The 72,089-nt window shown below is 38.9% G+C and overlaps 1 protein-coding gene and 1 non-coding gene across 2 annotated transcripts; one reads left to right on the forward strand and one right to left on the reverse strand.

Moving 5' to 3' along the window:
* Positions 1 to 35,989: 35,989 nt before the first annotated feature.
* Positions 35,990 to 36,096, reverse strand: LOC131654299 (small nucleolar RNA R71). Its single transcript, XR_009299340.1, has one exon. It is a non-coding gene; the product is annotated as a small nucleolar RNA R71 (small nucleolar RNA).
* Positions 36,097 to 36,335: 239 nt separating this feature from the next.
* LOC131649088 (uncharacterized) lies at positions 36,336 to 37,283 on the forward strand. The gene has a single exon (XM_058918833.1). The coding sequence runs from the start codon at positions 36,336 to 36,338 to the stop codon at positions 37,281 to 37,283; it is 948 nt and encodes a 315-aa protein (XP_058774816.1).
* The last annotated feature ends 34,806 nt before the right edge of the window (positions 37,284 to 72,089 follow it).

Genomic DNA, 72,089 nt, shown 5'->3' on the forward strand with positions numbered 1-72,089 from the left:
ATAAGACTTGTGAATTTTCTCGTATTTCCACTATATGAACCACATTTCACACCATATCTTCTTAAAGCCATGAAAACTCTTTATTATTTTTCTTCCTTTTCGAACGACGAAATAAACGTCTTGGATAACTTATAGCTCAAATAAAGAGGGCAAATTTTGGGGTGCAACAACTGCCCCTATTCAAACTTCTTGAACCTGACGAGCGAGAAACGAAAGTTTCGAACCGTTAAGGTGGAAGGAGATTGAATACTAGAATGAACTCGAAAATTTGCACTCTTGATCATCAGAAGACCCCATCTTGTAAAAAGAAGGAATTTACCACCCCGCCAGCAGGGATAAAAAAACTTCAGTTGATCTGGGCATCGAGAGTAAGTAAGCCTTCATCTGATCTGACAATTTCAGGGAGAGGTAGACAAACTTCTTCTGATTTAAACATCAGGATAAGCGCCTGTAATGACTAGGCGAGCCGCTCTCTGGGAGGCATTTGAATATCTTGATGACTTTCCTGTAGAAAGAAACAGATATGATATGATTTCTACATGATGCATGTATGAATGTTGTTTTATGGAGTAGTATTCTGAGAATGGAATCACTACGCCCTTAGAAAATGCAATGCGAATGATGAATGATTCAGACGCTGCTTAGGGAGACAGCGGAGGAGCACTGAATTGCTGAAGAAGTCCTGGAGAGAGCATGGAACTCTGCCGGGAGGATAAGATGAGTGACCAGAAGTCACAACAATGAGCTGGCAAAAATGGATCAGAAGTCTGCTGGAGATAATCAAATCTAGATGCGAGCTCTGGTTGGGGAATAAATCCTGCTTGGGGAATACTCTGGCAACTTCACTCGAGAAGCAAATACTCGACTCTCCGGGGAGGTGGAGATAAGGGCAAGTCGTGGAAACAACTCTGATAAGGAGTGACCAATTTGCTTGTGTTTCCGCCGGGGAAGTCTTTGATGAGAATAGATCCTGTGGAGGATGCATGTGAATCTCCGCTGAGGAAAGACTCAGTGGGGATGATGAATACTTCTGCATAATGGTCCACTGAGAAGATAAGAAATCCGCTGGGGATAAGGAACTTAGCATAAGAACCTTTTGTTAAGATAACTCCACTAGGGAACAAGATGACTCTCCTGGGGAAACAGGTCAATCTGTTGGGGAGAGAAACACTCTACTGGGGAGATGAGGAACTCGAGCAAGGAACCTCATCAAGAGCTCGCTGGGGAATCAGATACCATTCCTTCATGACTCAACTGGGAAGAAGGCATTCCACCGGGGAATAAGACTTCTGAAGCACGGAGATCTAGTTGAAATTTGCTTTGCTAAGGAGATGAGAATCTTTGAACAGAAGAAAAACTCATATGGATGCACTCAGCTGGGGAATGAGGATTCGTCCCTTGGCTAGCTCCACCGATGCATCGACATGATGCACTCAAAAGGATGTACTAGCGAGATAAACAGCTGATAATGTCCAGGATATAGCATGACATCCTCAAGGGATTTCTTCACATGACATAGGATAGTGATGCTCACCCATAATAGGCAAATGCAAGAGCAAATAGATTGTCACATATCTGGGCTTTGAAACTCTCCAAACAAGCAATGGATTCAATGAGTTGTCAGGCAAGCAATGATTAGAACACCAAACAAGCATCGGCCGGAGCATCAAGCAGGCATTGGTTCTCCAAGAGAATATCATCAGGAAGTGGGCTTATGGGGTCAAGCAAGTGTTGACTTCAAAGGGACCAAACATGTGTTGGCTTCCATAGTGTTCTGCCTATTCGTATGGATTGTAAGGATGCCAACAAGTAACGGGCTCACAGACACATTGGGGTGTATATGACAACCATCCGCAATTGTTGGATATTCATGACACGAGGGTCGGAAAGGAGATAAACTCACGACACGAGGGTCGGAAAGGATTCAAATTCACGACACGAGGGTCGGAAAGGAGGTAAACTCATGACACGAGGGTCGGAAAGGAGATAAACTCATGACTCGAGGGTCGGAAAGGAGATAGACTCACGACTCGAGGGTCGGAAAGGAATCAAACTTACGACTCGAGGGTCGGAAGGGAGATAAACTCACGACTCGAGGGTCGGAAAGGAGGTAAACTCACGACACGAGGGTCGGAAAGGATGTAAACTCACGACTCGAGGGTCGGAAAGGATGTAAACTCACGACTCGAGGGTCGGAAAGGATGTAAACTCACGACTCGAGGGTCGGAAAGGAATCAAACTCACGACTCGAGGGTCAGAAGGGAGATAAACTCACGACTCGAGGGTCGGAAAAGAGGTAAACTCACGACACGAGGGTCAGAAAGGAGGTAAACTCACGACTCGAGGGTCGGAAAGGATGTAAACTCACGACTCGAGGGTCGGAAAGGATGTAAACTCACGACTCGAGGGTCGAAAAGGATGTAAACTCACGACTCGAGGGTCGGAAAGGAATCAAACTCACGACTCGAGGGTCGGAAATAAATCAAACTCACGACTCGAGGGTCGGAAAGGAATCAAACTCACGACTCGAGGGTCGGAAGGGAGATAAACTCACGACTCGAGGGTCGGAAAGGAGGTAAACTCACGACACGAGGGTCGGAAAGGAGGTAAACTCACGACTCGAGGGTCGGAAATGAGACAAACTCACGACTCGTGGGTCAGAAAGGAGATAAACTCACGACACGAGGGTCGGAAAGGAGATAAACTTACGACTCGAGGGTCGGAAAGGAGATAAGCTCACGACTCGAGGGTCGGAAAGGAGATAAACTCACGACACGAGGGTCGGAAAGGAGATAAACTCGCGACTCGAGGGTCGGAAAGGAGATAAACTCACGACGCGAGGGTCGGAAACTTACGACTCGAGGGTCGGAAAGCAAATAACTCACAACACGAGGGTTGGAAACTCACGACTCAAAGGTCGGAAAACAAAGGAACTCGATGTCCACATGACATGAAGGGATTTGAAAATCACACTGAAATGCAAAGAGATGCCACCAAAGATCGGACTTTCAGCTTCAGACTGCTGAGGATGACGACCCTGACGGTTCTCAAGTTCATAAGTTGTTTAGCTCGCACTTGAAATTAACCTGATCACCTCCTGATGAGGGAAAAATACTGATGCATAGTGTCTTGCCCCAACCTGTAGGGACTTTGAGGATATTAGTCTCGTAAGGACCTTCTGATATTTGTGCTATCATAGCCAACCTGCCCCCGGTATCATGAACTTTGAAACCGTGCCCCTGCATGGCCTGTGTTGGAGGTAGCTTCAGCTACGCTTGGGTGAATGCCCCTGATTGCTTAGCACTTTGAGAGATTATTCGAATCTTGATCTGATTACCCCAGATTGAGTGAAAACTTACTCGATAGAGTATTCAAATGCTTTTGTACCCCTGAGGGTGATCGGACTTTGAAATATTGCTGCCTTTGCCCAACGGAGTTCTAAAGACAACCTGTCCTTCGGGAGGATAGAACATTTCATCTGAAGTTCATTGTGGAAACTTTCTTGATGTCAAACACATGTTCATATGCAAAGAATGTTTATTATGAGAAATATAATTCTAATGCAAAGTTCATGTTTGTCTTGAAGTTTAAAGAAACTTTTTATGAAAGGATGTCATAACATCGATTTTTTTGAAAGAAAGATGGTGCGATACCAACTCAAGCGCTTAGCGGATCTCCTAGGAGTCAGCTTACCGTATTCTCATGTATAGTCTGCTTTCGAATTAACCCTGCTTCGGTTAGGACTTTTCAGGGTTGTAATGTGGCCAGGTTCACGATTTTTTAGAAAAAAAGGATTTTTAGGCTCAAATTATTTGGTGCCCACCCCCTTCATGATGTTCTCCAATCCTAAGTTCAGTTAACTCGATGCGAGCATTCATCCTTCACAAGGAGTTTGGAAATGATTGAGGATTCAATGATGTCTTCTGGACACGACAATCACTTTACCTTTCGATTTTGGTGTCTGATCACAAGACTTTGTTCTTAGATGAGGATCCTTATTTTGTAATCCTTGTTTTTCGCTTTGCTTTTCTTTTTTTCGTTTCCCTAACTTTTGCCTGGACAAATTCTTTTGAATTTTGATTTGGATGTCCAGAGGGATGCTCTAACTTTTGCCTAAGTCACATGTTTTCAAGTTGTTGACTTAGCGGGCTTTCTTTCTTTGTTTCTTTTCTTTTTGGTTCATTCTTTTCTTTTGAACAAGTCGTGTGATCTGAATCTCAGATTTGTTGGAAGTGATTGTGGCTGCCTGAGTCTTTGATTGATGAAGAATTATCATTGTGGTATCGTCATATTTTGACCTTCTAATGTGAGGGATAAACCACAGCGGCTTCGATGTTGGTCTCGACCTCCTGATGTGAGGTATAAATTTGATGTCTCGACCTCCTGAGGTGAGGGATAACCGTTGTGGTTTTGACGTTTCGTCCTCCTGATGCGAGGGATAACCATTGTTGTATCCTTAGGTGCACACTCCTGATGGATTTTGAATGCTTGATCAGGTTAACTGAATACTACCCGCCCCTGGGTTAAAATAAGGGTTTTTTCGTATAGAAAAGAAACTCCTACTTCGAAGGCTCTGAGGGGTTAGCGAGGGTCTATCTCCCTTATATCTCCGGTGTTTGGGAATTTGAAACAATGCATGTACATCATCAACAGGGTTCTACTCAAAAGCATACCATTTGAGGCTCTTGGTATTATGTTCATCATTCTCCCTACGGAGTTATCATGCTTTGTTAACAAGAGTTGAGTACCACAAAAAGCGTAGAAAAAACATATAAGAGCAAAAGCGAATGGATTTTTTCAAGACAAACATATCCAATGCATTATGATTATAGTTCAAAAACAAACAAGTTTTACATGCAAATAGTATTGAACAAATCAAGAAAGCTTAAACATGAACATGCATAATAATTCAGCAGTTGCCAATGTTGAGGAGATCCTCTCTGTATGGACTTATTGCTTTAGAAGATCCAGTGAGTCAGAGGAGAACTTCAATTCTGGCCTTCAGGAGCAAATGTAATAGCCTTTGAGTCAATCAGGTCTTGAATGTTGTTTCTGAATGACTGTCGGCCTTCAATCAGATAACCAAGTGCCCCTAGAGTGGAAAGCACACCAAGCAACAACACATGTTCCTGCAGAACACTTTAGATTACTTCTAGGAAGAAGATTTCGGCAAGATCATACAAAAGTTGTAAGTGCTCAGCTTTAGGGACTTGAGCTGTGCCAGTGGTGCACAAACTCAAGATACAAGGTGTCTTGCTTATCCCTCGGTCGGGAGCCCCAAATATAGCGACTGGAGTTTGTGAATGCTTTAGGGATTTGAGCCGCCAGCGATGCGAACTCAAGAACACGGAGTCTTGCTTATCCCTCGGTCGGGAGCCCTAAATATAGTTGCTGAAACCGAAATCACTATCATGAGTGGAGAAACCTTGTATTACTATCGGCGAACAACAATAACCTCTAACGCTTGGCCATCAAAGTCATTACTTGGAACACACAATAGTTGTTGGGAAGGAAGCCTCTGGCAGTACAAGTTGCAAGGGATTCTTATGAGTCACTTCCTCGAGGAAGAACAAAAATTCTACTTGCAGCTGATTAAATGGGATTGACCGGTAGGAACCATTACGAATAAACTCAACCATTTATGCATCGAGCGAGTCCTGGACTCTGTGTACCTCAACACCTTGTAAGGCATGACCTCATGATCAGGTGCCCCGAGAATGAAACACACCGAGTATTGTCATCAAAATCAGGAGAGCAGTCTGTGGTGAGGAAGAACCAAAGCATGAATCTTAACCAACTGAAATTCCAACTAGCATGGAAACAACTGAACATAATGCATTAGGATTCTCATCAGCTTGTTTCTCTTACTCTTTCCGTCTCGGTTGACAAGCGAAGGCTACAGACAAGGAAACTCCAGGAAGAGGAGGTGACTCAGGATGTGGAGCAGAACCTAGAGAATGAGAGGTGTGCCCCTATAAATCACCCTTGATTACTGTCTGGAAGAAGATTCTGGCAAAGTCACACGGAAATTGTAAGTGCTTTAGGGATTCGAGCAATGCAAATGGTGCAATGCTCAAGATAGACAATGTCTTGCTTATCCCTCGTTCGGGAGCCCCAAGCAACTTCAAAGACTTGCAGATCCTAACATCATAACCAGGTGACCCAAGATAGAATTCACACCTAGTGTCATCGTCATCAAGCAAAGAATATGTTATGTAGAGATTCCCACAGTATGGAGCTTAACCAGTTGCAAATAAAGCAAGCATCGAAGTCACTGAGCATAAGAGACATCTTCATAAATAACCCCAACTGAGCTTTCTTCTTGGTCACCCCACAAAGCTGTTTCATGACAAATCTTTGAACAAACAATAAGAACAAGTCGAGTCTGTGAGTCTGGAGAGAAGACCAAGTCTGAATAAGAATTCCTCAACCCTGAATACGTGTTATGCATGAAATGTATGAGATGCATGATATGCGTGCAATGCCATGTTCAATCAATTTCCAAGGAATCCTCGTGTTTTGATTTTTTAGAAAGCGAGAGATGGAAAAGCTCGACATGAGGCTTAAAGATATGATTCCTTGGAAATGGAAGGAACATGTGTGCTAGTTATTTTTTGTACATCATTTTTTCGAAAGTAAATATGCAATGATGCAACATGCTGGGAACCACAATACTAGATATATCTGAGATGCCGAGAAATCCCACGGCATAAGTTCAAAGGTTCGGCATAGTTTCGGACCACCACACCAATCACAAGTCACCAACGAAACAAGTTACCATCGGAACCAGAACATATAGTCACCAACACACTGGAATAGAACATAGATTACCACTCGAACTAGACCCATAATACCCCATGAACAGGAACCAATAATACACTCGAACAAGATCAACAGTAACCCACGAACGAGAACAGCGGTAACCCACGAACGAGAACCAAAGTCACCATCAATGTACCTGTTAAGCAATGATTGATTACCGCGAAAATTAACAGAGTCGCCACTAACATATTTATCCTGAAAAGGAAGGGAATGCCAACAAACCAAAAAACAAAACAACGGTCTCACGACCAGAGAAAAAGGGTAAGGGAGTCGGTTACGCGAGGGGAAGGTGTTAGCACCCCTCGCGCCCATCGTACTCGATGGTATCCACGCATGTGTCTAAATCTATGGGTGTGTAACAAATCTATGCTAATCTGGACAAAAATGAATGCAGAATGTAGGGAAAAGAAAGGATTGTGCTCGCACAGGCCCTACCCCGCTGCCTACGTATCTGTTTTGCAGAATCAGAGCTACCGTAGCTCGGCTAACTATTTTCTATTTGTTTTGTGTTTTTTAGGTGAACAAGTTACATTCACACTCCGCTGCTCGACTTTTGGAGACTTAGGCTTGGGAATGGAGTGGAAATAACAAGCTCTTAAGAAAAGAAAATCAAAGAGTGTGGTTTGTGTTTTAAAGAATGCATGAGGAAAACCTAAGCTAAGGGGGAAAGCTTGCTACCTAATGTTATCATACAAAGGGTACAAGTCTAAGCTAAGCTAACAACCTATGGGGGAAAAGGCAAAAGCAAACAATAATATCACACAAACGAGCTCCGCTCGTAAAGCAAACAAAACCAACGGCACTGGCCGAATGGTAGAAAAACGGTCCCGCCATAGCCAAGGGGAGCGAATCACCCGAGTCAACCAAGCATTAGACCTCGTGAAAATGATCGGGCCATAGACAAGAGGAGCGGGTCCCTCTCAGCAACCAAGCCGTCACGGATCAGAAAGGAAAACGGTGCGTGCGTACACCGAGCATCAACGTCGAGCGACGCGAGCTATAGGAAAGGCGGGGGTCCAGCTGCATGAACCCTTTTCCTGACATACTCGATAACAAGATCTTGTGCTGGTTCAGAAGCGAGCAACGCGTAGCGTACGCATACTGAACGGACTCGATGAGACTGGGCGGGGGTTGGTTGCTAACCCTTTGCGCATGCCTTCCATGAGGACTTAACGGAGTGCCATATAGGACTTATTACACCGTGACTTCCTGCCGCAAAGCACAAATGTAAACACACCAACAAAAACAGAGCCTCTTTCGAGGGCTTGGCCAAATGAATTTCTAAGTCCTACTTCTCATGTTAAAGGATGATGCGAGAAAGCGGTAAAGTGCGAGAAAAAATAAAATGAAACGGGATCAATACCAAACGGATGATGATCCGTAAACTGTAGCGAAGAAAAGCAAAGAAACTAAGGATCCCGCGAGCGAGCTAGCAAAGCAACAGCAAACATGTCAGCACTCCGATTAAAATCCGCATAAGCAATCAAGAGTCGGCGCGATGAAAGTAAATCACGCGCCAACGTGTGCATCGGGCACAACGAATACCATACACCTGCAAGGGAAACGGAAATCCGGACAAACAAGCATAATGATAAAGGATGCGTGTAGAAACGCGAATCAGAGAGAGGATAAATGTCGTGTCCCGCAAATAAAGCGGAACACGAGAGCGGGTATCGACCAGAGCCTCCATGTTGCCTTGCATACTAGCACACACGTTAGAGATAACAAGACACCGCAATCGGAATTGCGTTATTGTACTACAAACTAAATCGAAAATGAGCAACTGAGTAAAACATAAGAATGCGATAAGAGGAAAATAACAACTACACGGGGAAGAAACATAACACATGAGAAAGTATGTACAAAACGCATCAAGAAAAAGTAACAATCATCCGTAAGCAGACAAAGTACAAACGAACACAAATTACACACGTTCTCGAACGGGAATATGGCATTTAATACACCTTTTAAGCATAAGCACATGAAGACAAACATAGCAACATGAGATAGCAATCAAAAGTAGATTAAATATATACACTAAAAGTATGAAAACCAAAACAAGCATTTACAAGTCAAAAGGTACACCGAAAGGATAAGATCGGGTAAAAACGATAAAAACTAAACTTGTCGGAATTAAACCAAAATTTTATGGTAAGCTAAAAATATGTCAAGGGACTCAAATATGAAGTCAAAATTTACAAAATCGGCCCGGAAGCGCAACTTTCGGAACAGGGGCAGTAGCGAAAACGGTAAAAAAAAAGTCGTCCGAAACCGAAAATAAACTGTACAAACAGCTTCGAAAACATTATTACGTATGAAAAACATTATTCACATGCTCAAAAACGCTTCCTAAATCAAAAGTTATGACAAATTTGGTAAAGCCGACATACCGCGCGCGTAAGCTCAAAACAAGTATAAATGCACCAAACAAGTGAAACAAAAAAATTTCAGCACCTCTAACACCTCTATTAGCATTTAATAAAGCCATATAATCACTTGAAATCAACCAACAACCAAACATATCCATTTTCATGTCAAAAGTGTAAGAAAATAGCAAATTCCATGAGTTATGAGATAGACAAAATAGTGTAAATGGAACAAGTTAAAATTCTGCATAATATACACTAAAAACCAGTCCCAAACATGCCTCTAGAACATTCATAAACTCAAGAAAATGTCACACATTAATTGGCACACAAAGGCACATATTTGCAAGTGTAATTGGGACACAAAACATGGTTCAAGTAGTCATAACATCTTTAATCTCAACAATGGTTAATCTCAACAATGGTTCCAAGTTTATGAAACAATTAACTATCACACAACCAAACTCACAACTCATGGATTCAAGTACAACAATTATTCTCATTTTTTACACTTTCATGAGTTAGCAAGCAAGAAAAACTTCAACATTAATTCATCAAAATTCTGCACTAAACGTGAAAAAACAAAACAAGTAGCAATAATGTTTTCTTCACGGTTTTGCCAATTTTCATAAGAACAAAAACACAAGTTCATGGCAGCAATGTTTATTTCAAAGATTCAACATCTATACCATTTAAACAATACAACAAACAACACACAATCGCCAAAGACATGCCACATTAAGAAAATTCAGCAATTAGACATACTTGAAATCAAATCATTATCATGTTCAACTATCTTCAAAGAAGTGACAAAAACAACACATTAATAACAACACAATTCCGGAAGCGCACCAGCATGTTAAACTCACACACAAAGCAGCAAGCAAACGAATGTTAAATGGAGCCGACATTTCGCTACCTTGACATAACACAAAATTAGCATATGGATATCAAAGACTCAACTTAAGGATAAACAATTTAGACTCGAATCGGAGTTTTAAAGTCGAAAGCAAATGTTCAAGAATGGATTCGATTCTAATTTATGTCAACTCATGAATCGGTCAACAAATCGCAACAATTTCAACAAATTCAAGAATCAACACAAATTCACATATTCAAGCAAAATCCACTTATAAGTTGATTATTCAAGAACCATTAAGTTGATTATTCAAGAACCATAACAAATAATATCATCAAAGATGCTTTCAAGTATCTCAACTTATGTTCATGAACAATCTACTCCAAGCAACGATGTACATTATCGCATTTTCAATTAACAACAAACAGTAGCTTTCAATTAATCAACAAAAGTGTCTTTCAATTAACAATAACAGTGTCACCGTCATCTATATCATCACTTGTGCATCTCAATTTGTTCCTTAATGACAATTATCACATAATCAAAAGCAAAACTCATCGCTACTTTCAATTCGCAACAGCAACATCATCCATTCAATATCAATATCTAATGTCATCATTAATTGAACTCAAACAATAACAATTAGCATCAAGGCTCGGAGTATTACCGGAAACGTAATCGGAGAGGAGAAGATTGAAGCCTCACGAAGAAGAAGAAGAAGAGGTATCAGCGAAATTCGAGAACTGCGGAAGAAGACAAGGTCGCGTGGCCGAAATGAAGACGAGAGCGGAGTCGTGGTTGTGAATCGGACGGAAGGTGCACACGAGGAAGTGATGGCGTGCGATGGTCAGAGATGATCGGAAGTGAAGAGATTCAAGAATAATTGAACTTTTGCTTCTTTTTATGTTCTTGGACGTGAAGAAATCTTCATCAAGTTCTTGGGCAAAATTGATAAAAGGTTGTATTTGATTTTAGAGATTGGGAGAGAGAATTGAGTTTTTGTTTATGATATTTTTGGTGAAAGTGGAATTTATGAGAGAAAAGAAGGGAAAATTGTTTATATAGTGTAAGTGGTGAAATGTCAAAAATGCCCCCGACGTATCTCTTTTTTTGCTCGTTTTCGGGGAAATGTGACTCGGTGCAAAATCCGGAAATGGTACCAACGCCATCTCGAAGATGACTAAATTTGTGACTCGTAGCCGCGAGAATCGTCTCAATCCGACAAACGGTGAGGAAATTATGCGCGTTTGAATGACGAAAAAAATCAGTTCATCTGGTGCGACTGTGCAGAATTTTGCGAGTACCGTTCAGAAAACGTGATAAAACTCAAACTTCGGCTCGAAATCTGACTTAGCACATGTGACGAAGAATCGAAGATAACAAAATTTCCGAGAAAATGATGCTGGAATGGACTCCATACGATAAAAATGGAAGAAGTTATGAATTTTCAAACTCGGCGCGACACACTCGAAAACACACTTTTTACCGAAAGATTGCGACATTCCTTAAAATGCTGGGCACTTTTGGTGCATAATCGGCCGATGGTCCGAACATATGATATCTTGGTAATGATGGCACGGATCCCCAGTTAAATTTTCAAGCGAATCCGACTGGCGGATTAGGAGATATGAATTTTTTATTGTCCGAAAACCAGCGGTTCAGCACCATTTTTCACTGTGAAACCTCGATTAATTTGCAAATTCGACAACCTTCCTCATGGAATTGGTTTCTGAGTCAAACATGAAAGTTGTAGATAACGTCGAAACAGTCCCGACAACGCGGGAACCAAGCTCATATCATCTTCCAAATAAGACTTGTGAATTTTCTCGTATTTCCACTATATGAACCACATTTCACACCATATCTTCTTAAAGCCATGAAAACTCTTTATTATTTTTCTTCCTTTTCGAACGACGAAATAAACGTCTTGGATAACTTATAGCTCAAATAAAGAGGGCAAATTTTGGGGTGCAACATATCTCACAACTTCAAGACCGGACATTATGTTTAGTGTATGTATGTGCGCGAGATACCAATCATGCCCAAAGAAATCACACCTAAAAGCTGTAAAAATAATTCTACGATATCTCCGTGGAACTACTACATATGGCCTATGGTATCCTAAGAGAAATGAATGCTATTTGGTGGGATTCTCCGACTCCGACTTTGCTGGATGCAAATCTGATAGAAAGAGTACCAGTGGGACATGTCATCTATTCTCGAATTCATTGATAAGTTGGCACAGCAAGAAACAAGTATCAGTTGCATTATCTACAGCTGAGGCAGAATATGTAGCTGCCGGAAGCTGTTGTGCTCAGATATTATGGCTCAAGCAGCAGCTCATTGACTTAGGTATTAATCTTGATCGAATACCTATCATGTGCGACAACACAAGCGCCATAAACTTAAGCAAGAATTCTGTTCTACACTCACGAACCAAGCATATCGAAATAAGGCATAACTTCCTAAGAGATCATGTAGAAAAAGGGGAAGTCATATTTGAACATGTAGAGAGCAAGAAACAATTAGCTGATATCTTTACCAAACCTCTTGCAACCGAGCCGTTCTTCAACATTCGAAGAGAATTAGGGATATTAGATATCTCTAATTTGAGCTAAACATGCTCCTTTTTGTTTATTTAATTATTTTTAACTCTATACTTTGATTATGCTCAAGCTAACACTTCTCTTAGTATGAAGGTAGTACGAAATCAATCAAGGATCGTGCTACATTGACAAGATGACAAGATATCTGCAAGTTGAGAAAATGGTAACATGTTTGTTGTTCACTTCCAAAAATATAATTGATGCTATAATATGCTATCAATTAACATGTTTATAGTGACTTCATATATGCCTCTCCACTTATCTCATTTACATGTATATGTTGCTCATCATTACTCATAATATATCATGTTTAGGGTATGCTAATAGTAGAATAAGCATACATCTAACATTCATAAGTCTCTCCATTACAATGGCTCCAAAGGTCCAGAAAAGGAAAGGAAATTGCTTCCGGCTCTTCATCTCATCCGGTAAGTGCTCTTGCTCTCGTTCATCCCGATTGTAAAGAAAACTTTGAAAAATGGCAGATGAAACGGAAAATTATCAAGTAATATGTCTATAACCCTAAGGTAGCCGACCGTATGAATATACCCGAAGTTACTAATCTGATTAAGCATTAAAATATCCATCCACTGTTGGAATGTGACACTCCATACTGTGAGCATCTTTGGCCTTACACTTGTAGGAGATGAACTTTGTATAGAAGACGGTGACGTTCCGGCTAACTATGATCACTTGGCCTACATGAGATCAATCCTCAAAGACCCTTCCGTTATTGACAAAACAAATGAAACAATTACAGCAGGGCACTTAAAGAGAGATCCTAGGCTCTTAAATTGGATCATCTCCAGAATCATTAGACCACGAGCAGGAGGATACTCTAGAGTTGAACGAAATGAAATTCTGTTAATGTATCTGCTTCAAAACAGAACGCCTGTGAACTGGCCAAATTTTCTCTCCACCAAGTTCTATGAGGTAAAGCAGAAAACTACTGCTCTATGTTATGGATCGATCATTCAGACAATTGTGAACCACTTTGGTATGAAACTTGATGGACTGTCTTACATTAGGATCAAACATCCTCAAGACTTCTCTCAAACAACCTTGACCCTCATGGGCTATCACTGGGATCCAAATAGGCAAGCTTAATATCTCATCCAAAAGGGAACCGGAAAAATTATCTACAATTATGATGATCCTGCAGAATTTGGTCACCTTGGAGGTCATGAAGAGGAAGGACATGATCTTGACATGCCAAATGATGATGATCACACTAGGGAAGATGTTTCTCATGATGGGGATTCAAATTGGCAATATGTTCCTCCTCAAGAGGAGGAAATCCCTTGGGGATACACAGCTCCACCTCAGCCGGATCAATCCAACATCATTTCTATGCTAGAGAACATGCAACTTCTTCAACAACAAAACTTTGAAGCACAACAGCTCCAATTTCAGAATATGCAACAGCTTCAACAAGATCGCTATAATGAACAACAACTTCAGTATGCAAATCTTCATCGTTTGGCTCAAGAGCACAAAAGCGATTTTGAGACCTTTGCCTCAAACATGACTGAACGACAGAACCGTTTTGAAGAAACAACAACTAATCGGCATGCTAGTCTGAGTCAAAGCTTCAACATTCTCAACAGATCCGTCCTTGACCTGCTGGAACAAGTTGAAGAGGATCGACCTCAAGATTTCCAAAGAGGAAGAGGAAGACGGGGCAGACGTTAGCGAGCATTGCATCTCATTAGCTCATCTCATTGCATTGCATTTCATTTCTATTATGTTATTGCTTACTTTTATTACTTGAACTTAAGCTTGGTTTGTACTTTTAAATATGTTTGGATATTATGTTCTACTTCTCTACTATTATGTTATGTAAGATATCATTTTGTTAAGATTATTATGTTATTCTCTTCTACTATTCTCCTGTTGTCTATCTTTTGATGTTGTCAAAGGAGGAGATGAGTTGAGAGTACGGGGGAGCTTAGTACGGGGGAGCTTACGCATACAAGTCCGGGGGAGCTTTCGTCATTTAATCAAATGTTCGCCATCATCAAAAGGGGGAGTATGTAAGTACAAGCCTATACTCACCAAGGAGTTTTCGATTCATGGCAAACATCATAAGTGAACAAATACAAAAGCACAAGTGAATGACTCAAGGAAAAGTAAGTTTTGGCTATCTAGACACTGTAGGTCGACCTACCATGTGCCCAGGTCAACCTGTAAAGCTCCAGTTACTCAGCATATGGTTTCGCATCAGTTAGGTCGACCCAGCTAATCATTAGGTCGACTCAAATTAAAGCAAACAAAGAAGATTCACTCATGTTCCTGTTAGGTCGACTCACCCATGCTCCTAGGTCGACCTAAACTGAAGAAAAATCCCAAGAACGTGTTTCAACTGATCTTAGGTCGACCCAAACCCCCAACAGGTCGACCCAACTAGCAACAATTACAACTTGGCTTAATCTGCTCCATTTAGGTCGACCTAATCAATGAAGTAGGTCAACCTATCTCCTCAAAAATTGCCAAATTGTATGTTTGCTCTGCATCAACATACCAGTTCCTATATATATCTTTTTCTGTTAATTATTCATTTTCAACACCAACAACGGAAAGATACACAAAGGCTTCTCATCTTCGTTCTTCTTCTCAACTCCAACACAATTACCCACAATCATTTTTGCGTTGAGAGTTTGAGATCAAGACCGATAACGTCCATGGAACGGAATTGAAGATTCCTAGTGGGTGAAGATTTGTGGGGTTTTTGGTGAATAAAATCTGCGGATTTTGTCCTCCAAGATTGGTGAATTTTGGGGGTTTTTATCAAGAGACTTCATCAAAGATTCAACTGAGTGTGAAGATTGAAGAACAAGGGTTCAAGCAATTCAAAACACTGCAGAAAGGGAATCAAAGTGAAGCTCTTGGAAGACACTTGATCTGGCTCAAGATTAAGGGGAAGAAGATTCAAAGGATCAACATATTCGGTTTATCGTTATCGCTTTGTTATCTTCTTTGTTATCTTCTTTGTATAAACTGTTTTCAATCATAATGAAAGACATCCCAATTCCCGTTTGGAATTGGGGGCAGATGTAGTCGTAGCGAGGATGATCGACGAACTGCCTGAACAAATATCGTGTTCTTATCGCTTTTATCTTTTCGCTTACGTTTCGCTTATTTCTGGTTATAATTGCAAATTGATCAAAGGTTCAAGTTTTAAACTTGTGTGATAAGATTTTGCACAAACATCACAAATCACCATGGTGCAAGAGGATGAACTTAAAGATCGCATTGTACTCAGGGTATCATTCGTGCTAACGCTTGTTGCTTGATACGCAAGTTGGTTTGAATTGGCAAATTACATTGAGTTAAAGGGTTTATTAAAGATCAAGTTGATTGGAATTATTCATTAAGATTTAAGGTGGATTTGCGTTCAAAAATAAGTGAGGTTCTTAAGTAGTTGCATGGGATTATTGATGAAAGTTACAACACTCAAGTTCATCATAATGTTATTGCAAATATCTACCTTTAATTCAAGTTCTATTCATTTCATGAGTCATTGGTTTGCAAAAAAGGATCAAAGTCCATTATCAAATTATACAAAAGCCCGTGTCTTTATTCAATAAAAAAAAAAGAGTCCATTACAAACATTACAAAAAGTCCAGTCCATTACAAAAAAGCGTACAAAAGGATTCCACCATTCAAAAATCCCAAGCCTTGATTCATCTTCAGGAAGCCACTCCAAACTTGCATATCATGTTCAAAATCCAAAGCAGCATACCCGACACCGACTTGCAGCTCCAATAGAAAACAATTTGCACAGCCTGCACAATTCAAAAATCTCAGTTGAGCCAACAAAAATCTTACACAAATAAACCGGTTCGACAAACCGAATAAAACCGAAGCTGAACCAGTTCTAAATTAGACCAACAAAATTCAACAAAACAGGATAAGAGAATTCGCTAACAGGGAAAGAATCATCTGACAGAAAACCGGGAAGGGAAGGAAAATAGAATAAAGATAAAACTCGAATTCTAGCTCAGCATAACCTCATAATGTCAATTAACAGAATCGGTGACAAAAATGGGACTCACCATAACAGAACTGGGGATTCAATCCAAGGACCTCTCTCTCCGTTTTGCTTCTTCATGTAACTGACCTAACTGAATCGTAACTGAAATCCAACAGAAAAATCAGGAAGATGAGAGGAGTAACTAACATGGAGAAACCTCTATATAACAACACCTGCACCACCTCAATGTTCTTCTTCCACCTTCTCCACCATTTTTCCAGATTCACACTTCACTCATCATCTTCTTCTCCCTCCACCGTTCCCATCAACCTTCACCACTCCGCACCTCTCTTCATCATCTTCAACCTTCTCTCCACACTCTCTTTCATTCATCACCTACAACAAGAAAAGCAACAGAAACTCTCCAATTCAATCTACCAGAGAATCAAAAAAGGAGAAGTGTAACAAAAAGCGTAACAACCTGTAACAGAATCACAAACCTCTCTCTTCATCACCATCATCTTCAGTCTTCATCACCTTCCCTCTTCCTTCATAATCTTCAATCACCACCAAAATTCTCCATACACTCTTCATCACAAAAAACTCACCTTCATCAACCTTCATTCTCTCGATTCAACCTCTTCATTGACCAACCTTCAAACAACATCAACTCTTGATAATCTCCAAACCTGCAAGAAACGAAAATCTCAATCGAATCCTCTCATCCATCCCCATCATCATCTTCATCACTCTCTCACACTCATCCTTCAAACCTTCTTCAATCCACCACCACAACTTCTCAGAACCTACATCTCAAATCGTCATCACTTCACGATTCAACTATGAGCATTACACAATCTTCATCATCAATCATCAAGGATTCTGCAGCATCTCTCGCGGACCTTTGATATTGACTTTAATTCTCCACAACGATTCAACATTATCACGTCCTATAGCCGTAACTCCTCATTGCCTTCCCTGCGAACAACAACGCATTCTCAACGGAAGAACACAACAACGGCCACGCATCTTGAACGGAAAAGATAATAGAGGAAGGTGAAAAGCTGAATACGCGATTACCTGAAGCCGGAGCATCCTTCACTTCTCTTCGCGTTCATTTCGCGTTACAATAGTTCACAAGGATCAAGGATTCTCGTAGTTTCACGAGATGAAGATGGAGAGCTCGAAGGAAGATATATGAAGACGGTAATGGCGCCGTTAGAGTCTTGGCCGGAGTATAGGGGAGAGGACTTCGCCGCCGTCACGCTTCTGAGCAAGGGAGGAGAAGCGTGAAGAACTCCAATGGTCGCAAGGTAATTTAACCCTAAACCCCTCTTTCATATAATTTAATTAGTATATTGTTTGATTAGCATAAAGTTTAGTTAGTAGAATTTAATTGATATTAAATGAGCCATGAATTTGAACATTAATACACTAATTGATAGAATTTGATTAGAATAAAATCTGAAATAAATAAAATCTGAGAATCTGCATCACACTCCATGGGCCTGCGAATCTTTTGCTTTCTGCACACCCCTAGCTTGGGCCCAAACGCCTTTATAACTGGTTTTAGTTTCTCATTGTTTTTACTTCTACACCCCTCCTGTTAGGCAGATTTAGGTTTTGTTCTAATTTTGTTTTTCTTCTACTTTTAGCTCATAATTCAGTTTTCTTTCAAATAAAAAATAAACAAAAATATGTTTTAGATACTTCTATGTGTGTAAATAATTGTGGTATTTTTTATAGATTTTTAGAAACTAGTTTGCTATTTTAAATAAATCATTTACTTTGGTATGTTCATGTTTCTCTTGATTTTGATAGCTTTTGCAAAGTAATTTCGTTTAACACCTTAGGATCAGAATTTAACCACCAATTTTTGTATGGTTACTGTAGACTAATCCATGATATCATGTGTAAAAAATGAATTCCCAATTCTTTGTTTTGATTGGTATTTGGTTAGTGTTGTTCGACTCGATTAACATGCGTTTTTAATAGATGTTTGTGACGTTTGTGCTCTCAAATTAAAATGCATTCATGCAATAATGTTGGATCCTTTTTGTACATATAATAAGGGATGTTTAGAGGTCCTAAAACCTGGAATTGAAAATTTTAGATCACGTTTTCCTATTTTACTTGATTTTCCTTTCTCACATGTAAATAACTTGTTTTTGGTTGACGATCGCACCGTAACTTGTACAAATGACCCGTAATTTTGTGTGGAACTTCTTGGCATGACTTTGTGGTTGTTTATGCATCTAGTATAGGCTATTTGCTACTGACTTGTACCATTTGATTGCATGCTTCTAACTTCATTCGCAATTTGAAACCGTTTAGCTAGTATTAACCTAGTGTTGTCTAGTTTTGGTTAGAGTTTTGTATTGTTTCATGCTAATTGACTAATATAGATTAACATAGGATATTGGAACTAAATGAATGAGTTTGCTACTAACTTCAAGCTTAAACCATGTGTTCACTTGCTTTTGCTTTGATTAATTGATGTTTGTCCGCTAATTGGTAAGTAACGACGCTTGCGATACTTTGGTAACTTCTTGTGGATATTTTTGTATGATACCGTGATGCTTTTGTATTTGATTAGGGACACTCAATCCCTTGTTTTGCTACTGACTTGAGGCTTTCCTCTCTTGTTTCCATGCTTAGCCTCTCATTTCTTGCTTTGATGTTGCTTATTCCTTACTATTGCTTGCCATGTTCCCTTAGACTCTTCCTTCTTTGTTAAGAGGAATTGAGATAGGATAGTTATCCTTGACCTTAGGGCCATGAATAGATTAGAATAACATAGATTAGAATGTTAGATCTAGTTCCCTATTGCATTCTTTTTCTTTTCAACTCTTTAAAACATTAATAAAAGGAAGATGCGAATCACATTAAGCAAGTGATAGAGAAATGAGTGGGATTCATTCCCTAATCTATTTCTCAATCACTTAGTGGCATAGAAACGAGTGGGATTCATTCCCTAATCTGTTTCTCAAACATTAACTAATGGGAGAGAAATGAGTGAGATTCATTCTCTAATCTGTTTCTCAAACATTACATAATGGGATGGAAGCGAGTGGGATTCATTCCCTAATCTGCTTCTCGATCATTATACATTTTATGTGATTCGAATCGTGAAGTAAATTCCCTTAAAAAACACACAAACCAAAAACACTTTAAAACATCTAACAATGGTTCAGACTAAAACAAAGTAGAGAAAGTGGTGAGTGGCCCGGTATTGGGAACTGTTCATCACTCATCCACCCTAAAAGACACAAACCAATCTCTTTTCCTTTTGCCTCTTTGGCACCTAAGGGCACCGTTATCTCCGCTCCATTGCATCCTAGGCGGTCCCTTATGCAAGAGCGCGAGCGTTAACGCCGCCCAATTAAAAAACACAAAAACAAACAGAAAATCTTTAGCCGAGCTACGGTAACTCTGATTCCTGAAAAGGATACGTAGGCAGCGGGGTAGGGCCCGTGCGAGTACAATTCTTTATTTTCCCTACATTTTGCATTCATTTCGCACATAGACATAGTTATACACCCTTTAGATAGAAACAAACATAGGTGGATACCATCGAGTACGATGGGCGTGAAGGGTGCTAGCACCTTCCCCTCGCGTAACCGACTCCCGTACCTAGATTCTCTGGTCGCAAGACCCTGTTCCTTCCTTTGTTAGGTTTTCTGATATTCCTTTCCCTTATGGGATAAATATATTGGTGGCGACTCTGTTCATTTTTCGCGAGCGTGCGACAGCTGGCGACTCTGCTGGGGATGTTGCTAGACCTGTTGCTGGTCCATCCTTAGTGAGTCGATCCTAGCCTATCCGTTTGTTTGTTTATTTACTGGGTGTGCTATGTTTTGTCTATACGTGCCTTTATTTATTTTATGTATTTATTTTATGTTTCGCATGTCCTGTTTACTTTCCTGCTTGCATATCATGTTTATTTTCCGCATGCATCTGGACTGGATTGGGATCCCCTTCGGGACCATATATTTTCACTGTTTGCAGGTTGGGTGGGATGTTCTATGAGGTAAAAGGCCCAATACCCAGGCCAGAGTTGACACATAGGATACCTAGGATAGAGTGGATAGTCATGACGCCAACAGAATGTCAGGTTCTGTTGATTGCGATCATGAGACCCACGACCAGTCGAGGTTCAAATGAGATACCGTTGTTGGCATGTATTTGCGACAATGATGGTGTTTCAGGAGAACTGATAACGCTGGAAGCCATTGACCTACCTTGACCTAGATTCACCTGTGAGTGGGGTGGGATATACATGACAGGTACTGTTGGTGACTATTCTGTTCTGTTGGTGACTATTGGTTTTCCTGGTATTCAAAAAGGTGTCGGACCTTTGATCCTGTGACATTTGACCTGTATCAGTTATTCAGAGGATTGTACAGTGGTTACTAAGATTATATGGACCGAGGATCCCATGCTTTTGCATTGCATAACATCATTGCTTTGTCCACTCCATTTATGAAAGATCCTAAAGTCTATTTCCAAAAAAGAAAAGAAAAGAAAAGATATGTAAAAGAAAAGGAAATAGAAAAGCAAAAAGAAAAGAAAAGATATTCTATACAAAAAAAAAGAAGCTTTAATTCCAAAAAAGAAGAATGAAAGTGTGTGAAAAGACTTTAGGATCTCTCATAAATGAAACATGCATTCATACTATCATGCATTTCATGGTTCTTTCAAAGACTTATGGGACCATTTCTATTCAGATTCCAAGATCAACAACAGATTTGACTTCTCACCGCCACAACTCCAAGATCAACTATGGAACAACTCCGTGAGGAAATGGATGAGATGAAGGAACAAATGGGTCATCTTATGTTGGAGATGCGAGACTTGGTCCGTAATCAGGATGCACTAAAAGAGGAAAACAATCAGTTGAAGACTCAATTAAGCTTGGTCATGGAAGTTCTGAAGACGGTATTAAGGAAGGAAGGTGATGTTGTTCCTGCTGCTGCAACAGAAGTTGTTGATTCCTTCTTCCCAATAGGATTCCTTTCCACTCATGGAATGCCTCAGGGAGCTCTCCCTCAATTTCAAGTGCCATTACCTCCACATCAATCTGTTCATGTCCCTAGAATGAATCAAGGGGGCCAAATGCGTGGGAAAAGCCTAAGATACCTCAGAGAGTTCTCAATCCTATCCCGTTGCCTTATGCTCAGTTACTTCCTCGCTTACTGGAACTTCAGTTGATTGAGCTACGAGATTTGGCTACGCCTGAAAAGCTTCCTCCCAACTTTGATGTCAATGCTCGATGCGAGTTCCATTCTGGGGCACCTGGCCATGACATTGAGAATTGTAAGGCAATGAAACATCAAGTTCAAGATCTCATTGATTCAAAAGTGATTTTGTTCACCCCCGAGGGTATGATTGTTCAAGGAAACAGGGTTCCACATGTGGTGGAAAGAAAGGTTGATTCATGCTTCTATGTCGGATCTACTTCAAATGCACCATCTTGGGTTCCAGGTTTTCCACTTCATCAGTCTCCGATTGTTTCACAACCAAATCAAAGGCAGAAGACACCTGAACAGAATCATCAACAAGGTCATCTGAATGAATACCCACCTAGAAGTAATTTGGGACGAAGAAATGCTCCTCTGGACCGGATTCCTATGACATACACTAAACTTCTGCCATATCTAGTGCAAAGCTCATTGGTGATCCCCAAATCTCTAAAACCTCCACCACGCCCGTTTCCACCTGGGCATGACCCTAATGTGCAATGTGGGTACCACGCTGGATCAGCAGGGCACTCAACCGAGGACTGCAACGCTTTCAAAGCCAAGGTGCAACAGTTGATCGACGAGAGACATATAACCCTTCAAGGAGGAAACATGTGGGTGAACGGAATGCCCGTGCCCAAGTGAATGTCCGTATTCCATGAAGTGTCACAAAAAGAAATAAGCCCAGAAGGAGTCAAGTCTCCTCAACTATGGCAATCATCATTTCCTTTCTGTGTTCTCATTTCAAGTATTTCCTGTTTTGTAGAAAGCTGCTTCCTTGAACTCGTTGGTATAATAATAATAAAAACACCACAAATTCTCGAGCAACTTTGTCAGAATCTCTTTCAAGTAGTAATCAAGATGTTATGTAGAAGCATCTCTCATTCTCAAGGTTCTTGTGCTCAGTTGTATCCGTGGAGATTGGTGTTTCAGTTGATGTTTTGGTCTTTCCTTACAACAGATGGTTTCTCCAAGTTTGATGAACTTGCAAGGTTCTTCCATTTAGGATGGCAATTACTACTCTAATGACTATGCTTGGGGCTCCCGCACGAGGGATAAGCAAGACGTACTCTTATCTTGAGCATTGCGCCATTTGCATTGCTCGAATCCCTAAAGCATTACAAATTCCTATGTGACTTCGTCAGAATCTTCTTCCGTGTGATAATCAAGAGTGTTCTTCACAATGATCCTCATTCTCAAGGTTCTACTTCAGATGTCAGTTGCCTTTTCTCAGGATCTCCTTCTCAGTGGCTTTGCTAGTTAACAGAGACAAGAAGAATATGAGAAACAAATTGATGTGATTGCCTTGTGCTCATTCGTTTCCTTGTTTGTTGGAATCACAATTGGTTAAGATTCTAGTATTGGGTCTTCTTCACCACAAGTGGCTCTCTTGAGTTGATGATCATACAAGATTCTTCCCATTTATGATGGCGATTACTACTCTAACAACTATGCTTGGGGCTCCCGCACGAGGGATAAGCAAGACGTACTCTTATCTTGAGCATTGCACCACCCGCGTTGCTCGAATCCCTAAAGCAAGGCAAAAGTTTACGACTCATGGGTGACTTCGTTGGAGTTCTCTTTTGAAGTAATCTGAAGTGTTTGGAAGGAACTGCAGAAAGTATTCAAGCTCAATAAGTCCAGACGGAGTCAAGTCTCCTCAACAATGGCGGCCATTTAGCTTCTTTATTGCATTCTCATTTGTAACATTTCATTGTTTGTTTAAGCACTGATCGCATGTAAAAACTTGTTAATTTCTGAATGAAAATCATAATACATTGTTTATGTTTGTCTTGAAGAAATCCATTCGTTATCACTCATAAAATGTTTTTGGCATTACGATACCAACTTTACTAATTGCTTGCTTATGCAAAAAGCTGAGGGAGAATGATGAAAGATAAAAATGAAAAATCTCTAATCATGTGTTTTCGAATAAAAACCCTACTGAGGATGTACAGGCATTGTTTCAAATCCCCAAACACTGGAGATATAAGGGAGATAGACCCTCGTTAACCCCTTTGAGCCTTGGAGAGGGAGTTTCTTTTCTAATCATAAAAACCCTTATTTTAACCTTGGGGCAGGGTAGTGTTCATTTAACTTGATCGAGTGTTCAGAACTCACCAAAAAGGTATAAATCTAAGGATACAACAAGGGTTATCCTTCAAAGGGCTGAGGAATGTCAAAACCGCAATGATTATCCTTATTCCATCAAGAGGTCAAAAGATGATAATACCGCAATGGTTATCCCTCATCAATCAAAGAATGAGGCAGTCACAATATTTCAAACAAATCGAGAGCAACGCAAGATCACACGACTTGTTCAAAAAGTGAATAAAAAAAAAAGAGAGCCCGCTAAGTCAAAAACTTGAAATAAGTGACTTAGGCAAAAGTTAGGGCATCCCGCTGGACTCCAAAATAAAATTCAAGAGAATTTGTCCAGGCAAAAGTTAGGGAAAGCAGAAGCGAAAAATAAGGATTACAAAATAAAAATCCTTTTCAAAAGAACAAAGTTGTGTGACCAGACACCAAAGAATAAAAGTGCGTGACTGCCATGTCCAAAAACAACCTCATTGATTCCTCAACCGTTTCAAAATTCCTTATGAGGGATGAACACTCATGTTGAGTTAACTGAACATAGGATTGGAGAACATCACGAAGGGGGTGGGTACAAATAATTTTGAGCCTAAAAATCCTTTGTTTTCTAAAAACCGTGAACCCGGCCAAATTACAACCCTTAAAAGTCCTAATTGAAGTAGGGTTATTTTGAAAGCACACTCCTATGAGATAGCGTTTAACTGACTCCCAATGAAGCGAGACTCATTTCCATGTTGGTATCGTATGCTTGCTTTATCTTCTACATGCAAAAATCGGGGTTGTGTCAACTAGTGATCCATTCACAAGAGGTCGCAACCTCATTTCGATAAAAAAAGTTTCTTTAAACTTCAAGACTAACGTACACTTTGCATTAGAATTATCATTCCTAGAATTAACATTCTTTTGCATACAAACATCTGCTTAAACATCAAAGAAATTTCAGGATGAGAATCAGTGAGCAACTTGATCATGTCAAAGCACAAGAGACTTGAGAACTCCGTGGAGTAAAAAGCTAATCGTTTTAGAGACTGATTATCAAGGGGCAGTTATCCAAAGAACTCCGTTGGGCATGAACAGTTAATGCTTTCCTTGATTACCTCGAGGGGAAGAATTGGAAGACTCCGTTGAGCGTGGTAAAGTTATTTCCATGTTTGTTTGACTTCAAAACAATGAAAGCTTGAGGATTCTAGTAAGATGTACCTAATCAGGGGCAATTGAATCGAGGTTTGACCTCTCAAATTCAGCATATCTGGGGGCAATCATGTCGATAAGTCTCTTCAAGCTTTGATCAATCTGGGGCAATCATGTCAAGGAATCTCTCTTGAGCTCAACCAATCTGGGGCAGTTACGTCGAGATTCGACGAATCTCTCCAAGGATCCCTTAGGGCAAATTCCTTCGTAGGTCGTGAAGCTTGGGGCACAATCTCTTGGGTTATTTTGTTCTCTCCCCAATCATAGGAGTTTATTTCTCCTGGAAACTAGGTCTCTCCCAAGCGTAGGAGTTTATTTCTCCCGAGAGTTTGTTCCATTCCTCAAGCACAGGAGTTTATTTCTCCTAGGAGTTGTCCTACTTCCCTAACCAAAGCTCGTTACCTGGATTTCTCATCCCTAACATGGTGAATCGAGGGAATCTCCTCAAGCTGAAAATCCTCCAAGCAGTGGCACATGGTGAGAAGTCAGAAATTATTCTTCAAGTCAAAGAAGGTGCATCTTACAAATCAAAGTCCAATATCTATTGGGACCTCCACATGGTCCTTAACACTAAGGGGATTCTCCCTGGTGTTTACCTCACTAATGCCTTTATTTGGCACTCTGCATATAGTATTCACTGCATATAACATTGCATCCTCAAAAGCGTAGCATATCCGTCAAAATGGAGCATTACGTCATAGAAAAATTCAAACATGCATACAAAGCATAAGCCAGATAATACAAATCAACACTCAATCAAGACGACGACACATCCTCACACAAAAGGTTGTCCTTACAAATTCCGATTGATATCTGCTACCACATTTCAAATCTCTTCCAACCTCGGTGCCGATGCGAGGTATTTTCAATCTCTGATGAGTGTCTGACACAATGTCTTCTTTTGTCCCTCGATGTCGAGTCGATGTTGAGTCTTAGATCGCCACGAGGTCTTATTCCTTTCCAAAGTGTGGAAAATCGCACGAGATTTTCTTTCGATGTTGAGTCATAGATCGCCACGAGATCTTATTCCTTTCCAAAGTGTGGAAAATCGCACGAGATTTTCTTTCGATGTTGAGTCATAGATCGCCACGAGATCTTATTCCTTTCCAAAGTGTGGAAAATCGCACGAGATTTTCTTTCGATGTTGAGTCATAAGATCGCCACGAGATCTTATTCCCTTTTCTTCTGTTGACGAGTTGGTCGCCACGAGATCTTCTTTCGATGTTGAGTCATAAGATCGCCACGAGATCTTATTCCCTTTTCTTTTGTTGACGAGTTGATCGCCACGAGATCTTCTTTCGATGTTGAGTCATAAGATCGCCACGAGATCTTATTCCCTTTTCTTCTGTTGACGAGTTGATCGCCACGAGATCTTCTTTCGATGTTGAGTCATAAGATCGCCACGAGATCTTATTCCCTTTTCTTCTGTTGACGAGTTGGTCGCCACGAGATCTTCTTTCGATGTTGAGTCATAAGATCGCCACGAGATCTTATTCCCTTTTCTTCTGTTGACGAGTTGGTCGCCACGAGATCTTCTTTCGATGTTGAGTCGTAGATCGCCACGAGATCTTATTCCTTTCAGTCCTGACATTGAGTCGTAGATCGCACAAGATCTATTTCCTTTCAGTCATTGTTTCGTGTAACATTTCTTTTGGGAACCTTGTATTGGCACTTTGGCTACGTTACAAGCTATCACCATTCAACCATTGCTTACCATAAAACATTTCCATCAGAAAAACAAAAATTCTCTTTCCCCAGCAGATATCAAGACACAAATAAAGGAACAAAAACCACTCCATCTCCTCAGGACAAATTTCAGGTCTTCGGTATTTAATCTTCTTCTACTTCGAATGTTCGAAAGGCTGGCGCCAATCTCACCTTCGAGTATAAGACGATTAAATAGGGGCAGCTGTCATACCCCAAATTTGTCCTACCCTTTTGTTTTTAACTGGCTTAGGCTTTACATTCATATGCATACTTCCATTAGGTCATCTTACATATCATGCATCATTAATCAAATAACATGGCATTGGGATCAAGGATTTTGAAACCCTAGAGCTTCATATTAAATTTGAGGCGTTCATGGCAACTGAAGTCTGATTCTTCTCATGTTTCAAGCGGTAAAGTGGGGGATCAGGGTTTATCTCCCTATGGTTGACTAAAGGTAAGGTTTTCACCTGCTGCGTTTGGGCTGGAGGAAGCTTCCAACTGAGGATTGTCGAATTAGGTTCTCTCATCCGTGGTTTTCTCATGGCATTGTAATTTTTGTTCTGAGACCATTGATGAACCATGGTGCAAGAGGATGAACTTAAAGATCGCATTGTACTCAGGGTATCATTCGTGCTAACGCTTGTTGCTTGATACGCAAGTTGGTTTGAATTGGCAAATTACATTGAGTTAAAGGGTTTATTGAAGATCAAGTTGATTGGAATTATTCATTAAGATTTAAGGTGGATTTGCGTTCAAAAATAAGTGAGGTTCTTAAGTAGTTGCATGGGATTATTGATGAAAGTTACAACACTCAAGTTCATCATAATGTTATTGCAAATATCTACCTTTAATTCAAGTTCTATTCATTTCATGAGTCATTGGTTTGCAAAAAAGGATCAAAGTCCATTATCAAATTATACAAAAGCCCGTGTCTTTATTCAATAAAAAAAAAAGAGTCCATTACAAACATTACAAAAAGTCCAGTCCATTACAAAAAAGCGTACAAAAGGATTCCACCATTCAAAAATCCCAAGCCTTGATTCATCTTCAGGAAGCCACTCCAAACTTGCATATCATGTTCAAAATCCAAAGCAGCATACCCGACACCGACTTGCAGCTCCAATAGAAAACAATTTGCACAGCCTGCACAATTCAAAAATCTCAGTTGAGCCAACAAAAATCTTACACAAATAAACCGGTTCGACAAACCGAATAAAACCGAAGCTGAACCAGTTCTAAATTAGACCAACAAAATTCAACAAAACAGGATAAGAGAATTCGCTAACAGGGAAAGAATCATCTGACAGAAAACCGGGAAGGGAAGGAAAATAGAATAAAGATGAAACTCGAATTCTAGCTCAGCATAACCTCATAATGTCAATTAACAGAATCGGTGACAAAAATGGGACTCACCATAACAGAACTGGGGATTCAATCCAAGGACCTCTCTCTCCGTTTTGCTTCTTCATGTAACTGACCTAACTGAATCGTAACTGAAATCCAACAGAAAAATCAGGAAGATGAGAGGAGTAACTAACATGGAGAAACCTCTATATAACAACACCTGCACCACCTCAATGTTCTTCTTCCACCTTCTCCACCATTTTTCCAGATTCACACTTCACTCATCATCTTCTTCTCCCTCCATCGTTCCCATCAACCTTCACCACTTCGCACCTCTCTTCATCATCTTCAACCTTCTCTCCACACTCTCTTTCATTCATCACCTACAACAAGAAAAGCAACAAAAACTCTCCAATTCAATCTACCAGAGAATCAAAAAAGGAGAAGTGTAACAAAAAGCGTAACAACCTGTAACAGAATCACAAACCTCTCTCTTCATCACCATTATCTTCAGTCTTCATCACCTTCCCTCTTCCTTCATAATCTTCAATCACCACCAAAATTCTCCATACACTCTTCATCACAAAAAACTCACCTTCATCAACCTTCATTCTCTCGATTCAACCTCTTCATTGACCAACCTTCAAACAACATCAACTCTTGATAATCTCCAAACCTGCAAGAAACGAAAATCTCAATCGAATCCTCTCATCCATCCCCATCATCATCTTCATCACTCTCTCACACTCATCCTTCAAACCTTCTTCAATCCACCACCACAACTTCTCAGAACCTACATCTCAAATCGTCATCACTTCACGATTCAACTATGAGCATTACACAATCTTCATCATCAATCATCAAGGATTCTGCAGCATCTCTCGCGGACCTTTGATATTGACTTCAATTCTCCACAACGATTCAACATTATCACGTCCTATAGCCGTAACTCCTCATTGCCTTCCCTGCGAACAACAACGCATTCTCAACGGAAGAACACAACAACGGCCACGCATCTTGAACGGAAAAGATAATAGAGGAAGGTGAAAAGCTGAATACGCGATTACCTGAAGCCGGAGCATCCTTCACTTCTCTTCGCGTTCATTTCGCGTTACAATAGTTCACAAGGATCAAGGATTCTCGTAGTTTCACGAGATGAAGATGGAGAGCTCGAAGGAAGATATATGAAGACGGTAATGGCGCCGTTAGAGTATTGGCCGGAGTATAGGGGAGAGGACTTCGCCGCCGTCACGCTTCTGAGCAAGGGAGGAGAAGCGTGAAGAACTCCAATGGTCGCAAGGTAATTTAACCCTAAACCCCTCTTTCATATAATTTAATTAGTATATTGTTTGATTAGCATAAAGTTTAGTTAGTAGAATTTAATTGATATTAAATGAGCCATGAATTTGAACATTAATACACTAATTGATAGAATTTGATTAGAATAAAATCTGAAATAAATAAAATCTGAGAATCTGCATCACACTCCATGGGCCTGCGAATCTTTTGCTTTCTGCACACCCCTAGCTTGGGCCCAAACGCCTTTATAACTGGTTTTAGTTTCTCATTGTTTTTACTTCTACACCCCTCCTGTTAGGCAGATTTAGGTTTTGTTCTAATTTTGTTTTTCTTCTACTTTTAGCTCATAATTCAGTTTTCTTTCAAATAAAAAATAAACAAAAATATGTTTTAGATACTTCTATGTGTGTAAATAATTGTGGTATTTTTTATAGATTTTTAGAAACTAGTTTGCTATTTTAAATAAATCATTTACTTTGGTATGTTCATGTTTCTCTTGATTTTGATAGCTTTTGCAAAGTAATTTCGTTTAACACCTTAGGATCAGAATTTAACCACCAATTTTTGTATGGTTACTGTAGACTAATCCATGATATCATGTGTAAAAAATGAATTCCCAATTCTTTGTTTTGATTGGTATTTGGTTAGTGTTGTTCGACTCGATTAACATGCGTTTTTAATAGATGTTTGTGACGTTTGTGCTCTCAAATTAAAATGCATTCATGCAATAATGTTGGATCCTTTTTGTACATATAATAAGGGATGTTTAGAGGTCCTAAAACCTGGAATTGAAAATTTTAGATCACGTTTTCCTATTTTACTTGATTTTCCTTTCTCACATGTAAATAACTTGTTTTTGGTTGACGATCGCACCGTAACTTGTACAAATGACCCGTAATTTTGTGTGGAACTTCTTGGCATGACTTTGTGGTTGTTTATGCATCTAGTATAGGCTATTTGCTACTGACTTGTACCATTTGATTGCATGCTTCTAACTTCATTCGCAATTTGAAACCGTTTAGCTAGTATTAACCTAGTGTTGTCTAGTTTTGGTTAGAGTTTTGTATTGTTTCATGCTAATTGACTAATATAGATTAACATAGGATATTGGAACTAAATGAATGAGTTTGCTACTAACTTCAAGCTTAAACCATGTGTTCACTTGCTTTTGCTTTGATTAATTGATGTTTGTCCGCTAATTGGTAAGTAACGACGCTTGCGATACTTTGGTAACTTCTTGTGGATATTTTTGTATGATACCGTGATGCTTTTGTATTTGATTAGGGACACTCAATCCCTTGTTTTGCTACTGACTTGAGGCTTTCCTCTCTTGTTTCCATGCTTAGCCTCTCATTTCTTGCTTTGATGTTGCTTATTCCTTACTATTGCTTGCCATGTTCCCTTAGACTCTTCCTTCTTTGTTAAGAGGAATTGAGATAGGATAGTTATCCTTGACCTTAGGGCCATGAATAGATTAGAATAACATAGATTAGAATGTTAGATCTAGTTCCCTATTGCATTCTTTTTCTTTTCAACTCTTTAAAACATTAATAAAAGGAAGATGCGAATCACATTAAGCAAGTGATAGAGAAATGAGTGGGATTCATTCCCTAATCTATTTCTCAATCACTTAGTGGCATAGAAACGAGTGGGATTCATTCCCTAATCTGTTTCTCAGTCACTACTTAATGGGAGAGAAACGAGTGGGATTCATTCCCTAATCTATTTCTCAAACATTAACTAATGGGAGAGAAATGAGTGAGATTCATTCTCTAATCTATTTCTCAAACATTACATAATGGGATGGAAGCGAGTGGGATTCATTCCCTAATCTGCTTCTCGATCATTATACATTTTATGTGATTCGAATCGTGAAGTAAATTCCCTTAAAAAACACACAAACCAAAAACACTTTAAAACATCTAACAATGGTTAAGACTAAAACAAAGTAGAGAAAGTGGTGAGTGGCCCGGTATTGGGAACTGTTCATCACTCATCTACCCTAAAAGACACAAACCAATCTCTTTTCCTTTTGCCTCTTTGGCACCTAAGGGCACCGTTATCTCCGCTCCATTGCATCCTAGGCGGTCCCTTATGCAAGAGCGCGAGCGTTAACGCCGCCCAATTAAAAAACACAAAAACAAACAGAAAATCTTTAGCCGAGCTACGGTAACTCTGATTCCTGAAAAGGATACGTAGGCAGCGGGGTAGGGCCCGTGCGAGTACAATTCTTTATTTTCCCTACATTTTGCATTCATTTCGCACATAGACATAGTTATACACCCTTTAGATAGAAACAAACATAGGTGGATACCATCGAGTACGATGGGCGTGAGGGGTGCTAGCACCTTCCCCTCGCGTAACCGACTCCCGTACCTAGATTCTCTGGTCGCAAGACCCTGTTCCTTCCTTTGTTAGGTTTTCTGATATTCCTTTCCCTTATGGGATAAATATATTGGTGGCGACTCTGTTCATTTTTCGCGAGCGTGCGACAATCACGTTTAGAAATATGTAGATTAACAAGTTTTATTATTTGCATTTCTTTTTGTTGGAGTTTTAGGAATGATGTGCATCTCAAATATATTAAGGTGTATCAGTTTTATGTTTGTTTTTCTGGTAACTTAAATGCTTGTTAAAATTATTTCAGTCTTATAATCTTCTTGCATTAAAGTTCTTCATGTCATTTTGACTCCCTATTGATTAATTTAATTACATACCTCAACTAATCTAAATGTTGAAGTTTCCATGTGTAATTTTCATGTGTAATTTTCAATTTACAAGTGATTGGAGTTGTTTTTGGTTTGAGTCGCTATAGAAGTGTTTCTCATGTAGAGTGTCCAGTTTGGTGTGGAAGTCTTCTCAGCAGCGGCAAATATTAAATGAGATTTCGACTCGATGCATAAATAGTGAATCTAGAACTTGGTTCCCTGGCAGATTTATTTTGCGCAGTGGTGGTTCAGATCCCGTTGGTTTTTCATCTGTTAGTTTTTGCGTTGTTATTTCAGGAACGCAGTAACTTAAGGAAGTTACATTGTTGTAAGGACAGGTTCAACTAAACTGTTTCTTATTGCATTATATTAAGATGTTGATTTGGTTGTGTTTTGATAACACCGAATCGCACTATGTTTTTGACTCGAATATCACATGTTTTCCTTAGTTTTTATTATTGTTTTCCATTATTATGTTTCCTTTTTTCAGATCACATGTCCTGTCAGAGTCTCCCGTGAAGAAACAAGCAAAAACGCCAGAAAAATAGGGTTTTCTCAGCAAAATACACACATGGCGTCCAGCTCCGCGCCGGCTACAGGGAACGCGATGACGTGGCCTGTTAGAACAAGATTTATTCTGATCAATATTCTATATTTTGATGATAACATTATATATGAATTTTGTATAAGACAATGTGGTACTCTAATCCTTTGCATTTTCCATTTCAGGAATATATAAAGAGTATGCACAAAGCAGCACTCAGAAGCACTGACTCAGAAGGTTCTGGATGGCTACATCAGAACATGCTCTGGAAAGACATCAGAAGATGGCCAAGCAGAATCAGAACATGAACTGAAAGCATCAGAAGAACAAAGTCAGAAGAAGAAGCACTGAAGTTCTGAATAGTATCACGCTCAAGTTCTTTAAAGTCAGAAGACAAGAAGATGCTTTGCACCAAGCTGTTGACTCTGAAATTCAAACGTTGTTATCTTCAAATCTGAGTCCAGAAGAAAGTACAAGATGACAGGCTACTAAGTCTAATCTCTGACTGAAAAAAAGAACGTTAGAAGCTACAAAAGGCAAAGTCAGTAAAATCAGCAAAAGCATGGCTCGAGGTAGTTGACAAAAGTGTGAAACATTAAATGCAGCGTTGTACTTTTCACGCAAAGCATTAAATGCAACCCAACAGTCATCTTCTCTCAACGCCTATAAATATAAGTTCTGATCAGAAGCAAAGTAGAACACTTGTGCAATATACTGAAATGCTGTCAAATGCAAAACTCACGAACTTCATCTTCAACCTCACAAACTCTTGTAATATTTAGTAAGTGTTAAGCTTAGAACTTAAGAGAAATATCACAGTTGTGATTACAGCTTTATTAGAAGCAGAACATACTCTTGTAAACGTTATTTTTTACATTGTTTGTAAAAGATTCCTAGAGTGATCAAGTTGTGATCTGTAGACTCTAGAAGAATTAGAAGGTTTCTAAGTGAAGAATTCCTAGAGTGATCAAGTTGTGATCTGTATACTCTAGAAGACTTAGAAGTTTTCTAAGTGGATAACCATTGTAATCAGTTGGATTAGTGGATTAAATCCTCAGTTGAGGTAAATCACTCTAAGGGGGTGGACTGGAGTAGTTTCGTTAACAACGAACCAGGATAAAAATAATTGTGTTCATTGTTTTTATCTTACAAGTTTTTGAAGTCACACTTATTCAATCCCCCCCTTTCTAAGTGTTTTTCTATCCATCATGGCCCACTTTCACCCAGTGGCCAACTGCCACGTTCCCACGATCTCCCCATCTACACTGGCCGCGCCCGCGGTGAGGTGGCCGCGCCCACGGTCTTCACAAATTGTTTCCCGCTCATAAGAAGTTGAGGGGCATGCTGGTCTTTACATGGCTTCAAGGACCTCTATAAATAGCAAGTTCATTTCATTTTCGTTTTTCATCCAAGCTTAGTACTTCTTAAGCCATATACCGTCAGTATCTGTAAAGTGATAATCTCTTCACATCGGGGAGTTATTTCGGTGTAGATTAAGTTTGTAATCTAGTTTGGAGCACTTTGGTTATAGTTCATCATACCATCCTTTACTTTGTATCAGATTCAATTCTCCGATCGGAGTAAGGTTCTATTTAATCGCTTTATTTATTTATCTTATTGCTCTTACCATAGTCTACACGTTTTATAGAGTTTAAATGCTCTTACCATAGTCTACACATTTTATAGACTTCAAATGCTCTTACCATAGTCTACACGTTTTATAGACTTTAAATGCTATTACCATAGCCTACACATTTTATAGACTTTAAATGCTCTTACCATATTCTACATGTTTTATAGAATTGTACCTTTTACTTTCCGCTCTTACCATAGCCTACACATTTTATAGGCTCGCATTTATTTCCATGTCTGGCTAAATTTATAAGGATTAGAATGTAAGGATCGTATTACGATAGTGTTCCAATGTTTTATTAATAGAAAAACTACTGAGGTTGTTTTAACTTTTAATACTCGTTTACTGTATTTAATGTTTATGGGTAAGATCGAAAGCCGTCCATACTTAAGATCAAACTAGGTTAGTTCTTAACCAAACGGAAAGAGCGAAAGCCATTCGTTTGGTTAACTAGAGTTTTTTAACATATTTTTAGAAAATTATTTCGAAACTATTTTCGGAGGCGTTTGTGGGTTTGAAATCCGATTTTTGGCTAAACACCAAAAATCTCTTAGAGTTGAATTTCTCAAGTTAAAATAACTTTTCTACTAAGATAAGTAATTGATTTCTTAAAAATAGGTTCACTGCTTTAACGCAATGCGCACTTTTCATTACGTGACAAATGAAGAGATAGACTTAAAGGGTAAACTCAGTTCTTAGTACGTGAAAGCGACAAGTTCCCGTTAAATCATTTCTTTCTATAAGTAGGAAATATTGCCTCAGAAGTAGCTCTATACATGTATAACTGGAACATTGTCTGATTCACTTGATTTACATTCGATCCTATTTGTCTTTATCTGTTTAATTTAACTTACTTTTATTTCCTTGTACTGCACTCATTCCCTTATATTGATCTGCCTTAGATAAACACCTTAACAATTAAGTCGATAGATTGACGATTGGTCTCTGTGGTTCGATAATCTTATATATTACTTCGATAGGTTGTGCACTTGCAGTTTATATTTAGACTATACGTAAACAACCCATCAAGTTTTTGGCGCCGTTGCCTGGGACCAACTTCGCCAAATTTCGTACCTTTTTGTTATCCCGTTTAGACTAAGACTATATTTAGCCGGTAGATGCGTAGAAATCGTAGCACCGGTAACCTAATAGATCCTTTGGTAGAACCTGAATGTTACACTCGAGCTCGTCTCTTTATACGAAAATTGAATAAAGCTATGGCTGAGGACCGTAATCAAAGACCGCTTAAGGAATTTGCCCAACCATCTAACGAGAAGCCTAGTTCTAGTATAGTAAACCCAGCTATAACAACTAACAATTTCAAACTAAATCCCGCACTATTGCAATTAGTACAACAAAACCAATTCGCAGGTCTCGCTACCGAGAACCGGAATTAACACCTAAAAGTTTTTATCCAGTTAGCCGACACCCTCAAAGCAAATGGTGCTACGTCTAAGGCAATTCGCCTTAGACTGTTCCCATTCTCCCTAAGAGGTAAGGCGCGTGACTGGTTAGATTCCCTTCCTACCAACTCAATAACAACTTGGGAAGGCCTTAGGAAAGTTTTCCTTGCTAGATATTTCCCCCTAGTAAGACCGCTATCCTTAGGAACTTGATCACTAGATTTACTCAAAACCAAGGTGAATCACTTTTTGAAGCCTGGGAGAGATATAAAGACCTTTTAAGAGTTTGTCCACACCATGGCCTAGAGCAATGGTTAATCATACACACCTTCTATAATGGACTCCATTATAACACCAAAATGTCTATCGACGCTGCCGCTGGTGGTGCGTTGATGAATAAACCTTACTTTGAAGCTTGCGCCCTAATTGAAGACATGGCCCAAAACCATTATCAATGGGGGAGTCGAATGAGCGACAGTGGAGAAGAAGGAGGCCCAAGGAGGAGTACATGAGATAAGTTGCATGGACTTGATGAATGCCAAAATGGATGCTCTAACCCTAAGAGTAGAAAATATGTCTCAAAACCCTGCCACGGTAGCCGCTATCCAATCGGAATGCGAACTATGTGGAATCCAAGGACATCAAACCTCTGATTGTAACCTACTGAATGAGTCTAGTTCAGAACAAGTCAATTATACCCAAGGAAACCCATTTTCAAACACTTACAATCCTGGATGGAGGAACCACCCTAATTTTTCCTACAAAAATAATAACCCAATCCAAAATCCTGGACCCTCTAGACCGCAAAGTTACCCGACTCAAAAACAAAACCAACCTATGCAAGTTGTACCACCAAGACCCAGTTTTAGGGAGACGGTAGAAAAATTTATTCTAGCCCAAACCCAACAGAACAAAGAGTTCCACAACCAAAACAATCATATTATTGACCTAATAACAAAACTAGGAACCGAGTTTGACCAAGTCATTACTCATAATAAGATGCTTGAGACTCAGATCTCGCAAATAGCTCAGACACCAGGCGCACAAACTATGCTTGGAGGTCAATTCCCAGGTCAAACTCAACCCAATCCAAAAGGGCAAGCAAACGCAATTACCTTAAGAAGCGGAACCGCTTATGATGGACCTAAAAACCCAACATTGAGCGCACCCGAAAAACATGAGGAAAATGTCGTGCCTACGGACCAAGTGGAAAAACCAGAAGAATCTACAAAACAACCCAACCAAGGAGTAGAAACGAAAGACAAGGATTACACACCTCCACCTCCGTATAAATCACCTATTCCTTATCCGCAAAGACTTAAGAAGAGTAAGATAGAAAGTCAGTGCCAAAAATTCATCAAGGTGATAGAAAAACTTCGCGTGGAAATTCCTTTTACAGAAGCAATCACCCAAATACCATCATATGCTAAATTCTTAAAAGACATCTTATCTAACAAGCGCAGACTCGACGATCCTAAACCCTTAGAATGACATTCCATCTCTGAGAATAAACTTGCCAAGAAGGACAAAGACCCTGGAAGTTTTTCCATTCCCTGCATCCTAGGAAATCATGTTATCAACAAAGCCTTCTTAGACCTAAGAGCAAGCGTGGGCTTAATGCCTTTGGCAGTTTGTAAGAGGTTAAACTTAGGAGAACTTCAGCCAACTAAAATGTCCTTACAATTAGCTGATAGATCTGTCAAATATCCTATGGGCATTTTAGAAGATATACCAGTTAAGATAGGTCAGTTATATATCCCGACCAATTTCGTAGTAATGGATATTAAGGAGGACGAAGAAATTCCGATTCTCTTAGGAAGACCATTCTTGTCAACCGCCGGAGCCATAATAGACGTTAAGAAAGGAAAGCTAGCCTTCAAAGTAGGAGATGAAAAGATAAAATTCATCCTCTCAAAGTTTCTCATGGCACCTATGATAGGAGATGCATGTTATGCGATCGACATCATTGATGAATGCATAAATGAACTTGAGCAAGATGAATCCTCAATTAAAATACCTTCAACCCCCATTCTAGAGGATGATGGATTCGAGAGAATGGAACCCTACATTGATGACAACCTTTTTGAATGTTTAGCCCTTACACCAGACCCTATGCTGTGTCTTAAAAGGCCCACTTTGGAACTTAAAGAACTACCCAAGAATCTAAGATATGAGTTCTTGGATGAAGAGATGAATCGTCCTGTTATAATTAATGCCAATCTGAACCAAAAAGAAACAAGTCATCTCTTAGATATCTTGCGAAAATATCCCTCAGCATTAGGCTATAAAATCTTCGACTTAAAAGGAATAAGCCCATCTGTATGCATGCATCGGATTTTGCTAGAAGAAAATTCGAAACCCTCAAGAGATCATCAGAGAAGAATAAACCCTATAATGAGTGATGTAGTTAAGAAAGAAGTCATTAAGTTACTTGAAGCTGGAATAATAAATCAGATCTCGGATAGTGAGTGGGTAAGTCTTGTACATGTATTGCCTAAGAAAGGAGGCATCACGGTTGTAGAAAATGAGAAGGGTGAGCGAGTAGCAAAACGAACAGAAGGAGGATGGCGTATGTGTATAGATTACAGAAAGTTGAATAAGGCGACTAGGAAATATCATTTCCCTCTTCCGTTCATAGATCAGATGCTTGAACGTCTAGCTAGGCATTCGTATTTTTGTTATCTAGATGGATATTCGGGATTTTTCCAAATCCCTATTCACCCAGAGGACCAAGAAAAGACAACGTTTACCTGTCCTTATGGAACATTTGCCTACAGGCGAATGCCCTTTGGACTCTGTAATGCACCTGCCACTTTCCAGCGTTGTATGATGTCTATTTTCGCAGATTATCTCGACGGTATTATGGAAGTCTTTATGGATGATTTCTAGGTATGTGGATTCGATTTCAAGAATTGTCTCTCTAACCTTGAGAAAATCTTAGAAAGGTGTGTGGAAGTAAACCTTGTGCTGAACTGGGAGAAATGCCATTTTATGGTCAATGAAGGAATAGTTCTAGGACACATTGTCTCTAAAAGAGACATCGAAGTCGACAAAGCCAAAATAGAAGTTATAGAGAACCTCAACCCACCTAAAACCGTTAGGGAAGTACGAAATTTTCTAGGACACGCTGGATTCTACCAACGCTTTATAAAAGACTTCTCCAAAATAACAAAACCATTAACTAACCTCCTTATGAAAGATGTTGAATTTGATTTTAATAAGAAATGTATTGAAGCTTTCGAAATTCTAAAACAAGCACTGATTTCAGCTCCTATCATTCAACCCCCTGATTGGACGCAACCTTTCGAAATCATGTGTGATGCTAGTGATTATGCAGTTGGGGCAATTTTAGGGCAGAGAAAAGATAAGAAATTACATGTAATTTATTATGCAAGTAGAACTCTAGATGCCGCCCAACTTAACTACACAACCACTGAGAAGGAATTGCTAGTCGTAGTATTCGCAATCGATAAGTTTCAATCCTATTTGGTAGGAGCTAAGATTGTAGTGTATACTGATCACGCAGCAATTCAATATTTGTTGAACAAAAAGGATGCTAAGCCCAGATTGCTCAGATGGATTCTCTTGCTCCAAGAATTCGACTTAGATATCAAAGATAAGAAAGGAACCGAGAATCTAGTAGCTGACCACCTTTCTAGGCTAGAACATCTAAAACTAGATTTAATACCTATAGACAATACTTCACCTATGACAGACTTATAGCTAGGATAAACATAAAGAGAGAAGATGATCCCGAAACCTATGAAGAATAAACCCAAGAGAACATCTCAATAATGAGGAGCGTACCTTGGTACACTGACATCATAAACTATCTAGCCGCCGATATCATACCCCCTGATTTAAGTTTCCAACAAAAGAAGAAGTTCTTCAGCGATATCAAGAGTTTTTACTGGGATGAACCACTCCTTTTTAAGAGAGGGATAGACAACATCTGTAGACGATGTGTCCCTGAAGAAGAAGTGAAAAAAGTCATCCAGCATTGTCACGCTGTGCCTTATGGTGGACATGCGAGTACATCGAAGACATGTGCCAGGATCTTTCAAGCAGGCCTTTACTGGCCAACTCTGTGGCGTGATGTCCATGCTTACATTGTCAAGTGTGACCGTAATCAACGTACTGGAAACATTTCTAGACGTGACGAAATGCCATTAAGGAATATTCAAGAAGTCGAACTCTTCGACGTATGGGGTATAGATTTTATGGGACCTTTTCCCTCTTCGATGGGGAATAAGTACATTCTAGTAGCAGTTGACTACGTATCCAAGTGGATAGAAGCTATAGCGTCACCAACAAATGACACTAGAGTCGTAGTCAAATTGTTCAAGAACATCATATTTCCTAGATTTGGAACACCCCATCTAGTCATAAGTGATGGAGGATCGCATTTTATATCCAAAATATTTGACAAACTTCTAAGCAAATATGGAGTCAAACATAGAGTAGAAACACCTTACCACCCTCAAACCAGTGGCCAGGTAGAGGTATCAAATAGGGAGATCAAGCAGATCTTGGAAAAAACCGTTTCAATATCCAGAAAAGACTGGTCTGCCAAGCTAAAAGATGCACTATGGGCTTATAGGACAGCCTTTAAAACCCCTATTGGCACTACCCCCCTACCAATTGGTCTATGGAAAGTCCTGCCACTTACCCTTTGAACTAGAACACAAAGCCTACTGGGCTATAAAATCTTTAAACCTAGATTATCTAAAAGTTGGAGAAAAGCGTATCCTAGACATATATAAATTAGAAGAACTCCGCCTGAATGCATATGAAAATGCCATCATATATAAAGAGAGATCAAAGATATGGCATGACAAGAAAATCACTAAGAAAGAATTCAATATAGGCGATCTTGTTCTTCTGTTTAATTCCAGATTACGACTTTTCCCTGGCAAGCTACGTTCAAGATGGACAGGTCCATTCGAAGTATCAAAAGTATTAGTATCTGGAGCAGTGGAAATCAAGAATAATTCATGCGCTCCTTTCGTGGTAAATGGACAAAGACTGAGGTTATACAAAGGAGGTGACCTGCCTATTGACTACTCTAGTCAAACCCTGATAGACCCGCCAATCCGAACTTAGAAAGTGAGATCTTATCGTCAAGCTAACGACGTTAAACAAGCGCTGCATGGGAGGCAACCCATGATTTTCTTTTCCTTTTCCTTTTACTTTTATTTTTATTTTTTACTTTTACTTTTAAATTTTATATATAGCCTGAGCTGACATTCATATTTGTATTTTTCAGGACTAGATACTCTGTTTCACCTCTTTCAGGATGGATTTCATCGATGGATTGACAGTGACTTTCAGAGATGATGCCCAGAGAGCCCGTTTTGCTGCACTGTCTGCTCGACCCATGCTTCCGACCAGATATCCAGATCAGGCTTGCATGGAGGCACTAGGGATTGAGGCAAGTATCCGCTACCTGTGCCATCAGATCGGCTGGGATGAGTATGCTGAGGACATCCATGTGACCTATAGGAACCTCACCTTGGAGTTCCTTAGCTCACTGGATTATTAGCCCTACATGGACGTTAGAGATAACCATTAATGCATCAGACTTCACCTTAAAGCATTTTGGAGATCTGCTAGGAATCCAGACTTCACCTACTGCCATCCCTGAGCTTCCGCTAGGATATTTCATGAACAGTAACATGGACAGGTTCTGGAGAGCTATTACCGATGGAGGTAGTCTTGACCCGTCTGAGCAGCTGTCCAAGAGGATCCATAATCCAGCATTCAGGTATTTTGAGATGATTCTGTGCCTCACCTTCTTTGGGAGGAGCTATTGTGATCACCTCATGACTGCAGATGAGATCTTATTTTTGTACTGCACTAGTCAGTCGCGTCCCATCGTGAGTGGAGCTTTCTTGATAGCAACTCTCGATATGGCTGCATCGTTCGCTGAGGGATACTTGCACGCTGGTGGGAACGTAACGCTGATTGCATATGCTTTGGGTTTGGTTAATCAGTTACTCCAGTTGACCCCGTATTGTGGAAGTACATGTATTGACATTGATTTCTGTTTAGACTGAGGACTTATGCATCGAGCTTCTTTCCACCCATATCAGTACATGCTCCTTATTGACGATCAGGCTGTCTACTATTTCACTTTGCCTGATCCACATATGACCCGCGTCTCCAACCAGGAAAACTAGAATTACTCTCTAGAGGGTTGGGGCGAGACATCTGTAGGCATCACTGATTTTCCAGATCCAGAGTATTCACCAGAGTCAGAGGACCCGATTACAGAGGATCCAGTACCTGAGTACACACCTGGGCCTGAGGCTAAGCACACTACTGTTTACGCTAATAATTTTGCCTTACAGGAACCAAATATGCGAGCACAGATGGCAGCGATGCGAGCAGAGATGGCTACACCCCGACAGGAGGTGACTGACCTCACTTTACAGGTTGAGTTAGATGGTGCCACATATGCTGGTGAGATCGATGACTTGACACATGAGGTTGTTGAGCTCAGACGACAGCTGGCCATATTGCGAGGCCCTGAGCATCCTGCCCAGCCTCCTCCTGGTTGGTGATTTAGATCCGTGCTGATCACAAGATCTCCTATTATAGTATATTACTATGTTGTTCATTTCCCTTTCAGACTTATTTTCCTGTTTATTTCCATTTCAGCTGCACATCGTACTCTCCTACATATTGTGCTCTCTCTCTCTCTCTCTCTCTCTCTCTCTCTCTCCCTCTCTCTCTCTCTCTCTCTCTCTCTCTCTCTCCGTTTTGTTATTTTATATTTTCTTTTCTAACTTTGTTTATTTAATATTTTATCTTAACTTGTTTTTTTTTATTGTTTCAAATAAAAAGAAAAACATAATATATATGTATATCATATACATATATGTTTTACAAATATATATATATATATATATATATATATATATATATATATATATATATATAAATATATATATATATATATATATATATATATATATATATATATATATATATATATATATATATATTACATGAAAACACTAGGTGCACCCCAAGTATCAAGTAGTGACAAGAACCATGAAGCCCATTGACCGCGCCCGGGGTACTTGCAATACAAGGAGGGAAGGTGGCTATCACCTTATGGTGGGTGGTGCTGCCATCAAAAGTGTTGTCCTCCCTTGCACCCGCCGTACTGACATAAGATTTGAGCGTAACTGGACCTATGATTTAAGCGCCCCCGCTTTCACTGGTGCGTTACCCCCAAATGTTCCTTTAGAGGAGGGCAACAACACTGATGATGAGTTTGACTTCCAAACAGAGTCACCTCCTCATTTCACACTGTAATACGGTGAACTGACTTTTTATCGATCGAAATGTCGCGGTTAAGCATGAGTCGCCACCGACTATTATTTTATCCAAACAAATTCAGAAAGGCTAAAAGAAACAGAAAAAAACCTTTTAAAGAAATCTAAGTTCGGGGGGTAATTTATGCAAAGGGAAGGTGTAAGGCACCCTTTGCATCCATGGTTTTCCATGGGCTCTTAATTGCTTTGCTTGCTCGTTTTCAGAAAATGTAGATGAAAGAGGAAAAAATGGACTTTAGCTCGTAAATGAGCGTAGCCAGCTTTTGAAGAATTTTGAGAAAGAATATAGAAAATAGAGCATGGCAAGGCAATTAGGGGCAATTACCTTAAACTCAGATGATAGGTCTCTTTTTAGCCTTTCAGAATGAAAGGGTCTATCCTTGCCATAAGAGGGCAGGAAGCCTTTCATTTGGAGATTGGAGGGTCATCGAATTATCGTTCGCTCAAACACTGACCCATGCCATAGAGAGGCAGGTAGTCTAAAGGGAAGGATCAGAATAGCCTTTCGTAGGCAACCAGAAGATACCTCAGCCTTTTCCGTAGGCAACTTCCGAGGGTCGAGGTCATATTTGTGTATCGAAGGCAGCATCATTTAGGGTCGCATGACCTTTATTTATCGAGGCAGCATGGCTGAGGTATCCTCGTATTCGAGGGACATGGCTTATTCTGCAAAAAACACAAAGGCAACAGGCAACAAGGCAACAAGGCAACAGAGAGGTTACCCCAAAAGAGTGCGTGTGTGCAACAATTACGTGGTTCAATTCAGTTATTTATCTTATAATTAATGACTCTAATCCAGTTTAAATTTGCACTCCCTAAATTACTAACCACGCAGTATATAAAGCACTAAAGGGGAAGGGAAATTGAAACCAGCGGATCCCCAAAAGGGTTTGGCACAAGTAATAAGAAAAGACATAAAATAACATAGGGTTTAGGGTTACCAACGACGTAGCTTTGGCATTTGACAAAGCTGAAAAGGAAAAGAAGAATAGGCAGAAAACACAAAGTGAGTGCATTATCGGATCGAAGGCGAACTTTATTAACCATAAAAGTAAAAAGAATAATGAAATTAAAAGTAAAATAGAGAAAGGACACTTAGCTTCGAATTTGATCTGATATGGTTGGCGGGAAGCCTCGGGGATAACCCTGAAAAAGGCAAGGCAGAAACAGTGAAGGCAAGACAAACCCCTGATTTTAAAAGAAAATAAAATATGCTTTAAAGATAAGGTACTTAGCTTTGGGTTTTTGATCGGGCGCGTTATCGGAGTGAACCATGTTGATAACCCTGAAAAGGCAAGGCACAAAAGAAAAGAGAATATTTTAGTGCATTAAGGATCTATTGATTAATTAACAAACCCTAATCAAAACAATTGGTTTATAAAATAAATACTCTAATATTTTAAATAATATCAAAAGTTTAAGGAAGTCGAACGCTCGACTAAATATAATAATAACTACTGGATTTAAATCCTAATTAATTATTTAATTGAAAGTATAAGCAAATATAATAATTTTATTGTTTAAAAAACAACTATTAATAAAATTATAAAAAAAATCAAGTTCTCGATTAAAATAAATAAATAAAGACTTTTAGAGAAAAATTGATAAAGAAGAAAAAAGAAAACAAATAAGAAAAATAAGTATTATATAATTAAAAGAAAAATTAAAGAAGAGACTTAGCTTTTATTCAGTGTGGAGCTCGTATGAGGATTATGGTGTTCCTGCGCCTTCCCAGACGTTGGATCTGAAACTAAGTTGATCTGATGAGTGTGATGTGAGGGTGTACCAGGTGGTTGACGAAGGTGAGCACGCCGGATCCCTGAAACACTTGTAGCAAACAAATTAACAAAATAATAAGTTTAAAGGGCAGCACCTGGGGATCGAACCGCTGCCTCTTTGCTAATAGTCCCCACGCTCTGACCAACTGGGCTGCTTTCAATTGCTGTTATCATGCTACGCCAAAAGCCATTAATAATAAAAAAACGGACTTTATTTAATATTCACAGAAGAGAGCGCTTCCCCATTCATCACCTTCGTTGGGCAAAACGCAGGTCCTTTAGACCACGCTTTTTCGTCCGTGGCTATAAGCCTCGATCATAACACCTGCAAATCGTGATCGATTCCTACAAACAAATAGTCCAGATTGAATATATGATACCTCCCGAATCTAATGGATCCATTAATTTGACCTGCAATTGCTTCTACGCGAAATCCCTCATCTGAAGAACTTGAGACCTAACAATGGTGAAACACTGAATCTGCAGAAAAATTCCAATTAAACGGTAGCAGTAGATTACAAACAGCATTATAAACACAATTACACATTCGAAAACGGTTTATGACACATCCATGAATGAGTATGAGTTTGAAACCGTTTGACACAAAAACGTGAATGGGAGAACACGTTTCAGCGTCTTTTGACTGATGATGAGGGCTGATTCATGTTCAGGAATCACCAAGGACTCGTTTAGGATGCTTAGGGTGGTCTGAATTGGCTTAAAATTTTATCTCTTCTCCTCTTTTGATTCATGATTTTGTGAGTTTGTGGTACGGTTTTTCTGCGGCCAAAAAAAGTTTTCTTTCCTGCATCTCGAACCTTTGTATATATATGGGGATAGATTAGGTCACTGAAGTTGGAGAAACAATCAAATAATTCCAATAATGAGATTTGATTGAAATTGGTTATCAGATTTTTCCAAATTGATCTCATTCTACCCTCTTTTCACGTTTCAGATGATTTGAATTGGTTGAAAATCAAATATATGTCCTTTAATTACTAACTTATGATTATTTCATTTAATTTGGTATTTAAATGAATAAATACAAAATTAAAACAAAAATAAAATCATAAAATAGGTAAAGATGAGTTTATGGGCTTCCCATGAGGTCATGGTCATATTTAGAATTCACATAATAGGCCCATTAGTCAAAATTTCTAAATTCTTTGAATTGACACTTATGTATTTTTTTCAAATTTTAGCCGACTTGCGTCATCCCTAATTTCCTCAATTTTAAACTCAAATGACTGTGCTCTTGGACTTTTATAGAAATCTCAGGATGTCCTCTACAAGATCCCTCTAGTTTCGTCTCAATTGAGTCTACCATGTTCATATTCAAAGCTTTTGAAAAAGATGACTTTTTTGTTGACTATGATGTCTTGACTTTAAATTTGGATAGGAGAAATAGTATGGGCAAATTTTGGGGTATGACACACACCATCACAGACTGCACCATCTTCTTCTCACCCTTCTGCAGGTACCGCTCCTAGCTTCCATGTTATTGAGGACATGTGGAGAGAGCACATGGCCCGGGAGGAGAGGCGTGATACCCTCCTCTCTACCATCCAGCAACAGGTTGCCGACAACATGGCATTCATGCAAGCATCTCCAGTTCAGAATGCTCGCTCCTTGAGTACCATTATGGAAAGTCAATTGGCTTTCCAAAACCAGCATCATCTTCAACAGACCAGTTTCGCTAGTCACTTCCAATTAATGGAGGCCACCCAGGGCACATTGATCGATAGTGTAATACGGTGAACTGACTTTAAAGAAATGTCGCGGTAAGCAAGAGTCGCCACCGACTTTTATTTTATCCAATTTAAAGATAGGCTAAAAGAACAGAAAAAAACCTTTAAAAGAAAATTTGAGTTCGGGGGGTAATTTATACAAAGGGAAGGTGTAAGGCACCCTTTTCATCCATGGTTTTCCATGGGCTCTTAATTGCTTAGCTCACTTTGAAATGTTTGAAAAATGTTTGCAGTGAATAAAGAAAAAGATTTGAATAAGGACTTTAGCTTGTAAATAAGCGTAGCCTTTTTGAAGGTTTTTGAAAAAGGGTAAAAATAAATTTAAACCAGAGCAAGCAATTAGGAGGTAATTACCCCTATTAAAAAGGTTCTTTTAGTCTTTCAGGGTTGTCCATACCATAAGAGGGTAGGAAGTCCTTTTATTTGGAGGTTGAAGGGTCGTCAAAGTTATTGTTCGCCATAAGACTGTCCCTGCCATAAAGAGGGCAGGTAGTCTGAGGGAAGGATAGAATAGTCATTTTAGGCAACCAAAGAGGACGCCTCAGCAATCGAAAGGGACTATCACATCATGTCGTGGGCAACCTCGAGGGACGAGATCATATAACCGAAGGCAACATCGAAGGGACTTATGATCTTTTGTGATGAGAATGAACTGAGGGCAACATTTGCTGAGGCATCCTCGGAATCCGAGGGACTTGACTATTCTGTAGTAAATAAGGCAGCAAATAACAAGGCAACAGGCAACAGGCAACAATAGGGGTTACCTTTAAAGGTGTGTGGGTGCACAATCACGTGATTCAATTCAGATAACTATCTTATAAATAATTATTCTAATTCTGTATAGAGTTGCACTCCCTAAAATTACTAACCACGCAGTTATAATGTAAAGCGTAACAGTTTAAGTGCCTTCAAGGCCAAATAATACAAACCAGAAGCAGTTACAAAAATATGTTAACCACGGGAAGGAGGAAATCACAGTGATAAAAAAAATGGGTTAGCCACAAGTAATAATATTGGGTTAGAAAGAACAATAATTAAATGAGAATAAGTTTAGGGTTACCACAAGGTTTGAGCTTTAATCGGTTGGTTAACCCTGAAAATTAACGAAGGAAAAATAATAAGGGTTAGTGTATTACAGATTCATTGACTATTGATGCAAACCCTATTTTAATCCAAAAGGCAAAATAAAATGAGATTAAATCAAAAAATTAGAAACTTAGCTTTTTGATCTGGTGTGGCGCGTGGTTGAAGGATTTTAGTTAACCCTGAAAATTGGGCACAAAGAAGAGAAATGTTAGTGCACTAATTGATCTACAACCCTGATTTATCGGGATAAACCAGGATTAGAAACTATTAAATAATTTAAAAATAACACCAAAAGGTCGAAAGTTCGATTTAATATGTCAATTAAATAATTAGGGGATTAAATCCAAATAATTTAATTGATTAAAAGCATTTTTAAAAAAAAGGAATTGAGTTTAAAATAAAAAACAATTATTAATAAAAATTGTAAAAAATCGAACTTTCGATAAAATAAATAATTATAATTTTACTATAATAAAATTTATTAAGATAAATAAGAATAAACGAATAAAAAAATAATTGTAATAAAAGAAAGAAAAAAATAAAATAAAATAAAAAGAGATTCATGTAATAAAAAAAATAAAAAAATAAGTTTGAAAAAAAAGACTTAGCGTTTGATCCTGTGTGGTATGCCTCCGAGGGTGCATGATGGACTGGCAGGCTGCTTTGCATGGGATCTGAGGAGGAGATGATCTGATGGCTCTGATAATGAAGGCACATGATAACGCGTGCGTCTTAACGCGTAGGATCTTTGGATTTTGAAAAATCCTTTGCGCGCGTGCTGACCAATGAAGGTTGAAGGATAGAAAAACACTTAGAAAGGGGGGGGATTGAATAAGTGTGACTTTAAAACGTGGACGATAAAAATAAATGCACAAATATTTTTATCCTGGTTCGCTGTTAACGAAGCTACTCCAGTCCACCCCCGCAGAGATGATTTACCTCAACTGAGGATTTAATCCACTAATCGCACGGATTACAATGGTTTTCCACTTAGCCGCAACTAAGTCTTCCAGAGTCTTCTGATCACAACCTGATCACTCCAGGAACAACTGCTTAGTTCACTCCTAAGACTTTTCTAGAGTCTACTGATCAACACGATCACTCTAGGCTTAGTTCACTCCTAAGACTTTCTGCTCAGCCAACTGCCAAGACTTCCTGCTCAGCCAACTGCCAAGACTTCCTGCTCAGCTAACTGCTAAGACTTCCTAGAGTATACTGATCAACTGATCACTCTAGTTCCTTACAACTTAATGTAATCAATTCAAGAGTTTACAAATGCTTCTAAAAAGCGATAATCACAACTGTGATATTTCTCTTACAATTTAAGCTTAATCTCACTAAGATATTACAACAGCAATGTAGTGAGCTTTGATGAAGATGAAGATTCTGAGTTTAGATTTGAACAGCGTTTCAGCAAGTTTGATATGAGTTGTTTTTGTGCAGAATCGTTAACCTTGCTTCTTATCAGAACTTCATATTTATAGGCGTTGAGAAGATGACCGTTGAATGCATTTAATGCTTTGCGTGTTCCGTACAGCTTTGCATTTAATGTTATACGCTTTTGTCAACTACCTCGAGCCTTGTTCACGCTGTGTCTACTGACGTAGCCTTTAGTAGCTTTAACGTTCCTTTTGTCAGTCAGCGTAATCTGCCACGTGTACTTCCTTCTGATCTGATGTTTGTGAATACGACGTTTGAATATCATCAGAGTCAAACAGCTTGGTGCACAGCATCTTCTGATCTTCTGACCTTGAAGTGCTTCTGAGCGTGATACCATCTTCTGATCTTCAGTGCTTCTGATCTCATGTTCTTCTGATGCTTCCATAGACCCATGTTCTGATTCTGCTTCGACCATCTTCTGATGTCTTGCCAGACCATGTTCTGATGTTGCATGCTGAACCATTTGAGATACATCTTCTGAGCGCTGAATTATGCGTACTCTTTATATATTTCCTGAAAGGGAAATTGCATTGGATTAGAGTACCATATTATTTTAAGCAAAATTCATATTATTGTTATCATCAAAACTAAGATAATTGATAAGAACAAATCTTGTTCTAACAATCTCCCCCTTTTTGATGATGACAAAAACATATATAAATGATATGAATTTGCGATCAGAAAGAGTAGACGGCAAAAGACAAATTACACAGCTATAGCATAAGCATATGAATATGTCTCCCCCTGAGATTAACAATCTCCCCCTGAGATAAATAATCTCCCCCTGAAATAAATACTCGAAGAACTTTAATAAAAGACTTCCCTGATTATTTCGGTAGAGACGATCATATGAGCTTCTGCCTTCAGAGAATTCATAGCTTCTGACTTCTGCTTCCATTGGACAGCTTCAGAACTTGAATTTCTTTGATCTTCAGAACATTCACAGCTTCTGACTTCTGCTTCCATTCAGGACAGCTTCAGAACTTGAATTTCTTTGATCTTCAGAACATTCACAGCTTCTGACTTCTGCTTCCATTCAGGACAGCTTCAGAACTTTGAATGTCTACCAACATCACTTCATGCTAGATTTGTATCAGAACATTGTTGAATGTACCAGAGCATCATCTGAGCATCTCTACATCCTGAAATGTTACAGAACAAAAACTAAACGACAAAAGTCAGCATGAACGAGTTAGAACATAAAATGTATATTCAAATACATGATATGTATCAGAGCCAAATGTATCAGAGCATTTTAGGCTAAAAACATGTATCAGAGCAAATAATGTATCAGAGCCATAACATTATGTGTATCAGGGCAAATAGAATTTTGTCAGAACAGGATAGACAATGATATTCAAATTCTATTATCAGTGCTTCTGATTCATTCTTCTTTCTTGCTTCTGATCTCTGAAGCTTGATAGCACTCAGCTTGCTTCAGTTTCCATGGTTTTGCTTCTAGTGTTTGCTTTGAAGATTCACTTCACTTCTTTGTACCTGCAAAACACTTAAACCATATAGAACTTGCAGTTCTTGTTAGTGAATGTGTGGGAGCCTTTACCCAGCAACTGATAGATTTAATCAAATCATTTATCATTTATCTTTCTCCCCCTTTTTGTCATAACATCAAAAAGAATATTTAAAAAGATTCAGATGTAAAAAAAACGACAAAAGAAAAACATTTACTGGAATGTAAAACACAAGGAAACTTTTTCATTGATAAATCAAAAGAGGATTACAAAAGGTTCCTATGTTTAACAAGATGAAAAACATTCCTAGCAAATACAAAAAAGGATTTCCAATAAGGAAATCACTACAAAAATTAAAAACAGAGCCCTAGCTAGACACGCTCTGTGTCAACCCATCAAGAATCCCGGAGGACTTCTTGTCTTCCAGACTGAAACCTCCACTGTAGGAGAGATCCCAGAACCAAGGAGGAAGTGAGGGACAGTTCACAGACAGAGAGCTAATGTTGCAAACGGGGCTTTCCCTCAACATAGACGTTGAGCCTATCTTCCCACAACTCAAGAAAGTCTTCTGTCTTTGGATGAAAGTTGATAACAACATCAAAGAAGGATCTGACTTGAGCGGTATTAGAAGAGCCATCCCGAGATGCACAGAGATCTGTCGCCTTTGAGTCATGGAGCTTCAACAGGCTTGAGGTGAATGCTAGGTTTTGAGAGAAGAAAAGAAAAACGAGAGAGAGAGAGAAAAAAAATTTTAAGAGGAAAACAAAGAGATAAGAAACCGAAAACCATTTTGAAGAGAATTTAAAGGAAAATAAAATGAAACGAATGATGAAAAGCATTTAATGTTACGTGACATGAGGAGAGATAATAATGACAAAAGACGTGATTTGCACAGTTACCTAAGTAGACGTCCCCTCAACTGCACGCACGCTTGTCCAGGAATAGTGAACACGTGTTTACCATCTGGATAGCCAGTTACAGCTGTTTTGCTTTAAAGAGAGATTCTGAAACAACTTAGACAATGAAACGTTAGTAATAACCGAATCATAATTTCTAAACGAATTCAATCAGAACTTCTGATTAAAAAAAATGTTCCACATTCATTTCAGAAGATACTCATATATGAGAAATTCTCATCTTCTCATTCTGGGCATAAATCCATACTGATGTTCTTCAGAATGAACTTAAACCTATCTTCAGCCAGGGGTTTTGTAAAGATATCAGCCCATTGATGGTCTGTATCAACAAAGTTTAAAGATATAACACCCTTCTGAACATAGTCCCTTATGAAATGATGTTTTATCTCAATATGTTTAGCTTTAGAATGAAGAATAGGATTCTTAGATAAACATATAGCAGAAGTATTATCACAGAATATAGGAATGTTACTCTCAAATATCTGATAATCTTCTAACTGACTTTTCATCCAGAGCATCTGTGTGCTACAACCAGCAGCTGCGACATATTCTGCTTCTGTGGTTGATAGAGCAATGGTTGCTTGCTTCTTGCTGTACCAGGAGATTAAGTGACTTCCAAGAAATTGGCAACTTCCTGAAGTACTTTTTCTTTCAATTCTGTCTCCAGCATAATCAGCATCGCAGAATCCTACTAAGTTGTATTCTTTAGATTTTCTGTAAACTAAACCAACATTAGTAGTACCTTTCAGATACCTTAGAATCCTCTTAACAGCAGTTAAATGAGATTCTCTAGGATCCGATTGGAATCTAGCACACAAACAAACACTGAACAGAATGTCAGGTCTAGAAGCAGTCAGATATAGAAGAGATCCAATCATACCTCTGTATAGCTTCTGATCTACCTTCTTACTTACCTCATCCTTACCTAGGATGCATGTTGGATGCATAGGAGTTTTGGCTTCTTTGCAGTCTAGAAGATTAAACTTCTTCAGAAGTTCCTTCACATACTTGGTTTGGTGGACATACGTTCCTTCTGATGTTTGATTTATTTGTATTCCAAGGAAATACTTGAGTTCTCCCATCATGCTCATTTCAAACTCAGCCTGCATAGACTTAGCAAACTCTTTTCCAAGTGTAGCATTAGATGTTCCAAAAATAATATCATCTACATATATTTGACAAATTAAAATATCCTTTTCAAAGGTTTTACAAAAGAGAGTAGTGTCCACTTTTCCTCTAGTGAAACCATTATCTAGAAGGAAAGAACTTAAGCGTTCATACCAAGCTCTGGGAGCCTGTTTCAATCCATACAATGATTTCTTAAGTTTAAAAACATGATTAGGAGACATAGAGTCTTCAAAACCAGGAGGTTGATGGACATAAACTTCTTCATCTATATAACCATTTAAGAAGGCACTCTTAACATCCATCTGATAGAGAGTGATGTTATGTTGAGTGGCAAAAGAAATTAATAGACGAATAGACTCTAACCTGGCCACTGGTGCAAAGGTTTCAGTGTAGTCAATCCCTTCTTGCTGACTATAACCCTGAGCCACCAGTCTGGCTTTGTTCCTTACCACTTCACCTTTCTCACTAAGCTTGTTTCTGAAGACCCATTTTGTACCAATTATATTGAATCCATCTGGTCTAGGAACAAGATCCCAAACATCATTCCTTGTGAACTGATTTAGTTCTTCTTGCATAGCAATTATCCAGTCTGGATCTTCTAGAGCATGATCAACAGAAGTTGGCTCGATCAAAGATACAAGACCTAATTGACAGTCTGCATTGTTCCTAAGGAATGCTCTTGTTCTGATTGGATCATCCTTCTTTCCAAGAATGACATCTTCTGAATGACCAGAGATGAGTCTGGATGATCTTCTGACAGATGGTTCTTCAGAAATACTTAGATCCTCCAGAGAAGCTGTTACTTGATCTTCAGATTCTTTGCTTCTGAGGAGCTCTGCTTCTGATGCGTTGCTTCTTGGCTCAGCAACTTCTGATATGTCAATATCACAACCTGCAAAATTATCAACTTGCTTTGGTTTTTCAGAACCAAGCTTATCATCAAACCTGATATTGATTGATTCTTCTACAACCAATGTTTCAGTATTGTATACCCTGTAGCCTTTTGAGCGTTCAGAGTATCCAAGAAGGAAACACTTTTGAGCTTTGGAATCAAACTTACCAAGATGATCTTTAGTGTTCAGAATAAAGCATACACATCCAAAAGGATGGAAATATGAAATGTTGGGCTTTTTATTCTTCCACAATTCATAGGGAGTCTTATTAAGAATAGGTCTGATAGAGATTCTATTCTGAATATAACATGCAGTGTTTATTGCTTCTGCCCAGAAATGCTTAGCCATATTGGTTTCATTGATCATGGTTCTGGCCATTTCTTGAAGAGTCCTATTCTTTCGTTCTACAACCCCATTTTGCTGTGGAGTTCTAGGACAAGAGAAATCATGGGCAATACCATTTTCTTTGAAGAATTCTTCAAAGGATTTGTTCTCAAATTCACCACCATGATCACTTCTGACCTTTATGATTTTACACTCTTTTTCAGATTGAATCTGAATGCAGAAATCAAAGAACACTGAATGAGTCTCATCCTTGTGTTTTAAGAATTTTACCCATGTCCAGCGGCTATAATCATCTACGATGACTAATCCATATTTCTTTCCTCTGACAGATGCTGTTTTGACTGGGCCAAACAGATCAATGTGCAAGAGTTCTAATGGCCTTGAGGTAGAAACAACATTCTTAGACTTGAATGCAGGTTTGGAGAACTTGCCCTTCTGACATGCTTCACAAAGAGCATCTGATTGGAATTTCAGATTAGGGAGTCCTCTGACAAGATTCAGTTTGTTAATCTGAGAGATCTTTCTCAAACTAGCATGACCTAATCTCCTGTGCCAGACCCACTGCTCTTCAGAAACAGACATAAGACAAGTCACTTTCTGACTCATAAGATCTTGCAGATCTGTCTTATAAATGTTGTTCTTCCTCTTGCCTGTAAATAGGATTGAGCCATCCTTCTGATTTACAGCCTTGCAAGACTCTTGATTAAAGATTATATCATAGCCATTGTCACTTAATTGACTGATAGATAAAAGGTTATGTGTTAATCCTTCTACAAGAAGTACATTAGAGATGGAAGGAGAGTTACCAGATTTTATAGTTCCAGAGCCAATTATCTTGCCCTTCTGATCTCCTCCGAACTTGACTTCTCCTCCAGACTTAAGCACCAGGTCTTGGAACATAGACCTTCTTCCTGTCATGTGTCGCGAGCATCCAGAGTCCAGGTACCATGACATGTTGTGCTTTGTCCTTCTTGCAGCCAAGGATATCTGCAATAGGAATAATCTTATCCTTAGGTACCCACATCTTTTTGGGTCCTTTCTTGTTAGATTTTCTCAAGTTCTGTTTGAACTTGGGTTTTACATTATAAGCAATAGGAGGAACAGCATGATAATTCTTAATATGAGTTTCATGATATTTCCTAGGTTGTGTCACATGCTTCTTAGTGTGTGTTATGTGAAAACTTTGTGCATGTGAGGTGTGCCTAATATCATGAGAGTGGCCATACTTGAACTGATCATACAATGGCTTGTATGTAAGTTTCATTTCATCAACAGGTTCAAGTTTGTATGGGGTTTCACCCTCATAACCAATGCCAACTCTTTTGTTTCCAGACACAGCATATATCATAGAAGCTAGCTGACTTCTGCCAATACTTCTAGATAAGAACTTTCTGAAACTTAAATCATATTCTTTCAGAATATGGTTCAGACTAGGAGTGGATTTTTCTGAATCAGAAGGAGATCCAACATTATTGGATAATTTTAAAAGTTTTTCTTTTAATTCAGAATTCTCCAACTCAAGCTTCTTTGTTTCAAATTCAAATTGCTTTTTCAGCTTTTTGTATTTGAGACTAATCTGAGACTTGAGTTCCAGAAGTTCAGTTAATCCGGAAACTAACTCATCTCTAGTAAGTTCAGAAAATACCTCTTCAGAATCTGATTCTGATGTAGATTCTGATCCGTCATCTTCTGTCGCCATCAGCGCACAGTTGGCCTGCTCATCTTCTGAATCATCTTCTGACTCATCCCAGGTTGCCATAAGACCTTTCTTCTTATGAAACTTTTTCTTGGGACTTTCCTTCTGAAGATTTGGACATTCATTCTTGTAGTGTCCAGGCTCATTGCATTCATAGCACATGACCTTCTTCTTGTCAAATCTTCTTTCATCAGAAGATTCTCCACGTTCAAATTTCCTTGAACTTCTGAAGCCTCTGAACTTCCTTTGCTTGGTCTTCCAGAGTTGATTTAGCCTTCTGGAAATCATGGACAGTTCATCTTCTTCTTCAGATTCTGATTCTTCAGGATCTTCTTCTCTAGCCTGAAAAGCGTTAGTGCATTTCTTGATATTAGATTTTAATGCAATAGACTTACCTTTCTTTTGAGGCTCATTTGCGTCCAGCTCAATCTCATGGCTTCTCAAGGCACTGATAAGCTCTTCCAGAGAAACTTCATTCAGATTCTTCGCAATCTTGAATGCAGTCACCATCGGACCCCATCTTCTGGGTAAGCTTCTGATGATCTTCTTTACATGATCAGCCTTGGTGTATCCTTTGTCAAGAACTCTCAATCCAGCAGTAAGAGTTTGAAATCTCGAAAACATCTTTTCAATGTCTTCATCATCCTCCATCTTGAAGGCTTCATACTTCTGGATTAAGGCTAGAGCTTTGGTCTCCTTGACTTGAGAATTTCCTTCATGAGTCATTTTCAAGGACTCATGTATGTCATAGGCCGTTTCCCTGTTAGATATCTTCTCATACTCAGCATGAGAGATAGCATTCAGCAAAACAGTTCTACATTTATGATGATTCCTGAAAAGCTTCTTTTGGTCATCATTCATTTCTTGCCTTGACAGCTTCACGCCTCTGGCATTTACTGGATGTTTGTAACCATCCATCAGAAGATCCCATAGATCACCATCTAGACCCAGAAAGTAACTTTCCAGTTTATCTTTCCAGTATTCAAAGTTTTCACCATCAAATACCGGCGGTCTAGTATAACCATTGTTACCGTTGTATTGCTCAGCAGAGCCAGATGTAGATGCAGGTGTAGGTATAGTCCTTTCACTTTCGTCAACCATCTTTTAAATGAAGCGTTTTTCTCTTCCTGAATCTTTTCTAAACACGGTTAAGTGCTTGCACCTTAGAACCGGCGCTCTGATGCCAATTGAAGGATAGAAAAACACTTAGAAAGGGGGGGGATTGAATAAGTGTGACTTTAAAACGTGGACGATAAAAATAAATGCACAAATATTTTTATCCTGGTTCGCTGTTAACGAAGCTACTCCAGTCCACCCCCGCAGAGATGATTTACCTCAACTGAGGATTTAATCCACTAATCGCACGGATTACAATGGTTTTCCACTTAGCCGCAACTAAGTCTTCCAGAGTCTTCTGATCACAACCTGATCACTCCAGGAACAACTGCTTAGTTCACTCCTAAGACTTTTCTAGAGTCTACTGATCAACACGATCACTCTAGGCTTAGTTCACTCCTAAGACTTTCTGCTCAGCCAACTGCCAAGACTTCCTGCTCAGCCAACTGCCAAGACTTCCTGCTCAGCTAACTGCTAAGACTTCCTAGAGTATACTGATCAACTGATCACTCTAGTTCCTTACAACTTAATGTAATCAATTCAAGAGTTTACAAATGCTTCTAAAAAGCGATAATCACAACTGTGATATTTCTCTTACAATTTAAGCTTAATCTCACTAAGATATTACAACAGCAATGTAGTGAGCTTTGATGAAGATGAAGATTCTGAGTTTAGATTTGAACAGCGTTTCAGCAAGTTTTATATGAGTTGTTTTTGTGCAGAATCGTTAACCTTGCTTCTTATCAGAACTTCATATTTATAGGCGTTGAGAAGATGACCGTTGAATGCATTTAATGCTTTGCGTGTTCCGTACAGCTTTGCATTTAATGTTATACGCTTTTGTCAACTACCTCGAGCCTTGTTCACGCTGTGTCTACTGACGTAGCCTTTAGTAGCTTTAACGTTCCTTTTGTCAGTCAGCGTAGTCTGCCACGTGTACTTCCTTCTGATCTGATGTTTGTGAATACGACGTTTGAATATCATCAGAGTCAAACAGCTTGGTGCACAGCATCTTCTGATCTTCTGACCTTGAAGTGCTTCTGAGCGTGATACCATCTTCTGATCTTCAGTGCTTCTGATCTCATGTTCTTCTGATGCTTCCATAGACCCATGTTCTGATTCTGCTTCGACCATCTTCTGATGTCTTGCCAGACCATGTTCTGATGTTGCATGCTGAACCATTTGAGATACATCTTCTGAGCGCTGAATTATGCGTACTCTTTATATATTTCCTGAAAGGGAAATTGCATTGGATTAGAGTACCATATTATTTTAAGCAAAATTCATATTATTGTTATCATCAAAACTAAGATAATTGATAAGAACAAATCTTGTTCTAACAAAGGTGTGCCACCTCTTCATCGTTTTCCTCTGGCCGTTGTCTTAGGCCTTGTAACACCCTGTACCTACAGACGCGTCCATGGCTACAGCTTCGTGGTTGCGAATACGTGCAAACGTTCTCAAAAACTTTTCGCGAGGCCATGGGAACGTTTGTCTGATTCTTATGAACACAAACATGGTCTCAATTTGGCTTAAAAGTTCCTGCAACAGAAAGCCCTAAAACCAAACCCTAGATTCTAACAATGGCGAAACTCGGTACAAGCATGTAAACGATGCATTAATCACCAAGAAACATTCAATACATCATAACAAACAATATAATGCAATCAAAACACGTTTATATGCCATGAATTGGAGTAATCGAATTTAAAAATTTAGTGACATACCTCGGCTTATAGGAGGTCAATCTGGGGGTGTTGATGTCGTGTGGCGATCCAAATCTCTTCAAGAACTTCCAAGGATTTTGTTTGATCCTTTAGAATGCTTTGAATCCTTCTCCAACTCTAAAACCGACTTTAAGATTTTTTGTAAAAAAAACACTTGAATAAATCCTTGATTTGTTCAAGTGAATTAGGTCAACTACTATGAAAAAAATCCAAATAAATCCTTGATTTGCAATCTTGGAAAATATGGTTAATGGAAGTTTCTAATTTGGTTCAAATTGATCCAATCTTTTTCCAATTAGCCTTTGCACGAAATTTGATTGAATATTTTGTTTAAATGGTGATTGAATGTGATTGGAATGAGATCCTTAACAAAATATTTGATTTTTCATGATTTATATAAATTAATTATCACTTTTAAATGATAAAAAATTCATATAAAATCAAATAAAAATTCAAAAATTCGTGGAAATTAAGTTTGGAGTCTTGGATAACTTGAGGATCAAGATTGGATCATAAAAAGTTGGTCCTTTTTACAAGAAAATCCATTTTGAAGCCTTTATTTCACATTTTTCCCTTTGAAATTGTCCAACTTTGACAAGGCATATCTCCCTCAATTTTTACGATATGGAGGAGTTCTAGGACTTTTTGGAAACCTCGAGATGTCATCTACAAGCCACTTTGGAAGCTTTTTTCCCTTTGAGGATTTTATCTTGATGATATGGGCCTTAACAAAAAACTGCTTTTGATTGACTTTCAAAAAGGACCTATAATCTTTTGATCCATTTCTCTCAAATGAAGCATTTTTGGACTTGGCTTGTGAGAGACAAATTTGTAGAGAATTAAATTTCCTTAAAATTGAGATTTGGATGGGAAATTTATGATGTTCCATGTGAAAGTTATGGTTGGTCAAAGTTCAGTTGACTTTTAGTCCAAAAACCCTAATTTAGAAACTTTGAATTTTGTTGATTTCTGAGCTTTTCTTGATGAATCATGATCAATCCTTGATCAAATGATGAATGATACTTCAAAATAAGGATGTTGACCAAAAAATTAGGAATTTTGATTGTACTTTGACCACAATTGACTTTTAGATCAAATTGGTCGACTATTGACTTTCTAAGCAATTGACTGGGCAATCCTTGGAATAAAAGCTTGTACTTTTCCATAGAGATAGTTTGGAACATCATAAGCCATATGAAATCCATTTGAGACTTTGATTCATTGATTTTTTTTTTAGAGAATTCAAAAATCCTAGTTCATTGAGCCATTGTTTAGGAGGGTGTGTCTTTGAGTCTTGAGTTTTGGTATGAACTTGAAAGGAGAAATGAGATGGGAAAATTTTGGGGTATGACAGGTAGGACTAGGGAACTACAAGCTGCAAATGTTGCTCTCACTGAGCGTATGGCGCAGTTTGCCCTTGAAAGAGATAGCTGCTGCCGAAGTCGTAGCCGCCGTTTCGGACGTACACCTCAGGATGGCGAGGGGACTAGTGGACCTCACTAGTCTGGTCAGGTATCTCCTACCTAGACTTACTTTGGAACATTGGGGACAATTACCAATTTAAGTGTGGGAGGAGCATTTTATCGCTTTTATTTCCTTTCCGTTATTTTCCTTTCAGTACTTTATTTCTAGTTGTTGTTTTATTTCCTTTATTTACTTCTAGTATTTTAGCTGTTTAATAAAATACATGTGATTGACGATACATTTTGCGTAGTGTATCCTTAAGTTTTTCCCACTTTTTACCTTACCAAAATTTTTGTGCTAAAAGAATACAATATGTTTTAAGATTTTGAGCCATGAGTTTTAGGTTTAGGATATGGTGTGTTTAGTCTTGGGTACCCTTTTTGAAAAATCGATATCGTCTTTACACCGTAAACCTTGTAAATATTAGAGATATTTATGTATTCTCCCCATGATATGATTTGAATTTTACAAATAGGTCCTTAAGTAGTTTATTTTCGTAGTCGGCTCCGGCCTAAACATGCTCTACGTGTAGGATCGATGAAAATAAGTGAATGATCTCTTCTTTTGCCTCTAAGAAAAAATATATATAATAATAAAGATGCATGATTACGACCTTGAGCTAGGTAATCCTCATACGATCATTTAGTTCGACTTGTTGTAAGCATCCAGAAAAACAAAAGAAAAAAAAAACAAAAAGGCACTACCCATTATGGCTGGTTCAGAGGTATCTGGTGCTGAACTTGGTAGGGCGGATTACGATCCGATCCCCCACAGTTGTAATTGGGTAAATAAAAGGGGTTACCAAATCTTGTACCAGAACCCCATTTCTTGTGATCAGAGTCACTAATCGGTCACTAAACTATGAGTATGTAAGGATAACGGGCTTAATGTGATTACACCTGAATGAAAAAAGACCTCAACTAAAAGAAAAGTCTTAGCATAGCGGGAGTAATAGGAATTGATTTATGTAGGAATGAGGTTTACGTCTGTATTTTGCGGTAAGTTTCATTTCAATATCCTTAGTTCAAATAGTTGGTACCTGACAACATACTCTCACTTTAACCTTTCTACTTTGGCTTGATTACTCAAAAACATTTGTATCTCTTAGTCTACTTCTGAGAGTTTTTGCTTGTGGACAAGCAAAGGTTTAAGTGTGGAAGAATTTGATAACACCGAATCGCACTATATTTTTGACTCGAATATCACATGTTTTCCTTAGTTTTTATTTTTTTTTCCATTATTATGCCCTTGTTTCCTTTGTTTTCAGATCACATTTCCTTTAAGAGCCTTCCGTGAAGAAACAAGCAAAAACGCCATAAAAATAGGGTTTTCTCAACAAAATACACACATGGCGTCCAGCTCCGCGCCGGCTACAAGGAACGCGATGAAGTGGCCCACTTTCACTCAGTGGCCAACTGTCACGTTCCCACGATCTCCCCGTTAACACTGGCCGCACCCGCAGTGAGGTGGCCGCACCGGCGGCCTTCACAAATTGTTTCTCGCTCAGAAGAAGTTGAGGGGCATGCTGGTCTTTACATGGCTTCAAGGACCTCTATAAATAGCAAGTTCATTTTATTTTCGTTTTTCATCCAAGCTTAGTACTTCTTAAGCCATATACTGTAACACCCGTATTTTCAATTATTAAATAATTCGAATTTTAATTATTTATTTAATTAGAATTTGGAATTATTATTAATTTTGAGAATTAAAGGAAAATAAATACATAAAAGGAAAAGTGACTATTTGGATGTAAGGAGTAAAGTGAGGGTGTGAGGAGTAAAATGCTCTAAGTATAATCCTAATATTCCTATTATTATTATTATTATTGGGGAAAAATAAGAGAAAGAGGAATAGAGAAAGAATTGGGAGAAACATTCATCGTGAGAAGAGAAGAGGAGCAAGGAAGAGGAAAACCCCAAAAGCTCAAGGAGAATCGAGAATCTAATTCCAGGTAAGGGGTGATTACTCTAATTATATGGTATTATGATTTTGATGATGATAGGATTGAATTAAGGGATTAGAATCTCTATTTGGGATGTTAGGTTTTGTGAAATACCAACACAGACATGCATGATTTGATGAATTGACTGCAATTGATGATGTAGTATTGTTACATGGTGTTATGGTATGTTTTTTGTGCATTAGAATCATGTATTTGGAGTATTTTGATGTTATTGGTGATCAATTCCGTAATGCTATGAGTTGGTATGTGTTTGGGATGCATAAAAGCCTTAAAAATCATGTTTTTCAGCTACTGGGTTCATGGGAACCGGTTCCCATGTGGGAGGTGTTGCACCCCAAAATTTGCCCACATATTTATTTTTAACTGGCTCAGGTTTTGCATTCATGTACATACTTCATTAGGTCATCTAACACTCATGCATTCATTTTTAATCAATAAATTTGGCACAGGATCAAAGATCTTGAAAAGATTAGAGTTGCATAATGGTTTCAGATTTCTACAACAAATGCAGTCTAATTCTTTTGATTCATCTGCTTCCTTCTGTGAATAATAAAGTGTGGAAATAGGGTGTGAAGTGTGGTTATCAAGGACTCATTCCTCATCTAAAACAACAAAGTGCTTGGCACTTAATCAGAGTATTTCCATGCATTCCTTGACCTAGGGTTTATTTCCCTATTTGGATTTTTGTCAGCGTTGGGTTTGTTATTCGAGTGTCAAAGAGAAATTGATTTGGTTGGTTAGAATTCAAGAAGCTGTACAAAAGTCTACATATAAAAAGTGTCCAAAGTCTTTTGTTTTGACAATTATCTTGGTGCATTCACACCATGATCTTGAGATTCTATGCAAGACATCTACAAAGAAAATGAAGACTTCAAATTCAAGTTAGCAGGAGAATTCTCTTCAAAGGTTCGAAGTGTTCCATTCAAACAATTTCCTTTCAAGAACTCTACAATTTATCAAAATACAATGTCCATCACTTTCCAAACATTCGTTCAAAAATCCATATTCCTGTCACACAATTCATATTACATTCATTCAAATAAGATTACAAAAATCCAATTACAAAGAAAAATTACGCCGAAAAATACAACACTTTCTAAAACCTATCCTTCTCTTTCTCCATTTCTTCAAAGCTGTATCATTGGTGCCATGTTGATAGGCGTTTCGTATTGTTCGAGCAATGGTGCATTTCACTTTGATAGACCTTGCTCCAAACTTGATGCCAACCTGCATAAAGCCAAGCAAATATCAGTCCAAACTTCTTTCAATCATCCTGTAAAACCAAAACAACCATATGCATCAAACCCACCTGTTGACAATAGTAATATCCAATTTCTAACATTCACTCATATTCATTCATTTCACACAAAATCCACTAGTCAGCATCATATTTTCATATACATTCAGCTATACTATACCAATTCCATGCCAATACTAACCTACTGATGCAAAGTTAACAAGTCCTAATAGAAAAATCCTTAGCTTACAACCTACAAGTCATACAACACAGTCCAGAACAGAGCACAAGTAGAGCATAAACACTGAGTGAAGAATTTGAGGCATTCTAGTTCAGAGATAGCCATGAATATACCTGCATAATGCTCTCCCGGCTCTCGAGAACACATATCGGGTTTACTCATTAATGTGGAGTCAGGATCAGAGAAAAGCTGCTGCAAGACCCGGGACAAAACGGAATCAGTTGAGATAAATCCATAACACAAGTCAACTCGGTTCATAATCGCGGCAGGTGTAATTCATCAAGTTTTCCTTCTGAATCCGATCATCCTAACTCACTTCATAAAACAGGCCCTGCAATATGAAACCAAGTCAGAAATTACACTTTTTCAAGGCAGAAAATTAGAATAAAGACTTCCTAAACACTTAACCACCTTAACCTTTAACTATCCTTCTAACTAACCTAGCCACTCTCTAACTGTCAATAACAGAAATTCAGCCCTTCAAAACTAACTCATTTTCACCATGTAACTAACTAAACAGAATTGTAATAACCAGCCCCCAACTGAATTCCAACAACCTCTAACCGCTTCATAACAGAATTAAAAACTAACCTTCTAACCGTTTCTAACCGATTCTACAACTGAAAATAACAGAAAGAAAATCAGAACTGAACTAACCTTCAGCTTCTATTAATCAGAATCACCATCATTCAGAACCTCCTCTCCATTCTCTCTACACACACCTTCATAACCATCATCATCATCTTCTTCTCTCGACACTTTCTTCCAATCCTCACTCTCTGCAACTTCATCATCTTCTCCACACTCTTCAATCCATCACCATCCTCCACCCACTCCAGAATCCACTTCCATTCTCTCCGCTTCAATCACCTTCTCTTAATCTTCATCACACTTTCATCAACCACCTTCAATCTTCACACTCTTCCATTCTCCATACTGTCTCTCTGCTCCTTCATCATCCTCGCACTCTTCAATCACGAGCAACAAATTTCATCGCTTCCATATGTTCGTCATCTGCAACAACAAAGCGATGCGAGGCAAGACTCAGAAACGCAGAAATCAAAAAGAAGAAGAAGATAGAAGAAGGAGAATTGCAAGGAGTTGAAGGATTCGCATTGTAACCTGAGTGTAACTTGCTCGTTGTTTGGGCGTTCATCTTGCACGAATCTCTTCATTTCGCGATTGGTATTCACTCAGGTAAGTAGTCACGAATCTCAATATATCCATGAATATCTCTTATTTTCTGTTGTCTTGAAGTATCTTGGCTCTATCTTCGTCGTAATCTGAGCTCGACTCATGACGCGAATCGGAGTTCATATTTGGGGTTTAGTGTGGTTAGATTAAGGAGGTGTGGTTGTGGTTTAGGGTGGCGCCGTTAAGGTTTTTTGATCGGAGCCGGAGATCGAGATTCTCGGCGCCGTTTTGTGCATTTGAGAGGGAAGAAGACGAAGCCTGAGAAGCTGATGCGTCACCCCTAAACGAAACCCTATTCCCCTTTTCTTGTTTTTATTATTAATTATCAATTGATGTTTTCTTTTATTTGAAAATGAATTCTGCACAATAATAAAATTTGGATAAATCCCTTGGGCCTTCATACACCGAATTGCTGATACACCCCCTCTGAGGCCATAACATTTTTGACAAACCTGAAAACTCTACAAAAATCACTTTGGGCCTCTCTGTTTAGGCCCTGCGCCCAGGATTACTCATGCATCACCATTTTCAGTTCACACCCCTGAGCCCATATTTTCTTTTATTAGAATTTAGAATTGTTGACTTTGTTTTTTACTAGATTTTAGATAATAAAAAGCACATAAAATCATAATTTTCTCATTAGATTTTTAGGTGATAACAATAGTTAGAATCATAATTTTTGTTAGATTTTTAGGAAATAAAAATGACATAGAAAGTAATAAAAATATTAGCTTCTTAATTAGGTTTTAGGCTAGTTTAATTTTGGCTTTTAATTGATTTCTCCTCAAATAAAACTCATAAAAATAGTAGTATTTTTAGACTAATTTTAGTACTAATGTTTGAATTGCTTCTTTTATTCTTTTGTATCATTTCCATGCTATTTGTTGTATAATTGTTGTGTGATTTTGTTGCTTAGTTTTTGGCCATAATTTTGGCCTATTTTGTTAATACCATTTTAATGCTCCCTTTAGAATTTCGTCACCATGTTAGACTTAGATTAGAATTAGGATAACAATTAGGCTAGAAAATAGGTTAGTCCCCCCTTGTTCATTATTTTTCTTTTTCAACTTTAAAACACTAATAAAATAAAGATGCGAATCACATTAAGAAAGTGATAGAGAAATGAGTGGGATTCATTCCCTAATCTGTTTCTCAATCACTTAGTGGCATAGAAATGAGTGGGATTCATTCCCTAATCTGTTTCTCGGTCACTACTTAATGGGAGAGAAATGAGTGGGATTCATTCCCTAATCTGTTTCTCAAACATTAGTTAATGGGATAGAAATGAGTGGGATTCATTCCCTAATCTGTTTCTTGAACATTATATAATGGGATAGAAGTGAGTGGGATTCATTCCCTAATCTGCTTCTCGATCATTATACATTTTATGTGATTCTAATCGCAAATAAATCTCCCTTAAAAAATACCCAACCAAAAACATTTAAAACACTTAATAAAGGCTCAAATTAAAACAAAGTGACGAAGTGGTGCGAAACCTTGTATTGGGTTTTGTTCATCATGTAGTTACATAAAAAAACACAAACCCAAGTTCACTCTTTTGCCTTGTCAGGCGCTTAAGAACATGTTGAGTCCATTCCAAAAATAGGCGTATAAGTCTCCAAAGGTCGAGCATCGTGGATTGTGACCTTAACCTCTGTTCAACTAAAAAACACAAAACAAATGGAAACTATGGAGCCGAACTACGGTCGTTCTGATTCCTGAAAAGGATACGTAGGCATTGGGTCGCGGGGCCTAAGCGAACACACTTGTAAATAATTCCTTCTTTTCCCCGTATTTCTTTTGCATTCATTCGCATTTAGGTTTTAGACATTAGACACCCTTTAGATAGAAACAAACATAGGTGGATACCATCGAGTACGATGGGCGTGAGGGGTGCTAACACCTTCCCCTCGCGTAACCGACTCCCGTACCCCGTTTCTCTGGTCGAAAGACCTTGTTCTTATTCTGAGTTAGGTTTCCTGGTATTCCTTTCCCTCGATGGGATAAATATATTAGTGGCGACTCTGATCCATTTTTCGCGGTAGCGACAGCTGGCGACTCTGCTGGGGATGTTGATAGACCTGTTGCTGGTCCATCCTTAGTGAGTTGATCCTAGCCTGCGTTTGTTTGTTTATTTACTGGGTGTTTATTTGTTTTTATGTCTATACCTTGTATATATGTTTACATGTTTACTTTTCTTCTTGCATATCATGTTTATTTCTGTTTGCACATCATGCATATGGATTATATTCTGTGTTCCTTGGGGTCTTCTGTTCTGTTTTGCAGGTTGGGTGGGTTGTTCTATGAGGTAAAAGGCCCAATACCCAGGCCAGAGTTAACACATAGGATACCTAGGATAGAGTGGATAGTCATGACGCCAACAGAATGTCAGGTTCTGTTGATTGCGATCATGAGACCCACGACCAGCTGAGACTCGAATGGGATACCGTTGTTGGCATGTATTTGCAACAATGATGGTGTTTCAGGAGAGTTGCTAACGCTGGAGACCTCTTGACCCACCTTTACCTAGATTCACCTGTGAGCGGGGTGGGATATACATGACAGGTACTGTTGGTGACTATTCTATTCTATTGGTGACTATTGGTTCTCCTGGTATTCAAAAAGGTGTCGGACCTTTGATCTCATGACATTTGACCTACCGAGGCTTTATATCAGTTATTCAGAGGATTGTATAGTGGTTACTTGGATTATATGGACCTTGATCCCATGCTTTTGCATTGCATAACATCATTACTTTATCCACTTCATTTGTGGGGGATTCTAAAGTCTATTTTCCAAAAAAAGGAGGAAACAAAAAGGTAGAAAAGCAGAAAAGATGGAAAAGAAAAAAAGAAAAGATACTATATGCAAAAAAAAAAGAGAATAAAAGAGAAACAAAAGTTGATGAAAAGACTTTAGGATCCCTTAGAAATGAAACATGCATTCACACTATCATGCATTTCATGGTTCTATCAGAAGCTTATGGGGGCCCTTTGTATTCAGATTTTGACATCAACAACAAATTGACTTCTCACCGCTACGTGCTTGAAGATTAATGATGGAACAACTCCGTGAGGACTTAACTCAGATGAGGACAGAAATGGGGATTAACCTGAATCAGTGTATGGAGGCCATTCAAGCCCTTGCTTTTAGACATGAAGAGTTGCGACAGGTTCTTCCGAGGCCGAATGTAGATGTTAATCTCAACCCAGGAGAAGGTCTTGTAAATCAGAATGTTAGAAATACTGTTGAGATTCCAATTCCTGCTAAGGAGACTTCGCATCATGAGAATAATTCTGAACTTGAAGCCTTCAGGTTCCCGATTGACGAGTTTGACAAAAGGTTCCACCTCTTGGATGAAAGGTTGAAAGCCATGGAAGGTCGTGGCTCTATTGATTTAGACGCTGTTGGTTTGTGCCTAGTGCCTGGTATTAAGATTCCTGCTAAGTTCAAAGCTCCCAACTTCGAGAAGTACAAGGGTATCACGTGTCCGATAGCTCATGTCAAGGCATTTTGCAACAAAATGGCTCCTTATGCTGAGAATGACAAGTTGTTAATGCATTTCTTTCAAGATAGCCTCAGTGGTACATCTCTTGAGTGGTATAACCAACTCGAAAGAACCGATGTCCGAACTTGGAAAGAACTAGCAGAAGCCTTTGTCAAGCGTTACAAGCACAACAGTAACATGGCTCCGACCAGAATGCAACTCCAAGCTTTGACTCAGAAAACTGACGAATCGTTCAGAGAATATGCCCGAAGATGGAGAGAATTAGCTGCTAAAGTTCAACCTCCACTCTTAGAGAAAGAGCTCATGGATATGTTCAAGGATGTGATGGAAAGTCCGTACTACCAATGTTTGGCTGCATGTAAAGCCTCTGATTTTGCAGAATTAGTTCTCGTCGGAGAACGAATGGAGCATGGTATTAGGAATGGTAATGTCCAAGTTTTTGGTACTCCTTCTGAATTCCATAAGCAAATGAATGAAGAGACCAATGCAGTTTCTGATTATGAAGAGGAATCTCCTGATTATTCTCCTGATCATATCTCTTGTCATGAAGCAGTAGCAGTAACTCTTGTTCAGAATGACCCACAAATTTGTGTTGCAACTCTCAATCAGCCTCCCACTCAGTTTGTTCAACAGAAGCTTATCCCAAAGGATCAATCAGGTCAGTATGTGCCACAAAGGCGGAATTATCAACACAATCGTCACCCACAAGGTAGACAGAGGCATAGAAGGCCAAAAAGAGTGTACGATCCCATTCCTATGACTCGTGATAAGCTGCTTTCTCACTTGATCAATCTTTCCTTGGTAGAACCAAAGCAACCCAAGCAACCAAAGCCTGTTCATTTCCCGTATCATGTGGGATTTGACCCTAATGTTAGTTGCGACTACCATGCTGGGGCACCTGGTCATTCGATTGAAGACTGTCAGCCATTCAAAGACAAGGTTCAAGACCTGATTGATTCCAAGGCTATCACTTTCATACCCGAGGGCCAAGATTGAAGTTCTCCGTTGACTCAGTGGATCTTCTGAAGCAATAAGTCCATACGGAGTCAAGTCTCCTCAACAATGGCCATTCATTTGGTTCTCTACTGCATTTTCATTTGTAATCTTTCTTTGTTTGTTTAAGCATTGCTAGCATGTAAAATTTTGTTAATTTTTGAATGAAAATCATAATACATTGTTATGTTTGTCTTGAAGTAATCCATTCGTTTTCACTCAAAAAAAAAAGGTTTTTGGCATTACGATACCAACTTTACTTATATCTTGCTTAGGCAACGAGCGGAGGGAGAATGATGAAAGAAAAAATGCAAAATCCCTAATTGTGTGTTTTTGAATAAAACCCTACTGATGATGTACAGGCATTGTTTCAAATCCCCAAACACCGGAGATATAAGGGAGATAGACCCTCGTTAAACCCCTTTGAGCCTTGAAGTAGGAGTTTCCTTTCTGATCAGAAAAAACCTTTAAGTTTAACCCTGGGGCAGGGTAGTGTTCATTTAACTTGATCGAGTGTTCAAAACTCACCAAATGATATACATTCAAGGATACAACAATGGTTATCCTTCCAAAGGTTGAGGAAAATCAAAAATCGTGATGGTTATCCTTCATCTATCAAGATGACAAAAGATGACGATACCACAATGGTAATCCTTCATCAACCATGGAATGAGGCAGTCGAAATCACTTCCAATGAATCAAAGACAATGTGAGGTCACACGACTTGTTCAAAAAAAAAAAGAAGGCAAGCAAAAAAAAAATGAATGAAAAGAAAAATGATGAAAGAAAGATATAGCCATAAAAAGAAAAATAATGGTGAAAATAAAGCAAGAACAAAATCGTGTGACGATAAATCTAAAGAATAAAAGGTGAGCGACTGCCATGTCCGAAATATCTCATTGATTCCTCAACCATTTCAAAAAAATTCCTGGTGAGGGACGAGCACTCATGTTGAGTTAACTGAACTTAGGAGTGGAGAACATCACGAAGGGGGTGGGCACTAAATAATTTTGAGCCTAAAAATCCTTTGTTTCAAAAAACCACGAACCCGGCCAAGTTACAACCCTTAAAAGTCCTAATTGAAGTAGGGTTTATTTTGAAAACGCACTCCAATGAGATAGTGTTTACTGACTCTCAATGAAGCGTAACACATATATGTTGGTATCGTATGCTCGCTTTATCTTTCATTCACAAGAGGTTGCAACCTCATTGCATAAAAAGTTTTTTAAACTTCAAGACTAGCATAGGCTTTGCATTAGAATTATCATTCTTAGAATTAACATTCTTTTGCATACAAATCATTTGCTTAAACATCAAGGAAACTTCCATGATGAGAATCCATGAGGAGCTTGATCATGTCAAAGTAAAAGAGACTTGAGAACTCCGTGGAGCAAGAAGCTAACCATTTCAGAGGCGTGATATCAAGGGGTATGTTGCCTGAAGACTTCATTGAGCATAAACAATTGGTACTTCCGTTGATTGGTTACCCTGAGGAGAAAAGTTTGAATACTCAGCTGAGCCTGAACAGTTTGATATCCAAGTGATTGACTATCCTGAAAGAGGAAATCCGAAAGCTCCATTGAGCATGATAAATTTGCTTTCACAGTTTGTTTGACTTTAAAGGGAGTAAATTTGCGGATTCTAGAAAGAGGTACATAATCAGGGGCAATCACGACGAGGAATCTCTCTCGTGAGTTCAGCCTACCTGGGGCAATTAATTCGAGGTTTAACCTCTCAAATTCAACCAATCAGGGGCAATCAAGTCGAAGTGTGATCTCTCCAATCCACTTAATCTGGGGCAATCCAATCGAGGAATCTCTCTCAAAATCCAGTCAACCTGGGGCACAATCTTTTGGGAATCATCATTCACTTGTAATGTGACCATCACATAATGAAGAAGTATCATAATGATTCCCCAGCAAGTTACTCTCTCCCAAGCATAGGAGTTTATTTCTCCTGAGACTTTATTCCTCCCCAAGCATAGGAGTTTATTTCTCCTGATATTTTGTTCCATTTTTCAAGCATAGGAGTTTATTTCTCCTCGAGTTGTCCCAATCCTCTCAACAAGGGTTCCTCATCAATATTTCTCATTCCCAACATGGTGAATTGAGGGAATCTCCTCAAGCTAAAAATTCTTCGAGCTATGGCACATGGTGAGAAGTCAAAATTTTCTTCAAGTCAACAATCAGAAGTGTATCCCGCAAGTCAAAGTCCAATGTTTATTGGCACCCCCACAGAATTCTTAACACTAAGGGGATTCTCCCTGGTGTTTACCTCCCCCGAGGTCAAAGATGAAATTCAATGGGATACTCTCCGAAGGGACCCCAATGATTTTGCTTCTCTATCACACTATTGCCTTTATTTGGCGCCTTGCATATAGTAATCATTGCATTCACATTGCATCTACAAAAATGCGTAGCATTTCCATGAAAATGGAGCATTACGCTAAAGAAAAATTCCAACATGCATCAATGCATAAGCCAGTTTGTGTACGCTCCAAGGGCACAATATAATATATCCCCATAAGAAGTCTCATCTTCTCTCTCCAGTGTGGATTGAATACAAAGTCTTTCTTCATCAAGATCATTGTTTCATTGGTTATTTCCCATTTGCAGAGATCAATCATTTGGATAAACCATACTTTGTGTGTGGCAATTCAAGCGATTGTCACTTTTGTAGAATTACACCCGCCTTTGGCCTGAGGGATCCATGTAATTCTTATGCTTCGCAAGCGTCAATGTTTCCTTGCAAATACAGTGTTTGATAACATCTCCAATAAGAGTCTGGTCATTACTAGTCTTCTTGCAGTCAAGTCCAATGATTATTGGCATCCCTTTCAAGTCCCGTGGTTATGGGCATCCTTCGGTCAGGTCTAATATTGTTTAGTCCTCCCCGTTCAAGTCCGGTGGTTATCGGCATACCCTTTCAGATCTAATGAGATTCCAACCATCGAGTTGTGAGTCCCTTGTTTTCCGACCTAGAGTCGTGAGTTTCCGACTTTTTGTCGTGAA

Source organism: Vicia villosa, linkage group LG2 (assembly GCF_029867415.1).
Source record: "Vicia villosa cultivar HV-30 ecotype Madison, WI linkage group LG2, Vvil1.0, whole genome shotgun sequence".
Lineage (NCBI taxonomy): Eukaryota > Viridiplantae > Streptophyta > Magnoliopsida > Fabales > Fabaceae > Vicia > Vicia villosa.

What these genes read in the sequence shown, in the direction of transcription:
- LOC131649088 (XM_058918833.1), top strand. Translation starts at nt 36,336, where the DNA reads ATGGATGCTCTAACCCTAAGAGTAGAAAATATGTCTCAAAACCCTGCC.